The 72,089-nt window shown below is 37.1% G+C and overlaps 2 protein-coding genes and 1 non-coding gene across 3 annotated transcripts; 2 read left to right on the top strand and 1 right to left on the bottom strand.

The window, feature by feature from the left end:
• Positions 1–27,168: 27,168 nt before the first annotated feature.
• LOC133779141 (uncharacterized) lies at positions 27,169–27,769 on the bottom strand. Its single transcript, XM_062219134.1, has 2 exons — positions 27,556–27,769; positions 27,169–27,416 (listed from the first exon to the last, which is right to left on the bottom strand). Exons 1-2 carry the CDS (start codon positions 27,767–27,769, stop codon positions 27,169–27,171), a joined length of 462 nt encoding a protein of 153 aa, XP_062075118.1.
• A 927-nt stretch (positions 27,770–28,696) lies between these two features.
• Positions 28,697–28,804, top strand: LOC133780942 (small nucleolar RNA R71). The gene has a single exon (XR_009869747.1). It is a non-coding gene; the product is annotated as a small nucleolar RNA R71 (small nucleolar RNA).
• Positions 28,805–41,098: 12,294 nt separating this feature from the next.
• On the top strand, positions 41,099–42,118 carry LOC133779142 (phosphomevalonate kinase, peroxisomal-like). Its single transcript, XM_062219135.1, has 4 exons — positions 41,099–41,175; positions 41,266–41,375; positions 41,425–41,477; positions 41,705–42,118. Exons 1-4 carry the CDS (start codon positions 41,099–41,101, stop codon positions 42,116–42,118), a joined length of 654 nt encoding a protein of 217 aa, XP_062075119.1.
• Positions 42,119–72,089: the final 29,971 nt, after the last annotated feature.

The following is a 72,089-nucleotide window of genomic DNA, read 5'->3' on the forward strand; positions in this document are numbered from 1 at the left end:
TGTGAGTTTCTAGTTATGTCTTTTGGTCTTACCAACGCTCCAGATGCATTTATGGACTTAATGAATCGGGTCTTCAAGGATAACTTGGACAAATTCGTCGTAGTGTTCATTGATGATATTTTGGTGTACACAAAGGACGAAGTCGAGCACGAGGAACATTTAAGACTAACCATGTTGTGACTAAAGGAGCATCAACTTTATGCCAAGTTCAAGAAGTGTAAATTTTGGCTATCGCAAGTAGCGTTCCTTGGCCATATAGTATCCAAAAACGGAGTTGCTATAGACCCAACTAAGGTAGAAGCAGTGAAGGATTGGTCAAGACCTAAGAATTTGTCAGAGGTTAGAAGTTTTCTCGGGCTAGCAGGTTATTATCAGGGATTTGTAGAAGGCTTTTCTAAGATAGCCACTCTGCTTACCAGCCTGACCCGGAAACAACAAAAGCTCCACTAGACGGATAGATTTCATGAGAGCTTCCAGTTGCTCAAAGACAAACTATGCTCAGCACGAATACTTTGTGTACCAACATCGAACGACAAGTTGGTAGTATACTGTAATGTGTCGAAGTAAGGTTTAGGTTGTGTGCTAATGCAAAATGACAAAGTAATAGCCTACACCTCATGGCAGCAAAACGAATATTAGCAACGCTATCCAACACAAGACATGGAGTTTGCAGCGGTGGTCTTCATATTGAAAATCTTGCGCTACTATCTTTGTGGAGAACGGTGTGAGATTTATACGGACCACAATAGCTTAAAATATTTCTTCACACAGATAGATAACAACATGAGGCAACGCAGGTGGTTAGAACTAGTAAAGGATTATGACTGCAAAATCTAATACCACTAAGGAAAAGAAAATGTAGTTGCAGATGCGTTAAGTCGGAAGAGTTACAAAAATCTAGCAGCATTATCCAGACTTGAAAAGCTGCTACAGTAAGAACTGATTAGTGCCGGAATAGAATTAGTCATGGTTCAACTAGCTAACTTGTGCATCTAGTCAAGTCTATTAGAAATTATACTGATCGGGAAAGCGCATGATGACACATTAGTATCACATATGGCTGCAGTCAAAGAATGCAAGACCACATATTTGTCTATATCAAGACAAGGGTTCTTGAGATATAAGGGCTACGTATGTGTGTCGAATGACCATGGAATTAAGATGAAGATTTTAGAAGAGGCACACACTACCCCATACTCAGTTCACCCGTGGTCAACCAAGATGACACACGACCTTAAGGCACTGTATTTATGGTCGAGAACGAAGAAAGACACAGCAGAGTATGTGTCCAAATACCTTATATTGCAAGTAAAAGCGGAACACCAGCGACCTGCGGGGTTATTGCAACCGCTTAGTATTCTTGAATGGAAGTGGGAAGACATAGCCATGGACTTCGTGACAGGATTACCACAAACAAATAAGCAACACGACTCGGCCTTGGTCATGATAGATAGACTCACCAAGACAGCTCACTTCCTGCTTATCAAGACTACGTACACTACAGACCAGTATGCAGACATTTATGTTCGAGAAATAGTACAACTACATGGAATCCCTAAGACCATATTATTCGATAGAGGATTGGTGTTTACATTGAGATTTTGGGGAAGCTTGCAGCAAGACATGGGTACCAAGCTAATTCTTAGTACGACATTTCATCCTCAAACCCACGGTCATTCCGAGCATACCATATATATTTTAGAAGATATGTTGCACACTTGTGGACTAGACTTCGGTGGATCATGGAGTAATTATTTGACACTTATAGAGTTCTCCTACAATAATCTGTAAGGCACCTTATGAGTTACTATATGGAAGGAAGTGTCGATTGTCATTGCATTGTGACGATGTAGGAGAAAGACAACTTCTTGAAACCAAAGCTGTTAGAGAGGTTCAAGACGCAGTGGAGCTGATTAGAAAGCGTATGCTCATCGCTAAGAGCCAACATAAGATTTATGCGGATTCCAAGCGGCGAGATGTGGAATTCAAAGTCAGAGATCAAGTCTCCTTCAGAATATCTCCTATGAAAGGAGTGAAATGGTTTGGGAAGAAAGGAAAACTTAGTCCCTAGTTTATAGGTCCTTTTGGGATAATTGACATGGTGGGACTAGTAGCATATAGATTTTCCCTACTACCAGCTCTAACAGTTAGCCACAATGTGTTTCACATCTCGATGCTGCGTAGATATGTGTCATACCCATCCCATGATCTCAAGTATGATATGTTAGCACTTCAGAAAGACCTAAGTTATGAGGAATGATCGGTTAGCATCCTAGAGAAGGGGGTGAAGGAATTACAGTCTAAGAATATTCCGATACTCGAGGTTTTATGGAGTAATAGTACCGAATGGGAGGCAACGTGGAAGTTGGAGGAAGACGTCTGAGCATGGTATCCGGAATTATTTGGTAAGTAAATTTCGGAGACAAATTCTTTTAAGTAGGACAGAATTGTAGAGTCTCAGAATTTTACTTAGCTAGATAGTTGTAGCTTGTGTTGTAGTATTTTAGTTTTTGTTTTTATTTGTTCAAGCCAAAATTTAGTTGGAAACTCATAGACAAAGTTATGGATTTTATAAGTTTATCATATAGTTTATAAATATTAATTTTATCATAAGTTTTGATTAATATAGCTAGTCCTAGAAATATTATTTACTATAACCTAAGGTTTAGATAGAACAATTAAGAATGTGACAATTTTCACATGTAATTTTATTAAGGATTAAAGGATTTTAGATGAATAAATTAATAGAGCATAAACCTAGGAAGTCGAGAACCTTCCCTCAGCTGTTAGGATCTCATATTACTCAGTCAACGTTTTTTAAAAATACTTCAAATGTGCTGAAAATGTGCAAAAATATGTTTAATATACAGCGTAAGCCGATATATCGCAGCTATAGGGGCCAATATATCGCCTATGATTGATACGGAAAACACGTCGACTTCACACGAACAAAACCACAAAGCCTCAAAAATATGGGGGAGGGGATATATCGCCTATAAGGGGCAATATATCGACTCCACATGCATATTTTGAAAGTTTGTGGAATCCGAGAAAGAAACAGCTCTTAACAACTTGGACTTGCTCTTGAATGATTTTGACCGAGTTCTGGGAATCTGTTGAGCAAAAAAATTAAATTTTTTATTCATTTTAAAAGGACTTAGTTCACTCCTTGAACTCTATAAATAGAACTCTTCAGTCACCCATTTGCATCATCCTTCAAGCACTTATTAGTGCCTCCAAGCTGCTAATTTCGTTCTAGGGAGAAACACTAGGGTTTTGGGGTTAAAAGCCTTCAAATCGAAGCTTTTCTAAAGACTTGGGAAGTAAGCTAGAGTATGATTTTGGTATTGAGGTATAGATCGAAGTTCTAAGCTTTCTAAGGTACTCTCAATACTCAAGTTTAGTTCATTATAGTTCCTCTTATTCTTTTCATTTCTTCCAAATCCTAACTTGTTATAATGGCTTTATGTTAGGTGTTTGATTTTCTTGAGACTTAAGGTTTTTGGTAAGTTATTATCTTGATGGTTTAGATCTTCTCTTCATCTTCTTTTCTTTAGGAAACTTATGATTTTTACTGTATGGTTTTAGGAGTTTCTAATCCCGCACTTGTCTCCAATTCATCGATTTTTGGTAAGGAAAATAAGTTAGATTTTATGTGTTATGATTATGTTCATATGATATGTGTATGTGTATATGTATGTTGTTTTATGCTTATAGTCACTTGGGAAATATGGTTGCTTAGATGGAAAATAAGCAAATTTCGAGATTTTTATCATTATTATAGACTATAGTTATGACTAAACCTACCTCTAAATAAGAGTAAGAGGACCTAGATGGTTTCTACCATATACTATATTTGTGTTTAAACCTACCTCTAAAGAGTAGCAAGAGGACCTACATGGTTTCTATCACATACTAAAATAATGAGTTAATGGCAATTTATAGTGTAGTCTTATGTTTTATGATTTTTATTTTTTATGTCTTATAATTTATGATATGCTTTAGTAGTTTTTCCTTACTAGGCATTAGGCTCATTCCTTTTTCTTTATGTTGTGCAAGTAAGTAAGCATGGAAGGTAGGACGAATTCATGGTGGCTTTGGCAAGTGTATTGGGTAAGAACTAAATGAATGGACTAACGGGAACGATCAAGGATGACGTTTATGTTTCGAGTTTTTTTTAATTATGTATTTATGATTTTTAGCATTTAGTATTTGAATGATTGAAATAAAGGTTTAATTTTCTTTATGATTTTATGTAATAACATAGGATTCCGTATTTTAGATTTTCTAATAAAGACGTATTATTTTATGTATGAATTTGAAGTGAATAGTTTTGGCTTAGTAGTTTTAATGTTCGAGATCTATAAGTTCGTCGGGTCATTACACTGTATTTACTGATCATGCACTTGTTTAAATTTTCATGCTGAGCCTTGGCTCATGGGTGCTATGTGGTGCAGGTAAGGGGAAAGTGAAGCTACACTAGCTGTGAGTTGGAGATCTTCAGTGGCAGCGTGTACATATACAGTTGCTCGTCCACAACAGCCGATGTTAGTTTAGAGGAACTAAGGTTGTAAACTTTATTTTGCCGCTTACGTCGGCTGGTTGTAACTTTTGACTTGTATATGCCTTTTTAAACATCAGTTTGTAACTTGTTGGGATCCCATGTATGTATTAAAAATTTAAATGAAAAGTCAACGATCCCTTTGACCAAAATTTTAACCCTAACCCTTGACATTAACCTTAGTTCCACGTTTATGACCAAATGACTTGATTAACAAGTCTGAAACTATTTAAAGTACACAGTGTAATGATCCTAGATTAGGGGGACGTTACAACTTGGTATTAGAGCTGCCAAGGTTTAAGGCTTCTTGAAGACTGGTCGGGCATGTACACTCGCCACTAAAGACAAGCTCGACTCAGGGTTTGGTTACTACTTATGTGGTTATGTGTTTAACTATTTCAATAGGATATAAATGACTTATCGACATGCCTGATTAGGGAGAATGAGATATTCTAATAGGGCCTGGCCCTTGAGTGTTGCATGAATGATAAAGAACATGCTTATTATCATGTTATTGCTTCTAAATGCAAAGGAACTGCTTATTAGCATTATTATATGGACGTGTAGGTCAGGACACGCTTAATAGCGCCATTATTTGCATATAGGCCAAGAAATGCTTAATAGCACTATTAATACTCGAAGGGATTAAAGAACATGCTTATTAGCATTGTTATATATGTATAAATGATTGAACATGGTTATTTCCATCGCTAATTACTGATGAATATCAGGAAGTGCTTATTAGCACCATGATTGAAATGATCAGAAAGGTTGGCTGGCCAAGAGATACAGGTCAGGGAAGAGAATGACTAGGGCCAGTCCCCACCGCTAGCTCCAGAGAACTGGCAGCAGTTGCTTGCTAATATGAAGCCATGTTATATAGACAGAAATATGAGATTTGCCTCACGAGACAACATCAGGTTTAAGCAGGGAACCTAACACCTGCAGTACAAGCAGTGATATAATTGGGGTACCAGTAGCGGTACTACCCTAGGTAAGAGGAGATAGATGGGAACCCCTATATGAGAGGTTCAGGAAACAACACCCTTAAGTTTTTGAGGGCAGCTCAGACCCACTGAAGACTGAATAGTGGATGAAAATGATAACCACCATCTTGAATTTCATGAGGGTATGTGGTAATGAGAGAGTGGCCTGTGCCACTAACATGTTTCAGGAGGATGCCCGAATATGGTGGGAGATGGTATCCCAGACCAGGGCAATGAATACTATGGAATGGGAGGAATTCAGAACTCCATTCAATGGTAAATACTACAATGATGCAGTTAGATCTGCGAAGGCAAAGGATTTCTGTAAGTTACTTTAGGGTAACATGACAGTGACTGATAATGACCTGAAGTTTGACAGATTGGAAAAGTTTGTAGGGGATCCAGTGCCCACTGATGGGACCAGAAAGGAGAGGTTTCTCCAAGGGCTACAGCCTATGATAGGTCGGGATCTTCGTATTACTACTGTGCTAGGATTGACTACCTATGTAGAGGTTGTTGAGAAGGTGCTAATGTTAGGATAAATGTGCTAAAATAATTTAAAGACATTTTATTGTTTTTAAATAATAGTACAATTTTATTATATTTGAATGTTATAATTATTGTTTAAATTATTTGTATAATAATGTCAAGAAAAATCCGTATTCATACATGAGAATATGATCTTGTATTATGTAGTTTACACACATAGTGCTTCTTTCCATTGTCTTCAAAGTCGGGGAGCTGATTCACATAAACATATTCTCCAATACTTCCATTAAGAAAAGAATTGTGATATCGAGTAGTCCAATATCCCATCCTTTAGACACAACCATGGTGGGAATGATGCGTACTATGGATGCCTTGATGACGAGGCTGAAAGTTTCACCAAAATCAATGCCTGGCCTTTGGTGAAACCCTTTAGCAACAAGTCTAGACTCATATCATTGAAAAGAACCATATGTATTTATCATTGTAATGCCCTGAAATCCCTAATGTGGTTTAATGGCTAGATTAGTAGGCTGAGAGGGCCATAATTTTTTAATTATGCCATAAATTGATAATATTCATGTTTATGTGAATTATATTATAATATGATGTTATATGCATACATGTGGGTCCACATTTGATTATTAGGGTATTTTGGTAATTTGGCCCGTTGAGGGCATATTTGCATATTTTGGTGCATAATGTGAGTTATGGATGAGATCCCATTACTATGGAGATATATTCGAGCTATTCGGCATGAGACGGTCTTACATTATTAATTAGCGATTTTGTCATAACGGGGTCTTTTATTGGGATATTGAGTAATGAGAATGTTATTTGATGATAAATTGGGAGTTATTGAGATCAGGAGGAAATTCTGGAAGTTTTGACTATAATGTCCCTGGGGGTGTTTTTGGGACCCCGAGCATTAGGTTTTATTTGAGGTTACTTAAGCTGGAAGTAGCTTGTCAGATAGAACCGTACGTTAGAAAACACTTTCTCTCTTTCCCGTTAGTTCATTTTACCGTTCGAGGCATTTTTGAAGAAATCTTGAGTTCTAGGAGTTGGAATCAAGCGACGATCGAGGCATAGCGATCCTAGGAAAGATTAGAAGCTTCTTGACCGAAGGATTTGATGAGAAAAAACCCAATCAAAGGTAATCTAAGTTTTCAGTTTAGAGTTTTTAGAGTTTCTAAGAATCAAATTTGATTTTGTGAATCGTTGAGTTTTTGGTTCGTTTGTGCCTTAGGATTTGATTGTTTTGGATCATTGGGAAGTTTAGGAACTTTGATTTTTGAATTTGGAAGTGTGTAGGTATGTTTTTGGAGGGTTTGGGATGAAGAAGATCGAGTTCTTGGCTGGTTCTGGGTGGGGGGCCGCGGCCCTGTTCTTGGGCTCCACGGCCCAAGATTGAAGAAGCAGCTGGAGAGGTTTTGGCTTGTGCTGGGCGCCGCGGCCCTGAGTAAGGCGTGACGCGGCCCTTGCTCCAAGTGTGGCTGGGGGCCGCGGCTCTTGGATGGTGTTGATGCCATTTGAGTGTTTAGACCTCGGGAACTTGGTTTTAGGCCTCCGGATTGTTTCTACTACCTGGATTAGTGGGGATTGATGTCCCAGAGGCTAGATCTTGGTTCGGGAACCTTTATGGTTCATTTTATTGATGGTGTCCCATATTTGGTTATGAATAGGTGATCGCTAAAGGGCTAAAAGTCATATCGTTCTCAAGGGTCGTTCTTTTATTCATTCTCGATCGAATTAGAGGTAAGAAAACTGCACCCCATATGTGACATGCATGGGTATTCATGAAGCATGTTGAATGTGTAAATGTGGACATGGATTGATAATTGAATGCTTAGAAAATCTTGCTCACTTGTAAATGGCACTAACTAAATAGTCAGAATTGGCAAAGATGTCAGTATCAAATGTGAAGCTGTGACTCATTAGTCAAGTTCGGCAGTGGTATTGAGCACTAGTCACATAGTGCTGACTCATAAGTCAGGAACGTCCTTAGCGTGTTCAACGCAAGCCATACAAAGATTAGATATAATTGACATCTGCGTTTGATGAATACTATAAGCGCTTGTCTAGCCAAAGGCTAGTCACATAGAGCCACAATGACTATTTAGTCACATGGTTGTGGGTGCTGAGCCCCGTGTGACTTACCCAGCAGTCACTCATCTATTTAAGCTAGTGACTTACCCAGCAGTCACTCATATGTTTAAGCTAGTGACTTACCCAGCAGTCACTCATCTGTTTAAGCTAGTGACTTACCCAAAATTCACTCATCTATTTAAGCTAGTGATTGGCCTGTCAGTCCCTCATTATGGTTTACCAGAACCTCAAGTGATATTCACTCATTTTTTCAGAGCTATAAACTCTGTATGATTATAATAATAATCATTTGTTAATATTTATATGCATTACTATGTTTTCTTGCTGGGCTTTGGCTCATGGGTACTATGTGGTGTAGGTGAAGGGAAAGAGAAGCTCACCCAGCCTTGAGTGGAGAGCTTAGGTGGTGTTGTGTACATATGCGGCCGCTTGACCACCACGGCCAAGGAGTACTCAGAAGAACTAGGGGGTTTACCCTGTTTTTTCCGCTTAGGTCGGCGGGTTTATACATTTGAATCAGTAATGACCATTTTGAGTTGTAAATAACTTGTAAAAGTTTTTGATGGGCCCATGAACAGTTTTATGTATTAAATAAAATATAACCTTTCTTTTTTATTGGTTTCCGCTTTAGCCTGTTAATAATACCTAGAAGCACGTTTTTAACCAAAGGACTCGGGTAGCAAGTTAAATCTCTGGTTCACCGTTCATCGTAACTATTTTGGGGTAACTAGGGCATTACAACTTGGTATCAAAGTGTGCCAAGGTTAGGGTTCCTGTAGACTGGCTGGGCATGTACACTCACCACTAAAGTCATGGTCAACTCAAGGTTTGGTAACTATTTATGTAGTTATATGTATAACTGCTTAAATATAGTATATATGCTTTACCTGTATACATGAGACACCATGTTAAACTTGTGCCTTGAATAATACATCCTCAGCAACCGTGTGCTAAATAGTACTGAAATTGCTGGAACATACTTATTAGTATTGTTGTTTGTGAAGTATTATGTGAAACATGTTAAGTGCTAAATGCTATAAACATGTATCTGCTTGTATAATTGTATGACTGTGGAATATGATAATTGTCTGCTTGTTCTTGGACCGTAAGGTGGCAAGAGGTTTAGTTATTACTACCTGACTGGCCGTATTGATCATCGTTGTAGGAAGGTATCAGTAATAAGAATGAATCCAGGGCAGACAAATATGCCAGCTGGCCACAGTGATCAAGGCTAGAATAATAACAATCAGGGTCAAGAAAATGACCAAGGACAGATTCCACAGCCAGCTCCTGTAAACTAGCAGCAGTTGTTTAATGATCTGCAGGCAACATGTTGAGACAGGGAGAAGAACTTCGTCTCCTGAGACAACAGCAAGCACCTGGAGTGGCCAGTGTATCAGAGGCACCTCCTGTGTCGGTGCCAGTAGCAGAGCACCTGCCTGAGGTTGGAAATAAATGGGAACCTCTTTATGAAAGGTTCAGGAAGCAACAACCTCCAATTTTTTAGGGTAGTGTAGATCCTGCCAAGGCAGAGCAGTGGATGAGCATGATTACCACCATCCTGGATTTCATGAGGGTCACTGGTAATGAGAGGGTGTCCTGTGCTACTTATATGTTTCGAGAGGATGCCCGAATTTGGCGGGAGGTTATTACCGAGACCAAAAATGTTAATGCCCTGAGTTGGGAATAGTTTCAGACTCTGTTCAACGAGAAATATTACAATGATGCCATCAGGGCGGCAAAAGCTGGAATTCATTAGGCTACTTCAGGGAAGTTTATCAATGACTGAGTATGCCTTAAGGTTTGATCGTTTGGAAATTTTTTCCATGGAGCTCGCGCCCACTGATGGGACGATAAGAGTGTAACGCCCTACTACCTTAGCGCCGTTACTAAGTGAGTTTAAAACAGAATTGTGCATTTAATTTACTAAAAGTGGTTTCTAAAACCAAAAGTGTGATTAAACCAGAGTTTAAGGCTGTACTCTTTGAAAATGTTTAGTTTCATTGAAAACGTTAAGTATCAAACACCTGGGATCCCAAAAATAAGGTTTACAAAATATTTACAACTCAAAAATAGATTTACAACAGGTTTGACTATCAAAAGAATGAGTTACTACAACCATTTACAAAATGCCCCCAACCAAAGCAGTCGGGCAGGCCGAACATGTACGCGCCGCCCCCACGCTCTCCATACTCATGGCCGGTTGACTGACTCCTTGCTTTTACCTGCCACACGGAGCACCCGTGAGCCGAAGCCCAGCAAGAAAACCCAAATAGTACATAACAAATGAAAATAACATAGCTGGCATAATTCACTGATAAATAGGAAAAACATCATATTAAATAAGTACGGCCCTGCCGCCCCAGAGGCCTTACCAAAGCCTGGGGTTTTGGTTCTCACCGCGAGGATAATTCATGTATCCCTTGGGTCCCACCCTGACTATGAGCATCCCATGTGCTGAGTGTTACTTTCGGCCCCACGGCCGTACCCGGCCTACGCCGCACTCGGCCCTTGCCGTTCATTTCATTATAATCACACATATAGTACATTCGAAATAATCATTCACACACATCATGATTCATTTAAGGTTAAACATTTGCACATAATACAATCAGGGGCCATGCCCTGCAATCACACAGTGGGGCCATGCCCTATTCTCGGGTGTTACAGTTTTCTTACCTGTATTCCGTGCTTTCCGATGCACCACGGTCACGAGCACGGTCCTCTAGCACGAGCCTCTCTGAAATCCTAGTCACAACACACATAAAAAACTTTTAATACTAACCAAACCCAAAACCACTTCCCGGGACCAATCCCGCACTCTCGGAACTCCCAAAATCCTAAAATAAGTCATTGGAAACATCCCCCGAACCCCTGGAGCAAAAGCTCAAAAATGGAAATTTTGGTGCCCTGAAAATGGCCTAGCGCCGCGGCTCAGCCCTACAGGGCCGCGGTGCTTAACAAGTCAGAGGCCACACCCCCCTGGAACCAGCCTTGCGCCGCGGCGCCCTAGAACAGGGCCGCGGCGCGCCTTTACGAACCCAAAATTCTGGGTATTTCTCCTTCAATTCCTTCATCCAAAAATACCTCCAAACCAACCCAAACACATATCTCAACCCCAAAACTCAATTCCAAACTTCATATGAACAATCTAGCAACCTATAGACACTAGAAACAAGATCAAAACATCAACACACCCAAGATCCACACCTTTGATCTCTAATTTCAGCACTCAACCAAAACCTTAAAAAAACTTAACTCAAGCATTAAATCCCTCAAATCAATACAGAAAACAAACTTAAATATGCATAAGATCCTTACCTCAAGTGGAGAATCCACCCTAAAAGTTTCCTTGATCTCCTCCTAAGCTCCCACTTCAACCCCTTCTACACCTCTTCTTCTTTCTTCTTCTTGCCCTAGCCTTTCTCTCCTCTTCTTTTCCTTCTCTTCTAATTTAATCAAAACACCAAATAATCCAATGCCCAAACCGTATACCCCATATACCCAACTGAAACTTGTCTATTTTCCTTGCCAAAAGACCAATTTACCCCTTCCTAATAATCCCTCCTAACTAAACCTTCAAGGGCACTTAAGTCTTTACACTTCTATTTCAATTCTATCACTTTTTATCTTAAAACTTGTTACCCACAGCAGTTACAAACGGTTACCCAGGTTACTCAATTACCAATAACTAACCACTCATTCTCAACTCGACTTATAAGATTCCCGAAGTACCCCTAGGCTCCTCCCGAGCCGGGTACAACATCCCGTTGTGACTTTTAGACTAATTGGCTCACTAGGACCGTCTCGATGCGTGCATCTTGATAGTAACACCACACTCACATGCCACAATTCACATAGTACAATTATCACAGTTATGCCCTAACATGGCCAGATTACAATCATGCCCATTCTAAGACAATCAGGTCTACAGGCATACTAATTCACATAGTCATGCATCTGGAATAATTCAAATAGTCATATAACGTGCATTAAATCATAATCATGCATAAAACTCATTAAAGACACACACAGAATTCCATTATGCCCTCCTGGCACACTACTCCAGGCCCTAAGCCTTAATACTGAATTTTGGGTCGTTACAAAGAGAGAGATTTATGCAGGGGCTATAGCCTAGATTAGCCCATGATGTACGTATTACCACTGTGGCTGGGGTTACTACCTATGTACAAGTGGTTGATAATTCACTCACACCTGAGAGTGCAGAGAACAAGATTTGGCGAGACATTGCAGCTAGAAAAGAGTTCAGCAGGATAGGTCCTCCATTTGTGGGTTCAAGTAGGGGTTGAGGCCCCAGTGATCAGAAAAGGAAGGTTCTTGACACCTTCACAGGTACAAGTCCTGATAGGCGGCCCCGTGGTATTTCAATGGGTCGTCAAAGTGGTAGTGAAGCCTAGAAGACTCGTCCTGAATGCCCTAGATGTAAGAGGCATCATTTGGGAGAGTGTAGGGCAAAGGATTGCTACTTGTGTGGAGTAGTAGGTCATTTTAAGAAGGATTTCCCTAAGGCAAGAAAAGAAGAACCCAGAAAAGCGGACAGCTCGGCCCCAGCTCGAGTGTTCGCATTGACACAAGCAGAAGCTGAGGCTTCTCCATCAGTTGTTGCAAGCAAAAGTTGAGGCTAGATCTTGGTTCGGGAACCTTTGTTGTTCATTTAATTGATGGTGTCCCATATTTTGTTATGACTAGGTGACCGCTAAAGGGCTAAAAGTCTGATCGTTCTCAAGGGTCATTATTTTATTCATTCTCGCTCGAATCAGAGGTAAGAAAACTGCACCCCATATGTGACATGCATGGGTATTCATGAGGCATGTTGAATGTGTAAATGTGGACATGGATTGATTATTGAATGCTTTGCAAATATTTCTCACTTGTGCATGGCACTGACTAAATACTCAGAATTGGAAAAGGTGTCAGTATCAGCTATGAAGCTGTGACTCATTAGTCAGGAATGGCCTTAGCATGTTCAACGCAAGCCAAAAAAAGATTAGATCTAATCGACATCTGCATTAAATGACTCAGAAGAACATTAATGCCGGACCAACCTCAAGTTCGATGAATACTATAAGGGCTTGTCTTGCCCAAGGCTAGTTACATAGAGCCACAGTGACTATTTAGTCACATGGCTGTGGGTAATGAGCCCCATGTGACCTACCCAGCAGTCACTCATCTGTCTAAGCTAGTGACTTACCCAGCAGTCACTCATCTGTTTAAGCTAGTGACTTACGCAACTATCACTCATCTGCTTAAGCTAGTGACTGGCTTGTCAGTCCCTCATTATGGTTTACCAGAACCTCAAGTGATATTCACTCTTCTGTTTAGAGCTATAAGCTTTGTGTGATTATAATAATAATAATCATTTTTTTATATTTATATGCATTACTGTGTTTTCTTGCGGGGCATTGGCTCATGGGTGCTATGTGGTGCAGGTAAAGGGAAAGAGAAGCTCACCCAGCCTTGAGTGGAGAGCTTAGGTGGCGCTGTGTACATATTCGGCCGCTTGACCACCACGGCCAAGGATTTCTCAGAGGAACTATGGGGTTTACCCTACTTTTGCCGCTTAGGTCGGGGGGTTTGTACATTTGAATCAGTAATGAACATTTTGAGTGGTAAATAACTTGTAAAAGTTTTTGATGGGCCCATGAACAGTTTTATGTATTCAATAAAATATATCCTTTCTTTTTTATTGATTTCCACCTTAGCCTGTTAATAATACCTAGAAGCACGTTTTTAACCGAGGGACTCGGGTAGTGAGTTAAATTTCTGATTCACCGTTCACCATAATTGTTCTGGGGTAACCAGGGCATTACAATCATAACTTTGAAGACCCATTTAAATCCAACAACATTCAACTGAGGAGAGTGAGGAATAAGTCGCCAAGTATCATTGTTAATTACGGCCTTATATTCTTCTTTCATAGCTTATTTCCACCCTGAATGTGCAAGTGCAATAGTGATCATTTCTGGTTCTTCAGAAAGAGGTTTCCATTGTGGTTGATCCACATACACTTTGTGCTTGGAAATCCCTTCTTTAAATTGGGTGATCATCAGATTTGAAGGTACTAATGGTGCTGAACTTGGTTGTACCGTTTGTGTATCCATGGTGGGATCAGATACTACAGGAGAATGGTGAGACATTTTGTTTGCAGACAACTCGTTAGATACCTCAAACATTGGGTCATTGTGAGTATTTAAAGTATTTACCTAATTATCATTAGGAGTTGAAGAAATTGGAGAGGATGCTACAGTGGTAGCTTGCAAATGGCCTTTATCAGTTTGAGGTCCAACACCTGGACTTGAGTGTAGAGGGAATAAAGTGGCAGACCAAGATGGAACTTCAACCATGACTGCATGTACAGATTTGAATTTATTATGAAATCCATTTTCGAATGGAAATTCACATTCAATGAAGATAAAATTTCTTAAAATATATAAGCGACCAATGGACCATAAACATTTATATCCTTTGTGTGGTTCACTATAACAAAGATTCACAAAATTGGCTGAGTTATAGGAAAATTTATGAGTTTGATAAGGTCGGATACAAGGGAAGCATGCTACTCCAAAGGTTTTAAGAAATTTGAACTAAGGGGCCTCAGAGTGTATGACTTTGAATGGTGATTTACCACTAAGAATCGGGGAAGGCATCCTATTTATGAGTTATACTGAGGTAAGAAAGGCATCCCACCAATATTTTAGTTGCTTACTAGCTTAAGCTAACAAAGTAAGACCCATTTCTGCTATATGAAGATATTTTCTCTCAACCTGACCATTTTGGGTTGAGGTATGAGGCCAAGAATGTTGAATTACGATGCAATTTTCAACAACAAGATTAGCAAATGCTTGGTACTCTCCACCCTAATCTGTTTGGAGCTTTTTTATATTTCTTTCAAATTGGGTCTTTACTAGGATTTTGAATTGAATAAAAGATTGTAGATCATATTTTGTTTTAAGAAGATAAATCCAGGTATACCAACGGTAATCATCCATAAAATGAATGTAGAATCCAAAGTTACCATTGGACATGATAATTTTTGTTTCCCATACATCAATATGGATTAGGTCAAGTGGATGTAGTGCTCGATTAGTGTAATTTTTGAAAGATAAAGCATGGGACTTGCCAAGTTGACATGCATCACAAAAAACTTCATTCTCATTACTCAAGATTTTTACATTCAAAGTTTTCAAAACTTGACTCAAGACATGGTTTGAAGGGTGACCTAACCTCCTTCTTGGAATTTAAAAACTTGTTTGACAAGTACTCACTCAATAAAGAGATTGTGGAATACAACTTCCTGGAAGGAAAAGACTCTGATTGACTAATAAAGGCTGGAATAGTATTTACAGCTGCGATTGCAAACTGATAAATTCCATCATTAAGCTTCCCTTAAGGCACCACCCCTTGTTTGTGTGACCTTCAGAAAACAACAACCAGTGAAAAATTCAATAAACATATTCTTATCAATTGTAAGTTTGGATATACTAACAAGATTCTAGTTATTTGAAGAACATGTCATATAACGCCCTGTGTTTCGGGTACCTTTAAACGACTCGATCATGGATTGTTTTCCCCAAGTTAAGAATATTATTTTAAATAATATTATATTGGTTTGGAATTTATTTCCATGAGTTTTTTCTAACCAATTATGAATAGTGTGAATAAAAGTCAAGATAAGACTTTCAGTCTTGGACCAATACAAAAACCCTAATCGGGTAAAAATCTCGGAAAATAAAATGATAAACTATGGCAAATATATTTTGGTCATAAAATACATTCATAAAAATTAATGTTTGGAAAAAATAATAATAAACCTACGAGGAAATGGAATTTTTAGGGCATTTTGTGTTAAATGCTTAATTTTTTCCTAATTGTGGAATTTTATTCCATAAATAGACCTTCGGTTAAATTGTATTGTGGGATTATTTAAATTAAATGTGGAGACATTTAATTTAATTTTTATGTGTTTTGTTTTATTTTAATTTTTTTTATAAGAGTGAAAAAGGTCATAGAAAATTTATTTAAGCTTTAATCACATCAAATTAATGTTAATGAAACAAAGTGAAATAAAGTAAAATCACTTTAAGTGTTTCAGATATTTTTTGTTGTTGTCTAGGCTCCTCCACCCTCCCCAAAACCGAATCCCCTCCTCTTCCCTCACTCTCCTCTTGTTCAAAAAAATTCTCTCATATTTTCTCACCCTATTCAACTAACAAAAACATTAAGAAACCTTGGAAGCATAAGCCTTGATCTTGGAAGAGTTTCCCAAAGGAGAAAGTTTCAATAACTTGACTTTTATAAAGTTTTTAACCATAGATCTTTAATAACTAACTATATATGTTGTTGGGGGAGTTGGTTTAAGGTTTTGAAAGAGTTTTGAAGGTTCTAAAGCTAGTAGAAACATCAAAACCTAAAGCAAGAACAACAAGAAGTAAAAAGTTTACTTTTTATAATTGTTTTTGTATGGTTTTTATTTGTAAGCATATGTTGTGTATTTAATTCTTAAAGTTTCTTATTGGTAACGTATATGGTATTTGCTTGATAATCTTTATGATGCTTGTATGTTGATTGTTAAATTAGGGACCCAAAACCCCTAAGGGTTTTGTTGAAAACCCTAAAACTAAACAAAAATAAAAGGTTTTGAGCCTTCACTTCCAAGGGGTCAAGCATCCACTATATAACAGATTTTGTAAAAATAAATTTTACTGTTATTTTTTTTGAGATGGAGTACATTAACTTGAGCTTTTTAAACACTCAAAAACGTTTAGAGATGAGTGAGTTATGCTATGTCAAAGTTTAGGTAAAAAACTGCTTTTTTGTATTCTTAATTTAGCGACCAAATATGGACAGCCACTGTATAGGTCAAATGTACTCCATTTTTGCAAAAAATTGGTGGAGATCTTCTTAGCATACCAAAGTATGCCTCTGTAATATTTGGTCACAAAATACTGAACGGTTTGAGAGTTATTAAGTGCCAAAGTTTTGAAAAAATTATGACTTGAAAATAAGTTCATTTTCACCTTAATGTTTAAAATATGTTTTCACCAATAAAAAATGCTCCTTTTGACCTAAGATCTTACAAAGACCTAAATGGCATACCAAAGATTGAATTGGGAAATTTTAGTAACAATTTGGTAAGTAAATTTCAAATTATGACCTAACAAAATTTGTAGTAAAAAATGAGGCTATTTTTTTAAAACAATTTTTAGAATTTAAAAGATTATTTTCTTGAAAAATAATTGAGGAATTTAATTATAATTTTTTGGATATAAAACCTGATACGATCTATTTATATATTGAACCTATTTGTTGAATGTACGAGTTAATAGCAGAACTTTTTAAGAATAAGATTTTTAACGGATTAGGGGAAATACTATTGTGATACCCGATCCTAGGTATCGAGAATATAGGATATGTCTCCTAGAGACTTAGGGTTTAGTCTCCAATTTTTCTGTATGAATTTCTTAAATGGGTTTAAAACCAAGTAAGGACCTTTAATCCTTACAAATGATTTTGAAAATGAACAAACTGCCCAAAATAATAATAATGAATTATGAGTGCCGTAATTTAATCGAGTATACTGTATGGATAATTATAGTATTGCCTAACCATAACTGGTATGTACGTTGAAGGGTGAAATCCTGCTAAGAGCTAAGGACTCCAAGTTAGTCAACTTATATTGTGTGGCTACAACATGAAATGACTAGTGTAATGTATGTTAGTATAAAGACACATGCACATGTATACACTACAGTATAAAGTATACATTGAGACGTTAGTCTAGTAGGTGATGATTCAAAAAATATGACCGGTAGATATCCGTCATAACCTAGATAGCTTATCCCTGTCACACTACTTGTTTGATTTTATTATGTCTGGTTCACTACCGCGACAAGTTGCCAAGAGGTTAGGATTGCTGGTTTAAACCTAGGGGCGCCAAAATAAATAGGAATTAGGGGCCCTCATGCTTACTTAATCATTGAATAGTTAGATCCCGAGCAAGTGCTCTAGTAATTTATTCTTGGATAGCAGCCGTGAATATTGGCCATTCAGTGAGAGTGCCTAGAGATACCACGAGTTACCAAGTTTGAGTGAGGTTGAACACGCTAGGTAATGGTTCACTACAATAAAAAATGCTTTTGATAACATCGAAAATGTGTTATCAAAACATACCATAACACTTTTTGATGTGTTAAGACCAACTTTGTTATCGTAGGTCAGGGTACTTTACATAACACTTTATCATTGTTATACAGATATGTTATTATACTGTCAACGATAACACAATTTCTATGTTATTTTAATAAATAGATAAGTGTTTAATTATGTTATTTATAGTCGATTATATAACACATTTCAATACTTATAAATTTGTGTTATACTACACTTTAGTATAACACATTATTTGTGATATATAATGAAGTTAGCATAACACAATTCTTTGCACAAAAAGTGTTATTGTAATAGATATTATAACACAATTTTCGTATTATAACACTAATTTATTCTATTATATTTTAATTTTTTATATATAATTAAAATTAGCATTCTAATATATACTAGCATCATCAAATGAACTTGATTTTCAAATAACAAAAAGTAAAAACATTCAACATTGTATTAACAATCCACAAATTAGTTTAAAACATTCAACACTCTCATCAACAACAAAATGTTCTTTAAGTATTCAAGGAGTCTTAAATATTCAACATAGTGAAAAGTTACTACTTTCAACACAAAGCCTTCAAAATTAAGTATCCTTTTCTACTTCGCTTGTCACATCTGCAAAATAAACAAAGAAATATTTTTTTGTTATTATCTAGTATCACAAATTACTTCAAGAAAAGTGCTATGGAAATTATATCGAAGAAAGGACACCACATACAAAATAATGAATTCACAACTGCACCAAAGCAAACAAAGAAACCAAACACTAAATTATAAGACATTGGTTATTTTTTTAGTATGAAAATTTACCTCTTGGAATAACTTTTTTGAAGGCCATGCAACTGTGGAACCAACTGCTTCTTGTATTGCAAGCTTCGCATTATTAGGATGAAATAAGTAAGATTCTGGTACAATATCAACATCAACCCATACTCGCATAAAGTCTGGTCCAAGAGGCTTTCCATGTATAGTTATCTTTGGATCACTAGAATCCCAACGACCTTCAGCAACAATTACATCTGCCCAGTCAAGCAAGTAGCAAGCATTCTTCCCTTCTGTAAATTTATGTCTTTGTTCTAGTGCAATACTCTACCAAATTGATTTTAAAAACAATATATTAGTTTCTGTATTTGTTCTTCTAAAATGAAAATTTGAAACAATAACAACTTTTATAATTTACCTTAGGGGACTGAATAATGTTTGACTGCGGTACATTGCGAGACTGTCCATCGCTTGGTGTCACTTTACCACCAACCTAAATATAAAACCAAGATAAGTTTTATTGGAAGAAAAGAAAACTAAGGTTTATAAGTGCAAGGTAAAAATACCACCAAGTGTTCTTTAAGTAGATTCATCATTTTAGTCATTTTGAGCTTCATATTCTGTTGCTCTTCTTCTAACTTGGAGATCTTGCTATTATACATATTAACAACAGTTAGCTTTGACCTTGTTACGCCTCTTCCGTGTTCGATTAAACGAGCAGATTTTGGGTTACCAAACAATTTTGTCAAGGCATCCTCATCAGCGTTGTCTGTAGTTCCAGATTTTGGGTCTTCAAGGAGAATGTCATTCAATGAACCCTGCATATAAATTAGTATAACTAATGTATGCACTATGGAAAATAAGTAAAAATTGACAAAAATTAAATGACTAATATTCACAAAAATATCAGATGCCGTTAGGTTTACAGGTTCACCATTCCTCTTGGTATTGGCTCTCCGGAAAGCATCGATTCTAGATATTTTAACAACCTCATTTTCTTTCTTCTACACAATACATCAATAGAGATTGTAAAATAGAGACTACAATAATGGAAGCAAAAATACAAACAGTATAAAACTTAATTATTACCATATCATCGATTGTTCGAGCATATCCTCTTTGACTCAAGGTGTGTGGAACAACTTTCTTTCTTCTCTCTTGGTATTTGGCCCTTATATCCTATTTAATAAATAAGTAAAAGAGGCATAACTATATAATAATACACCAAAATTACATACAAATTAAAATAAAATCATAAAGTACACCATAGAGAGTAATAAAACCAGATTTGTTTCATTCAACAAAAGAGTAATAATACACCAAAATTACATACAAAAAGTGTAAGCAGATTTCTTTCATTCAAAGTACATAAGAAACAACAGGAAACTCAATTTTCTTCATTGGATTCAAGTCCAAAACACCCTCTATTTGAATCCTTTAAAGCTATATACCAATTACTTGACTCATTCACCCTTGCATAAAAAGCTTTTTTCACTTGTGAAGCTAATAGAAATAGATCCCTAATGGATTGAGCTTGTCCTATATTAAAATTTACATGCGTATAGAACTCCGACTTCTTAACACCCATTCAAATATTCGCCCAATCGCACCAAAACAATAGCACCTTAAAAGTACGACAATCAAGCATAATTATATCCTTGATAACACCAAAATACTCTTCTTTATCACTCAATTGCCCAGTGTCATGTGCTTCCAAGTATACACCGTTGTTTTCAGTTGTTTTTTCAGCTCCTTTTTTATGGAATCGAATTCCATTAATCATGTACCCTTTATAGGAAGTGACACCGCGACTTGGACCTTCAGCCAATTGAGCTAACATGTCATCTACTTTGTTCATGTTAGAAATCTGAAAATAAAAATATACTTGTAAGAAATTTGTACACTAAAACAAAACGTAAACTTTTATCTTTGCAATAGAATACAACCTTTTCATAAAACCATAACAGAAACCCTTCAGAATGTCGATTCCACAACAAAGTTTGATTGTTATTCATATTTGAGTGTCTTTCTTTCAGCTCATCCATATGGACATTGAGAAATGGCAACATTTCTTTGATCATCTCCAACATCTCACTAAAGCCAACATTGATGAAAGCTAATGTAGGTTACCTAAGTCTTGAACTGGTCGGAGACTGAGTGAGGAAGGGAGCTCTGATATTGAGCCGAGATCGAGGGAGTGAGGCCTCAGATTGAAAAATTGCCAACAATCTGCAAAACCCACAATTAATTTTGAAAATGCTGATAACTTTTGAGGTTAATGCTTCTAATAACACCTAAAACTAAATATCCTTACCTGGCTTGCCAAGACCGAAGGGAAGAGTTAAATAACCAACGAATGGAACCCAATTGAATGAGAGATAGAGAAAGACGAGAGAGAGATGGAGGAGATATGAGGGATGGAGGAGACTTGAGCTGAGATTTGAGGGATGGAGGAGATGTGAGTTGAGATTTGAAGAAGGGATGATGAAACTGAAGCCGGATAGAGTTCGAACTGTGCTTAGTCGAAGAAGAAAATGGTGAGTCCGAAATTGGAAGGATTTTTTCTAAAAAAAATGTATAAGTGGTGGGCTCCCAAAATATTACCGCTTTTTTCATTTGCCACATATATAACATTTTCCATAATACTTTTTCATTTCTATTATATTCATGTGTTATGAAAATGGGTATTTGGTGTAGTGGTTACCCTGTGAGGGATTTACTTTTTGATAAGTAGCGATGCCCTAGGTAACTGGATAGTTACCTTTTATAGGGATATTTATTGGCTAGAGTTTAGTGTTGTGACTCAGTTCTCTCCTATTGATTAGCAAATATGTTGGAAGGCGTGATACACCCAAATTGACAGAAATTATTGAGTGTTGCTATCGAATTATTTTGTGATATATTATATTTGGTTGCTCTGGGATTATATGAGTGCATGGACTTATCTGTTTATCTTAAATGGTTTTCCATTTGTTATCAGGCATAACCATTAGTTTTCCAGGACAATTTTGCATTCTTGAAATTGATTTCTTAGGTTCTGGATTTCTTAAGGATACTACACCTAGCTGATTCTAGGAATGACAAAATACACTAGAAATTCCTCAAAAGAAATATCCAAAAACAACAAAGGAACTGAATGAAAATGAGTTGAGATAAGAAACTCCCCTCGCCTATCCGTCATAATTATTATATGAAAGGATAAGGTCAATTTAGAATTGATGGTCGCCGTTTCAGATGGTGGAGGTGTTGTGGGAGTGATGAGTTCCTCTTTTGAGCTCTAGTGATAGTGGTAGCCATTTGTGCGTGCTCAAAGCATTGGCGAGGCTAGCTATGTGTGCTCACAAATCACGAATCACAAGTGGAGACCATAAGCATGCAACAAAAAATATGAGCTTTACCTATTTAGCCTTTCAAATGGCTGCCCAAAAATCCATGCAATATTGGTAATAATGTTTCCCAAGCATAAAGCCACTACTTCAAAGGATAGAAAGGCCAAAATCAAAGCAGCTCAACGATTGGAATGTTAGAGATGCTCAAACGAGTCAGCCAAATGCACTTTGCATTATCAAAATACTAGAGAGAGTATATACAACTTAGTCCAAAAATCCAAAATAGCTGCTGTACTTTATCAGAAGTGCATAATCACAGTCACATCGTAAACATCAATAACAATTTCAATCCCATAATTAGTAGCGAAATTGGAGTTACTGTGATGTTTAGCAAAAATAAGAACCCAAAATGGAAAAAAAAAGAGTGATGGAGAACTCTCAAAAGGGAAATCTCTCCCAGGATCATGTAGTGGTGAGGTGGAAGGCTAGAGGTTTGCAAAGTGGCCTATGTATGGCACCTGAGTGCTCAGAGCCGGGTTGGGCTATGGGTGAGGCACAATAGAGAGCAGGGACTTAGGAACTTAGGCTAGGGAGGACGGAGTTGGGTTATCGACGGGGTCCTATGGGATTGGGGGATCTGGGTGAGATGGCATCGAGGTCGAGGTCTTGCACCTGGGTTTGGCTTTGGAGCAGAGGAGAATGGTGGAGGGGCAGCGGTGGGTTGCTATTTCTGTGTGGTGAGGGTTGTGGGGATGGTTGACGTCGTGGTCTTTGACCATGGCTGACATGGTGCAGATGGGGCTAGTGACTTCGAGCTGGGGTAGGCGTAGTCAGGAGGAAGGCAACAGATGTGTGGGTGGCGGCTAGGTTGGGTGGTGGTGTCGTTGTTCTTGGTGGCGAGGGTGGTGGATGGGAATGGACTAGGTTGATTACAGAGACAAGGGGAAGGGGAAGGGAGCATGATGAAATTAGGGTTTCAAAAATAGATTAGGGCTTTGGGCATGAGATTTTTGCCCAAATTTTACTTTTCTTGTGTTTTAACAACTTTTCTGTAACATTATACGAACTTTGCTGCGGCCAGGCCAAGTCAAAGAGTAGCTCAAAATTGTTGTTGTAACATAATACAAACTTTACTGCAACAAAACCAAGTCAAAGAGCAAGCTCAAAACTGATGTTGTAACATTATACGAACTTTGCTCCAGTAAAACCAAGTCAAAGAGCAGCTCAAAAATGATGTTGTAACATCATACGAACTTTGCTGCAGCAAAACCAAGGGAGAGAGCAAGCTCAAAACTAAAGTTGTAACATTATACGACTTTGCTGCAGCAAAAATGCCCCAGAATAGAACTCCTATTTCTCCTAAAAAATTACTACAACATCACCCAAACTTTTCAATCCCTTTTTGATTCCATTTTTCCTGCTACTATAAATACATTAAACCTTCAAAATTCAAAATCTCAAAGAAATATATTGTATACATATATATTTTTTTTCATTTTGAATATCAATTTTGTTTTATATATAATATATATTTATATAAAGCTTGGGTTTCTTTATAACTAAATATCAAAACTCCATAGCAACCCGAGTTGTAACATATTCTTCAAGTATCCTCCAAAGAGATTGAGCACTTGTTTTGCTCAACCTCACCTTGCCAATAATGCTTGAGTCTTTGGCCATTAACCTTGAATTCCCTTTCGGAGCCATCTTCACGCAATTTCACCACTCCATAGAGATACACCTTAACCACCAAGAATGGGCCGGACCATCTTGACTTGAGCTTGCCTGGGAATAGTTTCAAATGAGAGTTAAAAAGCAAAACTCGATGGCCCTCTTCAAACACTCTTGGTCGAATATGCTTGTCGTGCCATCTTTTTGTTTTCTCCTTGTAAAGTTTGGCATTTTCATAAGAAAATAAGCACAACTCTTCTAATTCATTTAACTGCAACATTCTCTTTTATCCTGCAAGTTGCAAATCAATGTTGAGTGTTTAAATAGCCCAATAAGCACGATGCTTATGTTCCACTGGTAAATGGCAAGCTTTACCAAGCACCAAACGATATGGTGACATCCCTAATGGTGTCTTGAAAGCTGTTCTATAGACCCACAAAGTATCATCTAACCTCTTGGACCAATCCTTGTGGTCAGGATTCACCACTTTCTCAAGGACACATTTTTTCTCTCTATTGGACAACTCAACTTGCCCATTTGTTTGGGGTTGGTAAGAAGTAGCTACTTTGTGCCACACATCATATTGAGCCAATAAGCTAGCCAACACTTTGTTCACAAAATGGGTTCCCTCATCACTTATGATAGCTATTGGAGTGCCAAATCTAGTGAAAATATGCTTGTGTAAGAACCTCATGACCACCATTAGCAGGATAGGCAGCAGCTTCAACCCACTTAGAAACATAATCAACAGCCACAAAGATATACAAATGACCATATGAGGATGGAAAGGGGCCCATGAAGTCAATCCCCCAAACATCAAACAATTCGACTTCATGTATATTAGTTAGAGGAATTTCATGTCTTCTTGAGATGCTTCCAACCCTTTGGCAATGAACACAGTGAGCAGCATAAGCATGAGCATCCTTAAATAGAGAAGGCCAAAAGAACCCGGATTGCAAAACTTTGGCAGCGGTACTTGCTCCCCCAAAATGACCACCACAAGCTGATGAATGAGAATGGAATAAAATAACCTCCACCTCATGTCTAGCAACACATCTTTGAATCATCCGATCCGAACATTGATTAAATAGAAAGGGCTCCTCGCAAAAATAAGACCTCACATCATGTAAGAATTTCTTCCTTTGTTTTCTAGTCATCTCCGGTGGCATCAACCCACTAGTCAAGTAATTAGCAAAATTAGCAAACCAAGGAAGCTTATGAGAATGTTTGACCTCAAAAACTTATTCATCGGGTAATGTTTCTTTGATGGGGACAAGAGAGTTGGAATCTTCTTCACACTCCATTCTTGAATCTCAACATCATTATCTTGAAGCAAAAGCATCCACCAAATAAATATTGGCTTTGCATCCTTCTTGGAAATCAAATACTTTATGGATGAGTGATCGGTGTAGAAAATCACTTTAGGTCACACAAGATGGGATTGAAACTTGTCAAAAGCAAAGACAATAGCTAGTAGCTCGTTCTCAGTCATAGTGTAATTCAATTGAGCTCCTGTCAAAGTGCGACTGGCATAATAAATAGAGTGAAACACCTTGTTCCTTCGCTGCCACATGACAACCCCAGCAATATAATCGCTGGCATCACACATCAACTTAAAGGGCAAGCTCCAATCCAGTGCAGTAATGATAGGGGATGAAAATAATCTCTCTTTCAACTCTTGAAAAGCCTTCAAACATGCTCCATCAAAATGGAATGGTGTATCATTCTCTAAAAGATTGCAAAGTGGCTTGGAAATCTTAGAGAAGTCTTTGATGAACCTTCTATACAAACCGCCATGCCCAAGAAAGCTCCTAATGTTCTTCATTGAAATAGGAGGTGGTAGATTTTCAATAACTTCAATTTTTGCTTTATTAACTTCAATCCCTTGCTTTGATACCTTATGCCTTAAGGACTAGGTTTGTTTCTTCACATCTCTTCAACGCTTTGGACAAGTTTCTCAAACAATCATCATAAGAATCCCCAAAGACTGAGAAATCATCCATGAACACTTCTAGAAATTGCTCAACCATATCGGTAAAGATAGCCATCATACATCACTAAAATGTACCAAGAACATTACACAAGCCAAAGGGCATTCTCCTAAATGCAAAAGTACCATAGGGGCAAGGTAATGTATTCTTGTGTTGATCTTCTGGAGCCACTGCTATCTGATTGTATCCAGAGTATCCATCCGAAAAACAATAGTACTCTCTCCCAACAAGTCTGTCTAGCATTTGATCAATGAAACGAAGAGGGAAATGATCCTTCCTAGTGGCCTAGTTTAGCTTCCTGTAGTCCATGCAAATTCTCCATCTAGTCATAGTTCTAGTAGGAATCAACTCATTCTCTTTGTCTTTTACTATCGTGATCCCACCCTTCTTAGGCACACATTGAACAGGGCTTACCCATGGACTGTCAGAGATAGGATAAATAATGCCAGCATCTAACCATTTGATGATTTCTTTCTTTACTACTTCCTTCATGATAGGATTTAGTCTCCTTTGTCCCCCAGTCGAACCTTTTTCACTGTCTTCAAGCAAGATCTTATGCATACACATAGAAGGACTAATACCTCGAATATCTGCAATAGTCTAGCCAATGGCCTTCTTGAACTTTCTCATTACCTCAAGCAACTTTTCTTCTTGTTCATGATTTAACTCTGCTGAAATAATGACAGGTAAAATGGGTGATGGATGCAAGTAGGCATATTGCAAATGTGATGGAAAGAGATTCAAATCCAACTCAGGTGGCTCTTCAATTGATGGCTTAGGAGCATTAAACTCCCTAGATGACAACTCCAATGAATCAAATTGGGCTCTCGTTCTTAGCCCTTCAGAATTTGCCTCCAACCAAGCTACATACTCCTCCTCATCATCATCATTTTGAGAATCAAACAATAATAACCTTTCTAATGGAACACCAACCTTCCCCATCTTAAAATCCGTTGATGTAAAAGTATCTACCACTGAAACAACAGAGCACTCCTCAACCACATAAGGAAAATTCATAGCTTTAAGGACATTAAATGTCACCTTTTCATCTTGGACACTCATAGTAAGCTCACCCTTCTGCACATCTATTAAAGATCTTCCTGTTGCATGAAATGGCCTCCCAAGATAATAGGTACCTCTATATCCACCTCATATTCTAGCACAATAAAATCAGCAGGGAATATGAATTTTTCTACCCTCACCAACACATCTTCAATCTTCCCATCTGGATGAGCAAGAGATATATCTGCAAGTTGAAGAGTAACTATAGTAGGCCTGACTTCTCTAATCCCCAATTGCTTGTAAACAAACATTGCCATCATATTAACGCTTGCTCCTAAATCACATAAAGCCATCTCACAATAAATGTTTCCAATGGTATATGGAATAGTGAAACTCCTAGGATCCTTCAACTTTGGAGGCAACTTTTCTTGCACAATGGCATTACACTCCTTGGTTAGAGCCTTCAAACTCACCCAACCTTATTTTCCTTGTAAGAACATCTTTCATGAACTTCACATAATTAGGCATTTGCTCAAGTGCATCCACAAGTTGTATGTTGATATCCAGCTGCTTCAATATGTCTAGGAACTTCTTAAATTGAGAATCCAGTTTTTGCTTCTTAAAACATTGAGGAGATGGAGGTGGTTGCTTTGAAATTGAACTTTCTGGTTGACAATGTTGCGGCATCCTACACCATTATGGGCAGAGGCAAATTTTTGTGCACTAGGAAGTTCAACATCTTTTTGGATTTCCTCATTCATTTGGATTGAAGAGGGCTCACCCTCATGCCCAGAATTTGTCTTGTCCTTCACCAACTCTTACCCACTCCTCAAAGTGTCAGCTTTACAATTTTCCTTGCCCACATTTCTTGGATTATGGGTAACACATGGCAATGTACCATGGGGTCTATTTCTAAGCTCATTTAGCTAGTTGCCCAACTTGGTTTTCCAAGCTCCTCAATGATGTCGCTTGGTTTTGAATCATGGCTTTATTCTTCACTATATATTCCTTCAACATGTTATCAAGAGAGCTAGATTTCATTGCTCGTTGTTGTGGCCTTTGTTGTGGTGCTTGTGCCGGTGGAAAATTTGGTCTTGTAGGCATAGAAGAATTGCTAAGGCCAGCCTCTTGATTACTTCATGAAAAATTGGGATGTTTCCTCCATGATGGGTTGTAGGAATTAGAATGAGGACCATTCCTATTTTGATTCCCATGTAACATACAGCTGCTGGATTGGAATTAGAGTTGTCAAAAGTATGACCCTAACCGCAATACACACAAGAAATGCTCTCCATTTTTCCCATTTTTGTCCCCATAGGCTCCCCCATTGACTGATTCATCCCTATATTCATTGTCTTGAGCATATTAGAATTAGAGGAAACTTGGGCTGCCAAAGAAGTGATGGCATCTACATCATGAATTCCAACCACCTTTCTATCTGTAGACAATCTAGAAGTGGGCCAATGATAGTTTTTGTTGGATATTCTCTCAAGGATTTCATATGCCTTATTATAGGACATAGAAAGAAGAGCCCTATTCGCCGAAGCATCAACCACCATTCTAGTATAAGCATTGAGACTGTTATAGAAGGTCTCCATCTGGATGCATTATGGAATGCCATGTTGAGGGCACTTGCGCAACAACTACTTAAACCGCTCCCATGCCCCCATATAAAAATTCTTCATTAAGTTTCTAAAATGAAGTAATCTCATTGTGGAGCTTGGAGTGTTTAGTGGAAGGAAAATACTTCATCAAAAACTGCTCATCCAACTCTTGCCAAGTAGTCACAGAATCTGATGGAATAGAGTTCAACCAAGCTCTTGCTCTGTCTCTCAAGGAGTATGGGAACAACTTCACTCTCAGGGCATCCTCTGTTACTCTGGGCAGCTTGAAAGAGTCACTCACTTCAATGAACAAGTTAAGATGAATGTGAGGATCCTCTGTTGGCATCCAACTAAACTGGCCAACAATTTGAAGCATTTGGAACATGACTGACTTTAATTAAGACTGTGTGGCCTGAATTTCTGGTCTAACAATGCACTGATTGAGATCATTAAAGAGGGGGGAGAGCGTATTTCCTCGTAGCAAGATCTCTGTCATCAACAACAATAACTGCATTCTACCTATTATTGGCAGCTACTCCCCCTTGAACTACTCTTTCTTGAGCAGCTGCCGCCTTGGTTTACTGCCCTTTAATTGGCTCCCTGTTGAGCTCCTTGCTCAGTATCCATCACTACTACTCCCCTTTTTTATTTTTTTACTTTTGTACTTCTAAATGTATGCTCAATTTCTGGATCAATGGGAAGTAGTTCAGGGTCTTGATTCTCTTTCATACACTATGTGCACCTGAATTTGCACGAGAATCAACCAAGTTAGCACAAAAGAACATTTTAAACCAAATTGCTAGATAATTAACTTTACAATTGTAACGTCCTATGTTTTTGGGTACCTTTAAACGACTCGGTCGGGATTTTTTTCCCCCGGGTTAAGAATATTATTTTAAATAATATTATATTTTATTTGTAAGTATTCCATGAGTTATTGCTAGCCAAAATATGAATTTTGTGATTTTAAAAGCCAAGATAAGACTTTCGGTCCTGGACCGACACAAAAACCCTGATCGGGTAAAAATCTCGGAAAATAAAACGAAAAATCATGGCAATTATATTTTGGGCATAAAATACATTCATAAAAGTTAAAGTTTGGTCAAAAATAATAAACCTAAAAGAAAATGGAAAGGCATTTTGTGGTAAATGCCTAATTTTGCCAAAATGGGGAATTTTATTCCATGAATGGACCTTAGGTTAAATTTTATTTTGTGATTAATTAAATTAAATGTGAGAGACATTAAATTTAATTAATTAGTGTTAATTTTGGTTATTAAAACTTAATAAGAGTGAAAAAAGGTGTCAAAAGCCAATTTGGACTTTTCTTCTTATGAAACCTTTATTAACCTGAATAAAAAATTAATGATCACATATATGGCAAAGGGTGGCCGGCCATGTGCTATTTTAGAGTGGTGTGAACCCAACTTAATAAAGATAAAATATCATTTTAAGTAAGTCAAGTCAAGTGGGCAAGTGGGAGTAAAACACTTAAGTGTTTTTGAGATAAATTAGATACCATAAACTCTTCTAACCCCCCTTAAGAAACCGACCACTCACTTCACTCTCTCACTATCATCTTTTTTTTTCTCTCTCAAGTTGTCTCTCTCAATATTCAACCTCAAGAACACCAAGGAAAACTTGAAGGATAAGTCTTGGTCTAGGAAGTATTATCCCTAAGGTAAAGCTTCACTAATCTAGGCTTTTGTAAAGTTTTAAGCATAGAGTTTCAAATAGCTAATTAACTATGTTGTTGGGGGAAGTTGGTTAGGGTTTTTGAAAGGTTTTGGAGGAGCCAAAGCTAATAGGAAGGTCCAAACCTTAAGCAAGAACACCAAAGAGGTAAAAAGTTTACTTTTGATGATTTTGTTGTAGGGTTTTTAGTTTTAAGCATTATTTTGTATATTTAATGCTTAGAGTTTCTTGTTGGTGATGTAATAAGGTTATGGTAGTTGTTTAATAATTTTTATGATGCATGTGTATTGATTTTTGAAAATGGGAACCAAAACCCCCAAGGGTTTTGTAGGATACCCTAAAACAAAACATGTTTTAAGCTGTGACTTCCAAGGGGTCAAGCAGCCACTGTATATTGGTTTTGTAAAATTAAATTGTACTGTGATGTTTTTGAGATTGAGTACATAAAATTGAGCTTTTGAAACACTAAAAAATGTTTAGAAATGAGTAAGTTATGCTATTTCAAAGTTTAGGTAAAAAACTGTTTTTTTCGTATTCTTATTTTCGGAACCAAGTTTGGACAACCACTGTATAGGGAAAATGACCCCAGTTTTTTCTAAACTCTTGTCAACATATTTCTGGCATAACCTATTATTCCATTGTAAAATTTGGTAAGAAAATATTGAACGGTTTGAAAGTTATTAACTGTCAAAGTTTGGAAAAAATAAGGACTTGAAAATAAGGTCATTTTTACCTCATTGTTGGAAAATGATTTCACCAATCAAAAATGCTCATTTTGACCTAAGATTTTACAAAGACCTAAATGGCATAACAAAAATGGAATTGGGAAATTTCGGTAACAATTGGGTAAGTAAATTTCAAGTAATGAACTAACGAAGTATGTAGTTAAAAATGTGAAAAATAGGCTTTTCACACTTGGTGTAAAAATGAGATTTTGGAACATAAGGTAAAAAGTAAAATTTTGCTTATTTCAAGATATAAATTGGTAAGTCTTGAAAACATATTTTCACTAAAATTACCCCTTTCAGTTTAAATGAATTATTTTTATTAAAGAGTTTTTATTCTTTTTAAAAATAAAAGATTTAATTTATTAATAGTTAATAAATTAAAAGAGGGTTTAAAACCCTATATTTTGAGAAAAAATTTAAATGAATTATTTTTCTAGTAAGTAAAATTGATTACTTGATTGTGGAAAATTAATTAGTCAAGATGAGAAATTTATAACGGTTTTTCTAATTAAGACAAATTAGGCAATTTTCTTAAAACGATTTTTAGATATTAAAACCTTAAGAAAAATAAAAGTAAAATTTAAAGAGTTTATTTTCTTTAAAAATAATTAAGGAATTTATTTGTATTTTCTGGATATAATACCGGCTAAAATCTTACATATTTTAACCGACTAGTCGAAAGTGCGGGTTAATAGCGATATCTTGAAAGAATAAGATTTTTAGCGAATTGTGGGAAAATACCATTGTGATACCCGAGCCTAGGTATCGAGACCTTAGGATAGGCCTCCCCAAGACTTAGGGTTTAGTCTCGAATATTTTGTATGACTTTCCTTAATAGATTTAAAACCAAATAAGAATTTTAAATCCTTACAAATGACTTTTATTAAAATGACCAAACTGCCCAAAATAATAATAATGAATTATGAGTGCCATAATTAATCCGAGTATACTGTATGGATAACTACAGTATTGGCTAAGCGTAACTGGACTGAACGTTGGAGAGTGAAAACTTGCTGAGCGCTAAGGACTCCAAGTAAGTCAACTTATATTGTATGGCTGCAACATGAAATGATTATTGTCTTGTGTGTTAGTATAGGGATACATGAACATATATAGACTGTCATAGAAAGTAGCTTAGAGACGTTAGTCTAGTGAGTGCTGATTTAGAAAATATGAACGGTAGATGTCCGTCATATCCTAGACGGTTGATCCCCGTCCCACGGCTTGATTTTATTTATGTCCGGTTCATTACCGCGACGAGTGGCCATGAGATGAGGATAAGCTGGTTAAACCTAGGGGCGCCAAGATAAATGGGACCTAGGGGCCCTCATGCTTACTTAATCATTGGACGGTTAGAATCCGAGCAAGTGCTTTGATAAGTTATTCTCGGATAGCAGCCGTGAATATTGGCCATTCAGTGAGAGTGCCTAGAGATACTAGGGGTTGCCAAGATTGAGTGAGGTTGAACACCCTAGGGGCAACTGCTCACTAGCACCACTAATTAACATAGAAGTCTCCGTAAAACCGTGTAAATTGGATTACACTCTTGAATAAGTAGCGATGCCCTAGGTAACACGATAGTTACCCTTGATGAGAATATTTATTGGCTAGATCTTAGTGTGGGGACTCGGTTCTCTTTTACAGATTAGCAATTATGTTGGAGGGCGCGTTACGCATGAATTGTTGGAAATTGTCGAGTGTTGGTCTCGAATTATGTTGTGATATAATATATCTGCTTGCTCTGGGATTTTCTGAGTGCAGGGATATAATTGTTGATAAGATATAGTTGTGATATAATATATCTGTCTGTTATGAGATTTTTTTGAGTGCATGATTTTTATCTAGTTATGAATTAATTTATCCTTGGTTATCAGGCATGACCATAAGTTTGCCAGGACGCTTTAGCGTTCTTGAAATTGATTGTGTAGGGTCTGGATGGGTCTGGAACCCTAATTCTCTACATGCTTTGTTTGAAAGTTGATCTTACTAAGCGTTTTCGCTTACCTAGTTGTTTCATGTTGTAGGTAAGGGCAAGGGCAAGGCAGAGCAGTGAGCGCTGGAGTCTTCCTTGCAAATGTACATGTGGACCAACCTTTTGGGAAGCCGTTTTATTTTTGGAAATGTTGTGTAATTTTCCTAAACTAGGCTCACTCTACTCTTTATAAAACATGTTTGTAACTAAATGTTAAGTATGGCCATACGACTTTTTTAAAAGTTTTTTTTCTATGGGTTTTTGAGACATTTTGTTAAATGAAAACATTTATATTTCCGCATTATCGAGTCTTGAAAATCCGGGTCGTTACAACAATAATTGACTTTAAGTAATCCTTGGCAACTACGCCAAAAAATTGTTGCGAAATTAATAGTGTGTGTAAGTGTGCACAGTCGTCAAACAAGTAATAAAGTAATAAGTTAAGCATCGTCTCCACAGGGATTGAAAATTAGAAATTAATTCTCAAAACTAATTACTCATACGTTGGTTTCAATGAAAATAAAACAATGAGATAAAACTAAATTAATGAAAAGTAAATAAAACTAACAAATAAAAACGAAGAGAAGAAACAAACTAGAATTATTAAATTTTCCTAAAATGCAATTATGGTAACAATGCTGCAGAGGAATCTTATAGCAACTGGGCAGAATTGACTAGGAATTTAAATGTCATAATCTTTTTTCCAAAGAGTTTATGGTTTGGTTATTTAATTAATTAACATATTCATATGCCCAATTAATTTCAAGAACACCAATATAAGTACAATTCCTCTAAATCATACAAGGTGATAAATATAAGAAATTAAGAACTTGCATCATTCAAGTTTGAGTCCATTAACATTAACCTTTCCAAAATTAATATTAATTCATCAACCCAAAATTGTTGATCAAACACAAGTAAGCATTAGACAATATACACAGTTGAATGAACAAAACTCATCCACCAAAATATTCATGCAACAAAGTACCAAATCACAATTTCAAGTCAAGAAAATAATACTAGCAAAATAGAAATTAACTCATAAATAGATGTTCAAAACTACAAAATTCTACATTAGAGAAAGATAAAAAGAAAAACTCATTTGGAGTTTTTCACAAGACTGCAAGCTTTTCCCCCAAAATCCTATTCTTCTTCCTCTTGATATTAGCCAAATCGCTAATAAAATTGCAGAAGAAAACACCAAAACCTAAAACTAACACTCCAATAATTTTTTTTTTCTTTTTCTTCATTTTCTGGGTGTTTTCTCTCTACAATGGCAGCTCCCTCTAAAATGATGGCTGCTCCAAGGTTGAAGAAGAAAAAGTTATGATTTTTAGGGCTCAAAAATTGGTTGAAACCCTCTCCATTCTCTCTCCACGTGGGGACCACACCTTTTTCCTCAAAATATCAGCTCTTTTCCACCACATCATTCAACTCTTCATGTCACTCCACCTCATTTAATGACTTTCCAATTATGCATAACGTATGTCTCTGGCTGTGCACACTTTGCTGCAACAAAGTTGAAATGATGATACATCAAAGTACCAGGATTTCAGCTCCAAGATCCTTTCTTTGTAGATTTTTCACCATGATTTACAAGCATCCTTTCTTTTTTCCTTCAAAAATAGATATCACATTTTTAGATCATAATCCCATTATTTCCCCACAAGATTTATCATTAACTAAAAAAAAAAATACACAAACAAAAATTAAAAGATGAAATGACTAAAACAACACAATAACAACATAAAACTCTATTTCACATAGAATTTTATGTTCAAAAGCTCAATTAAGAACTCTAAAATATAGAGTTATCAACGACAAAGGAGCTTGACCATCTGATATGGTGTCAGGTCACATTTTTATTGCCCAAACCTTGGCATATGCATTAGTGGATAATGGTGCATTGCAATCTTTTGTATCTGCATCCTTAGTGGAAAAATAAAATAGAATGCTTGAGCCTATGCTTGCTATTTGTTGGGTATCCTTGTCTTTAGGCGAGGATATGCTGGTGCGAACATGGGTTAGAGCAGTACCAGTTTGGTTAGAAGGTCGTGAGCTGACAGTGGATCTGTTAGTCTTGGACCTAAACGAATACGACATCATTATTGGGATGGATTTGTTAACCAAATATGGAGTCGTTGACACTTGCAAGCAAAGAAAATTGGTCTTCACCCTAGTGGGAGAAGAATCATTCAAGTTCAAGGGTACATCAAGAGAAAACAAGTGCCCCATGATTTCTGCGATGAAGGCAAGAAAAATGTTGATTGACAGATGCATCCATTTTTTGGCAAGCATAGTGGATAAGGATAAATAGACGGGTCAACAACATTCTAATGTAACGGTTGTGTGCAAGTTTCCAGACATATTTTTCGAAGATTTCCCAGGGATTCCACCAGTGCAAGATATCGTGTTTGAGATAGATCTAATTCCAAGAACTGCACTGATCTCAAAGACTCCTTTCACAATGGCGCCAGCTGAACTCAAGCAATCGCAATTGCAACTCCAAGAGTTACTAGAGAAGAAGTTCATAAGACGAAGTAATTCTCTATGGGGAGTCCTGATCTTATTTGTGAAGAAGAAAGACGGCTTGATGAGGATGTGCATTGACTATTGGGATTTGAAAAAAGTGACGATCAAGAACTGATAACCATTGCCAAGGACCAATGATCTTTCCGATCAACTGCAAGGAGAGTTAGCATTCTGCAAAATAGACCTACGATTGGACTACGATCAACTCAATGTTAAGGAGAAGGATATATCAAAGGCGACCTTCAGAACACGCTACAGTCACTACGAGTTCTTAGTGATGTTCTTTGGATAACCAATGCGCCTGTGGCATTCATAAATCTCACGAATCACATATTTCATGAGTATTTGGATAAGTTCATTGTCGTGTTCATTGATGATATTCTAATATACTCAAAAAGCCAAGAACAACATGCAACACATCTGCAACTAGTCCTCCAACTTTTGCAAGATCAATGGTATTACACAAAGTATTTGAAGTATAAATTTTGGCTAGAGAAAGTTGTTTTTCTCGGGCACATGGTGTCGGAAGATGGAGTTTTGATAGATCCCTCCAAGAGAGAAGTTGTTAAGCAGTGGAAACCTCCAAAAAATGCTCCTGATGTTAGAAGTTTTCTTGGTTTAGTAGGATATTATTTGCGATTTGTGGAAGGATTTTCCAAAATAGCGACACCGATGACCGCCCTCACCCGCAAAAACATCAACAATGAATTGATTGACTTGTGCGAGAATAGTGTTCAGGAGCTGAAAATAAGATTGACGACTCCCATAATGTTGACAATCCCTAATGGCACATAAGGATATATGATTTATAGCGACGCCTCTGGCCAAGGGTTGGGAGCTGTGCTGATGCCGCATAGAAAAGTAATTGCTTATATTTCTAGACACCTAAAGAATTACGAGAAGAACTATCGCATTCATGACTTGGAGCTAGCAGCAGTGGTTTTCTCATTTAAAATCTGGAGGCACTAACTGTACAGGATACACTACAACATCTACGCTGATCACAAAAGCCTGAAGTATTTCTTCACTCATAAGGACTTGAATGTGAGAAAACGTTGATGGCTGGAACTTTTGAACCACTATGATTGTGAAGTGTCCCATAATTTTTACTTAGCTAGATAGTAGTAGTAGCTAGTAGTAGTTTGTAGTATGTTAGTTTCAGTGGATTTTGGTTCAAGTTAGGATTTAGTTGGAAACTCATAGCAACAGTTTTGGCTTTTATAAGTTTAACCTATAGTTTAGAAATATTAATTATAACATAAGGTTTGATTAATATTGCTGGTCTTAGAAATATTATTTATTATAACCTAAGGTTTAGATAGAATTAATAAGAGCATTGCACTTGTCATAATCATGTTTATTAAGAATTTAAGAATTTTTTATGAATAATTTAAATTAAAGAAAGATCTAGACACTCTAGACCTTCCAGCAGCTGTGAAGATCACGTTTTGACTCAGTCAATGCTACTTAATCAATTCAAAATATGATAAAAAAGTGCAAATACGTGTTTGATATATCAACGTATGCCTATATATAGCAGCTATAGCGGCTGATATATCGCCTACGGGAGATACGGAAAACATGCCGACTTCGCACGAATGATCGAACAGGGCTCGGGATATAGGTCTAGGAGATATATCGCCCAGGGTTGGCGATATATCACCCCTAGGAGTGATTTTTTAATACTTGAGGATTTTAAATTAGAAAACAGCCTTAACCACTTGGATCTGCCTCCGAACGGTTTTGACTGAGTTCTGGGCATCTGTTGAACAAAAATTCAAATCTTTTTAATTTTATATTCATTTATTTATTCATCTTAAAAGGGATTAGTTTCACTCCTTGAACTCTATAAATTGGATGTAGTACTCAGCCATTTTCTTCATACTTCAAGCATTGTTTAGAGCCTCCAAGCTGCTAAATTTACTATAGAGAGAAACACTTTGGTTTTGGGATAAAAGCTTTTCCAATCTAAGCGTTTCTAAACACTTGGGAAGTAAGATATAGTGTTATTTCGATATCAAGGTGTAGATCAAAGTCATAGTTCATCCAAGGTATTCTTATCCTTAAGTTCAGCTCTTCATGGTTCTTTAGTATTCTTTTATTTCCTTTCAGATCCTAACTCTTGTTTATGATTCTTGGTTAGGTGTATAAAAAGTTCTTGAAACTTAAGGTTCTTTTTGGTAAGTTTCTTCTATGATGGTTTAGTTCTCTTTTTCATCTCATTTCTTTAGAAAACTCAATGTTTTTACTGATGGTTTTAGGAGTGTTCCAAAATCTCGGTCTTGTCTCCATATCCCGGTTTTTGATAAGGAAAATATGTTAGATTATATGTGTTTATATGTTTATGTTCTGATATGTTCTATGCTATGATATGTATATGTACAAATATGTTTTGTAGTCGCTTGAGCATATGACTTGCTTAGATAGCGAGCCCCAAGAATTTATGTTGTAGTTGATTGGGCATATGACTTGTTTAGATAGCATGCCCAAAGAATTTTTATTATTTTCATGGTTTAGAGTTATGATTTACCCTACCTCGATTAGTAGACAGAGGACCTAGATGGGTTATCATATACTATAGTTGTGATCTATCCTACCACAATTAGTAGACAGAGGACTTAGAATGTTTTATGACATACCATGTTATTGAGTTAATGGCCATTAATATTGTAGTCCACTACAAAAAAAATTCTCAAATATTACATTAAAATATAACATAATTTTAGAAGTGCTCTCAAATCCCTAATCTCTACCAGCGTGCCTCTCCCTCTAATCTCTACCAGTCTTTCTCTCATTGCATTCAGTCTCAGTGCATTCAGTCTCAAATCCCTAATCCCTAATCCCTAATCTCTCAGTGCATTCAGTCTTTCTCTCATTCGCTCTCCCTTGCTCTTTCTCTCATTCGCTCTCTCACATTCTCTTGGCTTTCTAGCCCTCGCGCCGTTGAACCACACCACAACCACACCCCTGCTGAAGCCTCCCTCACGCTGGTACTCACGCAACTGAAGCACACCACGACCACGCCCATGCTGTAGTCGTTGAGTCTCTCGTCCCCCCCGCTCTGTTTATCTCTCCCGCTGGCTTTGAGCAAGAACTGAAGACCTCCGTTTGTCTCTGTGAGGTATAATTTGTTTTTTTTTTTTCAGATTTCAATTTAATATCAAAAAACCATTTTGAATATTATCAATATATATATATGCTTGTGTTGGAATAATTTTTTCGATTGGCATTTAGAATTTGATGTGATTTTATGCATAGATTATATATTTATCGAGTATTCACAATCCAGATTGATGTTTTGATACGGTGATTCACAAATTTGCAGGCCCTTCCAATTTACTTGGATAAAATGTTCAATCAGTATGTGGCTATAATTCTCTCTGTGACTTTTGTTCTATTTTTTGGAGAGGTATTTTATTTTTGTTCCATTAACTTTCATGCTTGGTTTAACATTAAAGTGTCAATATTTTTGTTGGCTTATTATGATGGAAACTTGATATTCGTTTTTCTAAATCAGGTTATCCCACAAGCTATATGCACTAGATATGGACTTGCAGTAGGTTCCAACTTTGTTTGGCTTGTTCGGATTTTGATGATAATTTTCTACCCAATTTCATACCCAATTGGAAAGGTACAATCTCCAATGGAAAGTTGATGTTTAAACATTTAAATGTGAACTTGGAATTTGCATTTATCAACCCTCTAATCTATACTATTTTAAACTGGTGTTTAGTCATTGAATTTAAGTATTTTTTTCAGTGGTTAAAAATAAATCATAAATGTAAAGAAAAACTGTGGAATCTGGTTGCAAAACGATGGATTCTTAATGATATCAGATTATAAGGGATTTATATCTATTTTTTGACTTGAGATATACACAATGCAGATTTTGGATTGGGTATTAGGACATAATGAAGCTTTATTTCGGCAAGCTCAGTTAAAAGTCCTTGTCTCCATCCATAGCCAAGAGGTAAAGTAAAGCTGTTGAGGATAATTAATATGCTCTTTAACTTAAGGAATAGCTTTTCAAGTTGAAAGTACGAATTATTGCTATCATCTACCACAGATATATCTTGGCATTAGTTCTGATTTCCTTATCTTGTCATAATAGGCCGGCAAGGGTGGTGAGCTTACACATGACGAGACAACAATTATAAGTGGGGCACTAGATTTAACTGAGAAGGTAAGGTCTTAACAGAAATATCATTATTCCTTACATTCATTTCCTTCTAATTTGCATGTATGCCAGTGATAGTATTATATCCAACTATTATATGAAGTGGACGTAAATCCTGGTGAATATGAAAGTTTATTTTACTTCTTCTACTTCTCTCTCTCTCTGAGTCTTTAGAACTATACCAAAGAGGCTAAAACTTATTTTTTTTAATTGTAATTTCATTTTGAAGTATAGCTATTTGAAACTCTGTGCTCATGCTAAATCTTTCTCTCTCTCAAGCTCGCTTATTCAATATTATGTTTTAAAGTTGTTTGGATTTTTTTAATTTACTCCCCAGTCATCTTATCTTTTGGTTTAAAGAGCATTCTGAAACTTTTCTTGTCATTATAGTTTCATTTTGATGTATAATGATTTCACTCTTTATGCTCATACTGAAATTGTAACTTGAATATGATAGTAAGCTTGCAATAATGTGTCATGATTAGAAAATCAGCATCTTACTTTCTTTCTATTATTAATTTTTTTTAAATCTTAAAAACAGACAGCTGAGGAGGCTATGACACCCATTGAATCAACGTTTTCCTTAGATATCAATTCAAAGTTGGACTAGTGAGTTTTGGTCATGAATTCATTGTTCTTTCTTTCTGTCAATTGGATTTTACTGGTTTTCACAATTTTTGTTTACATGCTGATTTTCAAAGATTCAGTCACTCGACCTTAGAAACTATTTTTTTATAAAAGAAGAAAATATAGAAAGTTTTGTTGTTGTTTTAGTGATAGATTGTGTTAAAAGAAGGATATTTTAGCTGTGATATCAGTCCTAGGCTCCTAGCCTATCATCTTAGGAACACTATCCCAATTAGTTGCTGGATTGTCAATAGTTCTGTCACCTTTTTACACAAAGTTTCACTGAGGATAGTTTGCACATTTTATTTTTATTTTCGCATACAGTGCTCTGGCATATCATAATGGCATGACCCATGTTTTACTGAAACATGTCTTATGCTGCAATTGAAATGTTAGGAATGTTTGAATCACATGACAGCTCAATGTGTTTTCTTGTCATACAGTTATTTTATGTTTTCTTAGAAGAAGTTTGTTGCAGAAAAAAATTATATTTTTTTACTGTATTTCTCATTTTTCTCCTCCTTTTATTCAATAACACAGGGAGGCTATGGGAAAAGTTCTTGCTCGGGGGCATAGTCAAGTTCCTGTCTATTATGGGAAAAGTTATTTGCTTAATCAGTTTTTTTTTTTTTTTTAAAATCTAGACATGGCTATATATCTCATTGCCATCTCACTGGTTATATGATCACAGAGAAAACTGGCTCTGGTTCAAAGATGTCAACTTTGAATGATCATCCCCCACTCTGCTTTGTTACTAAGTGCCGCTAATAGAATTATCATTCAACTAGCATTAAATTGTTAATTAAATCATGAAGATCTCACTCACTATAGCATGATTAAAAATTCAGGGAGTCGGGGAACCCTTTTGTGGAGCAAGCAGTGCAGTACTCTGTGGCAGCTGCATATGCTACAGATGACAAGGACAGGAAGGAAGTGTTACAAAAACTACTACTGCAAGGTAATGAGAACACCAAGATTCTGATATTTCATCTTGATTTTTCATGAAGGTCTTGATATCACCATTTTAGGTAGCAATGACTTTTATTCATATCGGAATCAGGTAATTACCTTTTCAGTGTTCTATATATTACATGGTTTTCTTCCTGTCAGTGCTTGGTATGGTTAATGAACACGTTTTCTTGATATTGTCAAATCCATAATTTACAAAATCATCGGATATAACCTTTGAGCACATTTCAACATGCTGCTAAAATTTATTAGGATGCTTTTTCTCTAAATTATTTTACGAATCTAATTGAAGATGTTAATGAGGCTTGTTGGTTGTAGATTGAAGCACGTGGACTCCCTTTGTTGCCTAAATCATTGGCTGCTCTTCCTCCTTTTGCATCAATTACTTTCAATTATGGGGAATCCAGCGGAGAAAATAGCAAGCCAGAAGTTGCAAAATCTGGATTGGGTTCATCTGCTGCTATGACATCTTCGGTGGTTGCTGCTTTGCTTCATTACCTGGGAGTTGTTGATCTTGCTCACGTGAAGGGCACTGCAGATCTGGATGTGGTGCATATTATAGCTCAAACTGCTCATTGCATTGCACAGGGGAAAGTTGGCAGTGGATTTGATGTTAGCTCTGCAGTTTATGGTAGCCATCGTTATGTCCGTTTTTCACCAGAAGTAATCTCTTCTGCTCAGGTCTTTATCTTGTCTCCTTTTTCCACAAACAAACATGTTGCTGCTCGTTAATTTCATAAGGGAATATGTCATTGTTACAAATTTTTTGTTCTAACAAACATTTATATGAAAAGATACAGAATTTGAAATGCAATTTCATCCTTTTAGAATAACAAACATCACATGTAAATTTCTAGTTCTTATATTGCAGGTTGCCATAAAAGGTACTCCCCTGGGAGAAGTGGTTATCGAAATTTTAAAAGGAAAATGGGACCATGAGAGGACAAAGCTATCCTTGCCACCATTAATGAATCTTGTATGCATGCGTTTTATATTATCCACTTGTTGCTATTTGAGGTGTATTTAATCTATTAATATTAATTTTCAGTTTGCCCATGATGATGTACTACTTTTTTAACTCTCTAAATCAGTCTTATTAGTTGGAACCGTTACTCATGTTTATCTAATTGATTGCTGTAAATGGATTTTGGTTGCATTTTGGATCCTGTGATTTTGGTTTATAGCATTGATGTGCACCTTTGAAAGCTTTTTCCTAAAAAGAGATGCAGCTCTTGTGAGTCTTGTCCCTTAAGTGATTGGTGCTTTTACAGTTACTTGGAGAACCAAGAACTGGAGGATCATCTACACCATCAATGGTAGGTGCTGTTAAAAAATGGCAGAAGTCTAACCCCGAAAAATCACAGGAAACATGGACAAAGTTGTTAGAGGCTAATTCTACACTTGAAACACAGTTAAATACATTATGTAAAGTAGCAGAAGAACACTGAGATGAATATAAGAAACTAATTAACAGCTGCGGCTCACTTAAACCTGAAAAGGTATGAATCGAGCTGCTCTTTTTTCTTTTCTTTTCTTGCCTTTTTTTTTTTGAAACAGAACTGAAAATATTGATAGAAATCAATAATATAGCTGAAATTCCCACCGGCTGAAACTTTTCTGGGGAAATTATATTTGAGCAAAAAAATTTACTTTTTCATCTTGGTTGGTTCCATTAACCTAAAAAAAGAATTAAAAAACAGACAAACTTTGTCTTCAATGGTAACCAAGTATAGCTTTTATGAAATATATAGCGCTTCTTGTTTATTCACATTTGGAAACAAATATGTCCTGAGAAAGCTTGGACGCAATTTTTGACAATTTAAAGGTTGTTAAAAAGTAAACATATATGAGTCAGAATGTTTTAATTCTGAAGTTCAACACCTTGAGTTTTAAAAAGAAATATTGCTGCTGGTACCTCCACCAATTTTCTTTTGTTTCACTTATTGCAGTTATTTTCTAACCTAATGAGAAACAGTTTATCTCCACAATCATGATTTTTGGTTTATAAGGCTCGAAAAGAAAATTTGTAGATTTCTTTTTCATTTTTTGTATTTTTTTTTCTTTTCAAATAGAGATGCTACTTTCAAGTATCAGTAACCATATGTTGTGGTGAAGAGTACTGAATTCTCAAACATTGATTGGTTTTTGTGGTGGGCGTCACTTAAAATTTTGCCGTGAAAATATAGTAACATTAACTCTAATGTAAATTACATACTTAAAAGCTCTCTGTTGTTGCAGATGTTAGCATGGAGGTGGGACTGTGGGGATGGTGTTGTAACAGCGGGGACTTCAATGCGACTAGGGTACCGTTGCCGTGAAGAAAATGGTTTATTTTGATTACATCCCCACTTATCTAAAAGGGTAATGACGATTTTTTATTCTTAGGCATCATCTTTGATTATGGCTTTTTCTTCTGTTTTGGTTTGAAGAAAAATAATACAGTTTTGGTTTTTTCTTCTGTTTATCTGGATTTATGGCTTGATAGAGATGATAATGGGTTTTAAGTCTCAAATACAGTAGTTTTAAGGAAAAACTGAAGTATAGGTTTATATTTTTGCATTGAATAGTATTTTTATTTTTTTCTATGAAGTTTCAGGAAAGATAAATACAACATTTAAATTTGTGATTAACTTATTTAGTTCTAGTTGGCCAAATTCTTAGACAATTTGCAGTTAATGTAAGATGTTAATGATGTTGGGTATTATGGTCTTGCAGCTAAGCTTCTATGGAGGGGTGCTGAGTGTTGGAATGAGTGTTTAAAGCTTTTGGGCATTGCTGAAGCAGCAGAAGCATCAATGGATTCTGACCAGTTAAGCTCTGGAATTTCAGATTTTGATACTCACTTTCAAGGCCTCATAGTTCAGAAAAGGTCTCTTTCTCTCTCTCTCTCTCTCTATATATTTATATAACTGCAGTTATCTCAACTTATTTCTATATTCTATTCCATATTTGTCATTTGTGAAATGTTCTGTGTTAACTATTGTGAAGTATATGGTTGTTAGGTATGCATTTAACTGGCCTTGATTGTTTTCCTTTACTATTCCATTTATCAATTCAAGTTTTGCATCCCTATTCTGTCATCAAAAGCTTTATTCAGCTGTTGTGTATTCATGACAGACTTCTATGATATTTCTATGGTATGTGATATCGCATTGATTGTTAGAGATCTCGCTAGTTTCTATTAATACTTTGTATTTTCTTGATTTATCTCTTAGTGATGATGACGACTCTGAGAATGAGTCGGCACTTGAAATCCAGCCATACTTGATGGAAGAAAAATGTAAGACTGCAATTCCTTTGTTAATAATGCTGTATTGTTTTTTTTGCCTCCCCTCATTGAAGTGCTCAAGATTTTGATATTTTTTTCCCCTAGAATTTTAATGATTTCTCATCTCCTTCTTCTTTTTTATTGTTTAAGTCAGATTTGGACTTTCTGTTTTCTAATTTTTGGGTCATCATCTGTAGTGTCGAAGCACTTGATAATCACTTGACTACTATCCAAAGGGACCATGAACTCAGGTCCCAGATAGAAGAAAGGAAAATTAGAAGTGATGCGGCTTATGAAGGGGCCAAAAGAAAAGAGAAAGCTCTCTTGGAAGAAAATGTATCTTGTAATTTTTTGTTTTTCATTTTTGAAGTAAAAAATGTTCAAGATTATAATACTTTATTATGTTATGCTTTCAAACTTAAGTTAGAACTAAGATCTCATGAAATAGACATATTCAGAGTTTGAATTAGTTATTGTTTAATGTAATACTTATGGTTTATCAATTTATTGAGAATTATATTTTATGATTAATTTTGATTTTTTTTTATCAAAATACAATAATGAAAATTTTTAATTAAAAAAAAACTTATAAGTACCATTATCACAATAAAAAACCTTAATATGTTATGATTTAGAAACATATTATAAGCGTAAAAAATTGTTATGGTTTATATAATATAACAAACTAAAAATGTTATCAAAATAATCAAATATAATAGTGGAAAAGTGTTATGAAAAAAGTACAAGATTAAACTTTAAATTTATAACCAAAAACTCTATCTAAATGTTATTATTTCAATATTATAGCATCTAAAAATGTGTTATTGAATAGTATAAGATAACACCGAACATAACATTCAAAAACTGTTATAGAAAAGACTGGACTTTTGATAACAGGGGCTATGTTAGCATTTTCAGAAGTGCTATCAATAGTTCCGGTTAGCAGTTTTTAAGTGTTATGAATACTGTTTTTTCTTGTAGTGGTCCTATATGATATAAGTTTTTATAGTGATATGTTTCATAGTATATGTTTATGATATAGTATTATGTTTTTAATTTATGATATAAGATGTTAGTAGATTTTCCTTACTCGGCATTAGGCTCATTCCTTTATTTTCAGAATGATGCAGGAAAATGAACATGGAAGGCGAGAAGGATTCATGGCAGCTTGGCATGTGTGTTGAGGATGAATGGATTGAATGGACTGCGTGAAATCGAGGATGACGTTGTTTAAAGTCTTTTAAATTATGTTTCGATGTATTTCCGCATTTAGTATTTACACAATTAAAATTTATGTTTTATTTTTATAACAATGGGTACCCATACTCTACTTTGTATTTGGCACAATATTTTGGGTTTTAAGGGTTGCGGCCCTTGGAACCCAGCCGCGGGCCTCCCCTAAAACAGAGGCTAGGCCTTTCTGACCACAGACACGCATCGCGGCGCTTCCCCACTGCAGATCCTCCTTGCGTCTTCTTTGCTACGCAGGGCCGCGACACTCTAGAACAGAGCCACGACCCAGCCCTTTGTGCCCAGAAAAACCACCATTCCCATCTTTCTAACCTTGCTCAAAGCCACCTGAAAGCACCCTAATTCCAAAACCATTGATCACAAAACTTTTAACATGATTCTAGCAACATAATCCAATAAAAACCTAGCTTAAAAATCCCATTTTGATTTCTGAAACCCAAAAGATCAAGAACTCTAAAACAAGTCATGCAAACTCAGAATTTAAACTCTAAATTACGAATTGAAGCTTACCTTCTTTGATGAACCACTTCCTTAACAAATTTTTGAGCTAAAACCCAAGCTTCTCATCGTCAATTCAGTCCTTAAACATCGAAAACATAAACACTTTTAATACTCAGTCAAAACTCATAATTCTAATGATCAAGAGTGCAACTCAGCCCTTACCTTAATCCTGGTTGAGTTTCCTTAGCTGAACACTAGACTAAACCTTCAAGATTCCAACCCAAACCATTGAATTCCCAGCTGAATTCCCTTAGGTTTCAGTAGTTTTTTCTTCAGAGAGAGGAACAAAAAGGGTCGGTTTGTGTTTTTGTTCTATTGTCTTCTATTTACTTAGTCTAACCTTAGTTTATTAAGTCAATCCCGAGTCTCGGGGTGCCGAAAACGTCCCCGAGGGCAAAATGGTAAAATTCCCCATTATTCCCACCTAGGCTTCCTAACCTCAAATATATCTCTATATATTTATTTCCATAACCCGATAACCCAAATAATCATCTAATACTCAAAATACCCCTTAACTTGCCCCAAGTCAAATATTAAGCCCGTTGTGACTTTCTCGCTGACTAGCTCCCTAGGATCGCCTCGACTTGCACGCTGCAGATTTACCCACATAATAATGTGGTTCTCACAAATACAACATATAATCATATTTACATTCATATAACCATGTAACATGTTTTTCATATAATCACATGTTAATTTAATAAATTCACGCATAAACAAATTACGCCATCCCGGCACATTAATCAAGGCCCTTAAGCCATATTAGTGATTTTGGGTTGTTACAACTATCCCCTCATACTGAGAATTTCATCCTCGAAATTTACCTGAATAGCTCGGGATACTGATCCTGCATTACCATCTCTAGCTCCCAGGTCGCTTCCTCGACCTTGCTATTTCTCCACAACACTTTCACTAACAGAATCGTCTTGTTCCGTAGAACTTTATCCTTCCAGTCCAAAATCTGAACCGGTCGCTCATCATAGGAGAAATCTATTTGTAACTCTAAATCCTCATACTTCAATACATGTGTCAGAACTAAAACGTACTTCCGCAACATGGAGACATGATATACATCGTGAACTCCCAACAACGACGGTGGCAAGGCCAACCTGTAAGCAACCTGTCCAATCCTTTCTAAAATCTCTAAAGGTCCAACAAACCGAGGGCTCAACTTGCCCTTTACTCCAAACCTCTTCACCCCTCGCAGTGGTGAAACTCGCAGAAACACGTGGTCCCCAACTTGAAACCCCACGTCTCTACACCTAGGATCAACGTAGCTTTTCTGCCTACTCTGTGAAGAAAGCATCCTGGCTCGAATCTTCTCAATAGCTTCACTTGTCTTCTGAACCATGTCTTGCCCTAAATACTTTCTCTCACCCATCTTGTCCCAATGAATGGGTGACCTACACTTCCTTCCATATAGCAACTCATAAGGAGCCATTCCAATCATGGACTGATAACTGTTATTATACGAAAATTCGATCAATGGAAGATACTTACTCCAAGATCCCTCGAAATCAATCGTACATGCTCTAAGCATATCCTACAACACCTGAATCGTTCTCTCAGACTGTCAATCAGTCTGAGGATGAAAAGCTATGCTAAATTTCAGCTGAGTCCCCATAGCTTTCTGTACAGCTCCCCAGAACCTGGAGGTAGAGATAGGGTCTCAATCAGATACTATGGACTTGGGACTCCCATGGAGGCGAACTATCTCCCTCACATACAACTCTACATACTGTTCCACTATGAAAGTCGACTTCACTGGTAGAAAATGAGCTGACTTGGTGTATCTGTCCACTATCACCCACACCGAGTCACAAAGTCCCACTGTTCTGGGTAGACCTCCCACAAAATCCATTGTAATATCTTCCCACTTCCACTCAAGAATATCCAAAGGCTGAAGCAACCCTTCTAGCCGCTGATGCTTAGCCTTCACCTGCTGACATGTCAAACATCTGGCCACATACTCTACCACATCCTTCTTCATCCCAGGCCACCAATATAATGTCCGTAGATCCTAATACATCTTTGTAGTACCTAGATGAAGCGAGTATGGCGCAGTTCCCGTCTGATCCCCTCATCTGCCGTAACACAAATCCGCCCCTGGTATCAAAGCATGCCAGCTTCAGAAACAGAATAATCATTAGCTATCCCTGCAAAGACATTCTCTCTAACTTCTTGTAGTTGTGCATCTACCAACTGCCCCTTCTTGATCCACTCTAACAGGGTCGACTGCAAGGTAATATTGGCCAACCGACCTACCACCAGTTCTATCTCTACCCTGGTCATCTCATCAACTAATTCTGTACAGATCTGAACAGAACTAAATAACTGCCCTGAGCCCCTCCGCCTCAATGCATCTGCCACAACATTGGCTTTCCCTGGGTGGTAAAGAATATCACAATCATAGTCCTTAACCAACTCCAACCAATGCCTTTGTCTCATGTTCAGATCCTTCTGGGTGAAGAAATACTTCAAACTCTTATGGTCAGTGTATATCTCACACTTCTCTCCATACAAATAATGCCACCAAACCTTCAGTGCGAATACCACTGTCGCCAGTTCCAAATCATGGGTAGGATACCGCTGCTCATACTCCTTCAGCTATCGTGATGCATAAGCTATAACTTTCTCATTCTGCATCAACACAAAACCTAAACCAATCCTCGATATCACAATATACTACAAACTTTCCTTCATTCGAAGGAAGACTCAGTACAGGTGCAGTAATAAGTCGTTGCATCAACTCTTGGAAACTGTTCTCACACTTTTCTGACATAACAAACTTCTGATTCTTTCTTGTCAACTCTGTCATTGGTGAAGAAATCTTCGAGAATCCTTCCACAAACCTCCTGTAATAGCTTGCCATCTCACGAAAACTCCACACCTCTAAGGCGTTCCTTGGCATCGGCCAATCCCTCACCGCTTCCACCTTAGACGAATCCACCTTAATCCCCTCTGCGCCAACTATATGCCCAAGAAAAGTCACCTCTAGCAATCAAAACTCACACTTCTTAAACTTAGCATATAACTGATGCTCCCTTAACCTCTGTAAGACCTGTCGAAGATGTCCCTCGTGCTCTTCCTCTGAACTGAAGTACACTAAGATGTCGTTGATGAAGACAATGATGAACTGATCCAAGAAATCCTTGAACACCCTGTTCATTAGATCCATGAAAGCTGCTGGGCCGTTGGTCAAACCAAAAGACATGACCAAGAACTCGTAGTGCCCATACCGCGTTCAGAACGCCGTCTTCGGTATGTCCTCATCCTTGATCCTCAGCTGGTGATAACCAGATCGAAGATCAATATTTGAGAACACTGTCTTTCCCTGCAGCTGATCGAACAAGTCATCAATCCTTGGTAGAGGGTACTTATTCTTAATAGTCAACTTGTTCAATTCCCTGTAATCTATACACATCCTCAAAGTCCCGTCCTTCTTCTTAACAAACAAAACTGGAGCGCCCCATGGGGTGTAACTAGGCCTGATGAATCCCAAATCCATAAGTTCCTGCAACTGTATCTTCAACTCCTTCAACTCTGCCGGTGCCATCCTGTATGGCGCTTTTGATACCGGTTCTAGCCCCGGTGCTAACTCAATAACAAACTGAATCTCCCTGCGTGGTGGCAACCCCGGTAGCTCCTCAGGAAATACATCTACAAACTCACAAACCACCCTGGTCTCTCTTGGCCCCACTGGTAACATCTTGGTAGTGTCCACAACACTAGCCAGAAAAAATATACATCCACCCTGTAACAAGTCTCTGGTTCTCAATGCAGAAATCATGGGTACGCGGGGTCCACATATTGTACCCACGAAGACAAAAGGGTCCTCGCCCTAAGGCTCAAAAGTCACCATCTTTTTCCTACAATCAATAGTTGCCCCATACCTGACCAGACAATCAATCCCTAAGATCATATCGAAATCCTCCATGTCTAACTCAATCAAGTCAATCGAAAGTTCCCTACAATCAACCATCACTGGCAGTGCCCTAATCCACCTCCTAGAAACTACCAATTCCCCAGTAGGCAATAATGTCCCAAATCCCGCAGTCCAGTACTCAGTAGGTCTACACAGTCTATCAATCACTCTACTAGAAACAAAGGAATGTGTAACACCAGAATCAATCAATACAGAAAAAGGAGAGCCAGTGCTAGAAAGCTGACCTATCACTACCGAGGGACTAGCCTCGGCCTCTGCCTGTGTCAAGGTGAACACTCAAGCTGGAGTCAAGCAGTCCACTTTTCCTGTTTCCCCTTTCTTCACTGTTGGGCAATCCTTCTTGAGGTGCCCCTTCGTGCCACACACATAACAAGCCTTTGCCCTACATTCATCCTGATGGCGTCTTCTACACCTTGGGCACTCTGGATAACTCCTCCATGGTTCACTGCTGCCCTGACGACTGCCCTAACCACCCCGACCCCGACCCCTCCTATCAGGACTAGCAGGGGTCGAAGTGTCAGGGGTAGTTCTCTTGAAATCACTGGCGCCTCTGCCCCTACCTGACCCAGAATAAGGAGGCACCACCCTGCGACCCTCGCGCCTCATTGCACTTTCCTTCCAAATTTTGTTATCCGCTTCCTTAGCGATAAGAGCCTTCTCAACGGCCTGGGCATAAGTTGTTCCTGTAGGTACCGTTGTAATCTTAACATCTTGGGCTATCATAGCATTAAGCCCCCTAATGAACTTGTCTTGCCTGGCTGCATCTGTAGGCATAAGGTCTGGTACGAACTTCACGAGTCTGTCAAACTTCAGGGCATATTATGTAACTGTCATGCTGCCCTAAACCAATCCTATGAACTCATTAACCTTTGCTGCCCTAATGGCAACATTATAGTACTTCTGACTAATCAAATCTTTAAATCCTTCCCAACTCAATGCAGCAACATCCCTCATCTGTGAGGCCACTTCCCACTAGATGCGGGCATCCTCTCTCAACATATACGTGGCTTAGGCCACTCTGTCATGTCCCTCTATTCACATGAAATCTAGGATAGTAGTAATCATAGTCAACCATTGGTCGGCCTTCAATGGATCAGGTCCTCCCTCAAAGATTGGGGGCTATTGCTTCCTAAACCGCTCACATAATGGCTCCCACCTGTTCCCAACCTCCCCTGACTGTACAACTGGTACCACTACAGGTGGTACAATAGTGGACGCATTCCCTGATGGAGCCTGCTGTCGCAACAAGAGAATCTGCTCATCTTGACTCTGTAATCGCGCTTGCATGTCTGCCATAAGTTGCTGTCAGTTCTCAGGGACTGGCAGAGGAATCTGGCCCTGATCATCACCTCTGGTCCCAAACCTAGTGTCGGCTAGTCGCGTAGAATTTCTTGGACGCATAGCTATCCAAGTCAATCTGCAATCAATGACTCGGCAATCAGACCATGATGACAGGGTAAATGCTTCTCCAAAATCCACCAAAGGAATATAACCAATCACCAACAGTCGAGATATAAACATTTATTCACATGCACCGGCACTGCTAATAAGCATGCCCCAACATTTCCATACAATGGCTAAGATATAAGCATCCATCTGTACACAATATACAATCCATTCATTTACATGCATAACAATACTAATAAGCATTCCTCAATACTTTTACACAACAGTCAAGGGTCAGGCCCTATCAGTATCTCATGCTTCCTATTAATTCAATAAATGACAACATTCACAATTGATTCCGGGCATACAAGCATATAAATACACATTACCAAACCCTGAATCGAGCTTGTCTCTAGCAGCAAATGTACATGCCCAGTCGGTCTTCAGGAACCCTTAAACCTAGGAAACTCTAATACTAAGTTGTAACGCTCTGGATAGCCAAGACCGCTACACTGTGTATTTGTAAAGGTACAGGACTTGCTAATCAAGCAAACAGTTAAAAACGTGAATTATAAAGTCATTAATGTGCTAGGGTTAAAAGGTTTTGGTCTCAAAAGATACTTTCCATATAATTAAACATTTACACATAGGATCCCAAAAGAAATAGCGTTTAAAAGTCTGTTTACAAAATTTCCAGTGTACAGACAACCAACAGCCTTTATAAAGGAAAAATAGAAGTTTATGGTTTTCCTGTCCCTGTTTCTCCGCAACCACGATGGCTGAACATCTGACCATGTACATTCTGCTCTCAGAGCTCTCCAAATCAAGGGGGATCAAGCTTGCCCTTGCCTTTACATGCACCACGAAGCACCCGTGAGCCAAGGCCCAGCAAGAAAACATATCATATTATATAACAAGCAATATTAACATTTGGATAACCCATTTAAGCATGTTCAAACACTAACATACCATAATAATCACAAAGCGTGAAGATTCAATCCAAAGAATCAGTTAATCATCACTCAGCTAAATAGCATAACAATCCACCAATTAACAATAACAATCAAATAACATAATAATCAGGGTCGACACCTTAGGTCGCACCGTCTGTTTACCCCACTGACTCCGGCCCGCTTAAACCAAGCTCAGTGCATAATAAGCTGTCCTCAACTACTAGTGGCCGAGCCGCGCCCTATGCGCTAGTGTAAACTTCAACACTCTTAGGCCGTTATTTTACGGTTTACAGGGCGTAATACCATCTTTTACAAAGCATACAAAACATGGAACCCTTAGTCCCATTATAAATCCACAACCGGGTGCAGTTTTCTTACCTTTAATTCCCAAGTTTACTGATTACGAGCAACGCCTCTCGAGCACCATCCACTTCCCGAGCCCTAGCTTAATACCTAGTCACAACAAAGATAGGTTGTACCATTAATAATGGCATTAATATTTCCGGATGGAGTTTTTGCTTCTGGGACATCGAATTCCACCAAACAAGGTGGTGGAATCGATCCCGAGCACCCTAGGTTAGGTTCCCGCACTTAAAACCTCCAAAAGATCAAAAATACCCTTAAGGGCTACGACCCTTGAAACACAGCCGCGACCCGATCCTGAAACAGAGGCTAGGCCTCTCTGCCCACAGACACGCGCTGCGGCCCTATCCTAAGGCACCACGGTGCTTCCCCACTGCAGAGCCTCCTTGGCTCTTCTTTGCTTTACAGAGCTGCAGCACTCTAGAACAGAGCCGCGGCCCAGCCCTACGTGCCCAGAAAAACCACCATTCCCATCATTCTAACCTTGCTCAAAGCCACCTCAAAGCACCCTAATTCCAAAACTCATTGATCACAAGACTTTTAACATGATTCTAGCAACATAATCCAACAAAAACCTAGCTTAAAAACTCATCAAAATCCCATTTTTGATTTTTGAAACCCAATAGCTCAAGAACTCTAAAAGCAGTCATGCAAACTCAGAATTTAAACTCTAAATTACGAATTGAAGCTTACGTTCTTTGATGAACCACTTCCTTAACAAATTCCTAAGCTAAAACCCAAGCTTCTCAGTGTCAATTCAGTCCTTAAACATCAAAACCATAAACACTTTTAATACTCAGCAAAAACTCAGAATTCTAATGATCAAGAGTGTAACTCAGCCCTTACCATAATCCTGGTTGAGTTTCCTTAGCTGAACACTGGATTAAACATTCAAGATTCCATCCCAAACCATTGAATTCCCAGTTGAATTCCCTTAGGTTTCAGTAGTTTTTTCTTCAGAGAGAGAAGAGAAGGGAGAGAGGAACAAAAAGGGTCGGTTTGGGTTTTTGTTCTACTATCTTCTATTTACTTAGTTTAACCTTAGTTAATTAAGTCAATCCCGAGGCTCGGGGTACTGAAAACGTCCCCGAGGGAAAAATGGTAAGATTCCCCAATATTCCCGCCTAGGCTTCCTAACCTCAAATATATCTACATATACTTATTTCCATAACCCAATAACCAAAATAATAATCTAATACCTGAAATATCCCTTGACTTGCCCCAAGTCAAATATTAAGGCCCATTGTGACTTTCCCGCTAATTAGCTCCCTAGGATCGCCTTGAGTTGCATGCTGCAGATTTACTCATATTATAATGTGGTTCTCAGAAATACAACATATAATCACATTTACATTCATATAACCATGCAAGCATGTTTTTCATACACTCACACGTTAATTTAATAAATTGACACATAGACCAATTACGCGTTCCCGACACACTAATCAAGGCCCTTAAACCTTATTAGTGATTTTGGGTCGTTACATGGCGCAACCATCAATTGTAGACGCAAGCAAGTGACGTTCGAGACTCCTGACGGTTAGATACTAAGTTTTATGGGAAAGGTTTCAGGACTACGGACACCGCTTATTTCATCTCTTAAAGCTCAGAGGATGATTGAGAAATGATGTCACACATTCTTGACGTCGACATTATAAACGAAATTCCCAGAGGTATTTCTTGACGACTTACTAGGGTTGCCGCCTATTACCGAGAACCGCGCTTATCTCAAAGGAACCATACCGGATGGCACCAACCGAACTCAAGGAGTTGAACACGCAGCTACAAGAACTCTTAAAGTTGGATTTCATTAGACCAGGCCATTCACCATGGGGAGCCCCTGTTCTATTTGTGAAGAAGAAGGACAGAAGCAAGCTGAATAAGGTCACAATTAAGAATAAGTAACCGCTACCCCAGATTGACGACTTGTTTGATCAACTCTGAGGAGATATCGTGTTTTCAAAGATTGATCTACGGTCCGGGTATCACCAGCTCAAGGTACGAGAAGAAGATATTCCAAAGACAACTTTTCGAACTCGATATGGACATTATGAGTTTCTAGTTATGTCTTTTGGTCGTACCAACACTCCAGCCGTATTTATGGATTTAATGAATCGGTTCTTTAAGGATTACTTGGACAAATTTGTTGTAGTGTTCATCGACGATATTTTGGTGTACTCCAAGGATGAAGTCGAGCACGAGGAACATTTAAGAATGACCATGCTGCGATTAAAGGAGCATCAACTTTACGCCAAGTTCAAGAAGTGCAAATTTTGGCTTTCGGAAGTAGCGTTCCTCGGCCATATATTATCCAAAGATGGAGTTGCAGTAAACCCAGGTAAGGTAGAGGTTGTGAAGGATTGGCACAGACCTAAGAATGCGTCAGAGGTTAGAAGTTTTCTCGGGCTAGTAGGCTATTATCAGAGGTTTGTAGAAGGATTTTCTAAGATAGCCACTCTGCTTACCAACCTGACCTAGAAACAGCATAAGTTCAACTGGACAGATAAATGTGAAGAGAGCTTCTAGTTACTCAAGGATGAGTTGTAATGACCCAACTATTTCTAAGACCTTGGACCATTAAAACTACTAGTCATAGCTACTATTTTGATACAAACATAAGAAATAACATATCTTTATTGAAAACCGAAAATATTGTATCAAATACAAGATAATATAAAAATATAAAATGTGATAGATATGGTATGGTATCCCATTGTTTATAAAACATAAAACATAACTTTAAATACTAATTGCGTAATTACATCAAAAACATAATTTAAAAGACTAAAAATTAACGTCATCCTCGATCAACACGCAGTCCATTGAATCAATCCATCCTTAACACACAAGCCATGTTGCCAAGAATCCTTCCACCTTCCATAATCATTTTCCTACATCAAACTAAAAAATAAATGAGTGAGCCTAATGCCCAGCAAGGAAAATCTACTGAAAACATACATCATAAATCATAAACGTAAGACTATATCATAAACATATACTATAAAACATATGACTATAAAAACATATATCATATAGGACTACAACATTAATGGCCATTAACTCATTAACATGGTATGTGATAAACCATCTAGGTCCTCTGTCTACTAATCGAGGTAGGTTAGATCATATCGTAGTAAATGATAACCTATATAGGTCCTCTACTAGTCGAGGTAGGGTAACTCATAACCCTAAACCATGAAAATGATAAATAATCTTGGGGTTTGCTATCGAACCAACTATAAGCCCCAAGCGACATAAAATATTGGGGTTTGCTATCTAAGCAACTATAAGCCCCAAATGACTACAAGACATATTCATACATAAATATACATATCATAACGTAAAACATATAATAACATAAACATAAAAGCACATATAATCTATCCTATTTTCCTTACCAACAGTCGGGATATTTGGGAACAAGAACGAGATTAGAACACTCCAAGAAGAGCCTTAAGTTTCAAGAAACTTAAATACCTTGTATGATCTTATGGATCGATCTAAACATCAATATTGAAATCTCAACATGTCTCACTTCCCAAGTGTTTAGAAAAGTTTAAAATGATAAAGCTTTTAACCCAAAAACCCAGGTGGTCTCTCTATAGTAACACTAGCAAATTGGAGGCTCTAAAGACTGCTTGAAGAATGAAGAAAATGAGTGAGTACTATGTCCTATTTATAGTGTTCAAGGAGTGAAACTAACCCCTTTTAATTTGAATAAAAAAATGATTATAAAATGAAAATATTTGAATTTTCGTTCAACAGATGCCCAGAATTTTCGTTCAACTGTTTTTTCGGAACCAAGTTTGGACAGCCACTGTATAGGGTAACTGAACCCAATTTTTTCTAAAATATGTTGTACAAATTATTGGCATAACCTAGTATTTCACTGTAAAATTTGGTAAGAAAATACTTAACGGTTTGAAAGTTATTAACTTTAAAAGTTTGGAAAAAAATAAGAACTTGAAAATAAGGTCATTTTTACCTTATTGTTGGAAAATAATTTCACAAATAAAAAATGCTCATTTTGACCTAAGATTTTACAGAAGTAAATGGCATACCAAAAATGGATTTGAGAAATTTTGGTAATAATTGGGTATGTAAATTTACAGTTATGAACTAACAAAGTATGTAGTTAAAAATGTGAAAAAATAGGCTTTTCACACTTAGTGTAAAAAAATGAGATTTTGGAACTTAAGGTAAAAAGCAAAATTTTGCTTATTTCAAGATATAAACTTTGGTAAGTCTTGAAAACATATTTTCACTGAAATTACCACTTTGAGTTGAGTGAATTATTTTTATTAAAGAATTTTTATTCTTTTTTAAAATGAAAGATTTAATTTATTATTAGTTAATAAATTAAAAGAGGGTTTAAAACCCTGTATTTTGAGAAAATGAACAAGTAAATTATTTTTCTAATAAGAAAATTTGATTAATTGATTTTGAAAAATTAACTAGTCCAGATGGGAAATTTTTAAGGTTCTCCTAATTAAGACAAGTTAGGCAATTTTCTTAAAACGGTTTTTAGATATTTAAAACCATAAGAAAAATAAAAGGAAAATTAAGAGTTTATTTTCTTGAAAAATAATTAAGGAATTTAATTAGTATTTTCTTGATATAATACCGGCTAAAATCTTTTATATATTTTAATGGACTTGTTGAAAGTACGGATCAATAGCGATACATTTAAAGAACAATATTTTTAGTGGATTGTGGGAAAATACTATTGTGATACCCGAGCCTTGGACTCGAGACCATAGGATAGGTCTCCCCGAGACTTCGGGTTTAGCCTCAAATATCTTTGTATAAACTTCCTTAATGGGTTTAAAACCAAATAAGGATCATAAATCCTTACAAATGATTTCTATCAAAATGACCAAGCTGCCCAAAATAATAATAATAAATTATGAGTGCCATAATTAATCTGAGTATACTCTTTCGATAACTACAGTATTGGCTAGGCATAACTGGACTGAACGTTGGAGCGTGAAATCCTGTTGAGTGCTAAGGACTCGAAGTAAGTCAACTTATATTGTGTGGCTACAACATGAAACAATTATTGTATTGTATGTTAGTATAGGGACACATGCACATATATACACTGTCGTAGAGAGTTTCTTAGAGACGTTAGTCTAGTGAGTGTTGATTTAGAAAATATGAACGGCAGATATCTGTCATATCCTAGACGGCTGATCCCCGTCACGCTGCTTGATTTTATTATGTCCGGCTCATTACCGCGACGAGTGGCCAAGAGGTGAGGATTACTGGTTAAACCTAGGGGCGCCAAAATGAATGGGATCTAGGGGCCCTCGTGCTTACTTAATCAATGAACAATTAGAACCCAAGAAAGTGCTCTGATAAGTTATTCCCGGATAGTAGTCGTAAATATTGGCCATTCAATAAGAGTGGCTAGACATACTAGGGGTTGCCAAGTTTAAGTGAGGCTGAACACCCTAGGGGCAACTACTCACCAGCACCCCTGATTAACATAGAAGTCTCTGTCAAACCGTGTAAATTCGATTACACTCTTGGATAAGTAGTGATACCCTAGTAACTTGATGGTTACCGTTGTGAGGGATTTACTCTTGGATAAGTAGCGATGCCCTCTGTAACATGACAGTTACCTTTGACGGGGATATTTATTAGCTAGATATTAGTGTTGAGACTCGGTTCTCTCTTACAGATTAGCATTTATGTTTGAGGGCGTGTCACGCCCAAAATGTTGGAAATTGTGGAGCATTGGTCTCGAATTATATTGTGATATGATATATATGCTTGCTCTGGGATTTTCTGAGTACAGAGATATATTTGTTGATAAGATATAGTTGTGATATAATATAACTACTTGTTCTGGGATTTTCTAAGTGCAGGAATTTATCAATTTATAGGAAATAATTTGTCATTGGTTGTCAAGCATGACCTTAAGTTTGCATGGACGCTTTACATTCTTGAAATTGATTGTGTAGGGTGCGGATGGATCCGGAACCCTAATTCTCTGCATTCTTTTATTTTAAAGTTTCACTTAGTAAGCATTTTCACTTACCTAGATTTTTCCTGTTGTAGGTAAGAACAAGGGCAAGGCAGAGAAATGAGCGATGGAGTCTACCTTGTAAATGTACATGTGGACCGACTTTTTGCGAAGACGTTTTATTTTTGGAAATGTTGTGTAATTTTCCTAAACTAGGCTCAATCTACTCTTTATAAAATATATTTGTGATTAAATATTAAGTATGGACATACGACTTTTTTAAAAAAAAATTATACGGGTTTTTGAGACATTTTTGTTAAATGAAAACTTTTATATTTTGTCATTATCAAGTCTTCAAAATCTAGGTCGTTACCGTTGGTATCGGAGCTCGAGTTGAGCCGGTTCTGTAGACAACCCACACGTACATTTCACAATGATAGACCGGCACTCACTGTAAGTACTGTCTTTTCATATATGTTTCCCTTGCTTTCTTTTATTTACCTCAATTCTCTAAATTATAGGTTATGGTTGATATACCTGAGATAGATGACCCTATGATATAGAAACGAACCATGATCCCTACCCCTAGGATTAATTAGTATAGACTCTTTAACGTTGAGTTTCCTCGACGCTTCGAGTACGATCAACGACGTCGGCGTGTTGTTTGTCAATGTATGCAGTACATGACGGAAGTCTTCAGTAGAACCAGGGGATGATCCTGAGCAGTTGGACGAGGATACCGACATGGAGCTGGATATGTTGATTGATAGCTTAGATTAGGTTATACTGTGAGAGTCTTGTTGATACTTTTTGTAAAGACCTTGCAAACCTACTAGGTTGTAGGACTTTGGTATAGTTGTAGCAGGCAGATGTAGAAACCCAACGTGTAGTTAGGGTTCTCCTTTTGGATTTGTCATCCTGCTATCTAAAATCTTATGGCATGATCCGTCATGATCATTTTTTATTGCAAGGTTAGTATTCTTCCCTACTATACACTGTGGTATAAAGACTTGCGATGGTGCCTAACACTCGAGCCAGGGGAGGTCAAGTTGTTAATCAACCAGACCCAACCGAGAGAGCAGCCGTTAACCAAGATGCAGGTCATGACCAAGGTAGAGGAAGGGTCGAGGCCGAAGACAAAGAGAACAGCCGAAACCAAATCTGGCAACTCAAATAAAGGATCTTTGACTTTGTGTCGGCTACCGAAAGGGAAAATTTAATCTACGGTGCTATTACCTTCTTGTCCCTATGCGCTTAGGAGATTTTTGATTATAAATCAAAAAAATGGCAAGGACAACAACTCAAAGCAGAAGGGGTGTTGTTGGCCGAGGCCAGGCCGCGCGTGCTGCTAGAGCTCAGAACGCGACTGTCGCTAGAGCTCCAAACCAATCTGCTAGAGTTTGCGAGAGAGCCGAGCAGATGAGTAATCGGCAAAGGCTAGTGGAGACCTAGGGAGCCCAAATTGAAAGAGGGAAAAAGAGACAGGAGGACGCTGATGCCCTCCAAGCTGAAAGATTTAACACCCTTTTAGGAAGACTCCCCATGCCACCAAATAATGCTCAGAACAACGAAATACCACATGAAAACAATAAGGAATAGAACCCTAGCCCGCAGGTTGTCATTGAACAACCGGTACTGCTAGTAGAAGCACCAAGAGCTGTCTGAGCAAAACCTATATCAAAAAGGTTCGGCAACCAGAATCCACCTATATTCGAGCGAAGCAATGACCCATCAATGGCAGTGGAATGGATTAGTATTTTGGAAAGGATCCTCGACTTCATTGGAACTACCGAGAGAGAGAAGGTAGTTTGTGCGACCTATATATTGAGAAAAGATGCCCGCATCTGGTGGGATGCAACCAAGAAAGGGAATAATATTGTCGAGATGGAATGGCAAAAGTTCTTGACCTTGTTAAATGGCAAGTACTTTAGTAAGGCAATTATCGAGCACAAATTGAATGAGTTCACTAATCTGAAGTAGGGAACGTCGAGCGTGCAGGACTACGTTCGAAAATTTAACCAACTGTGTAGGTTTGTGAATAACCAGGTGAACACTGAAGATAATAAGACCAAGAATTTTATGGAGGACCTACGCAGGGACATTGCCAGGTGTGTAGACACTAGTAGAAATGGCCTAGAGACGTATGCCGAAGCTGTGGAACGGGGTCTTCGCCAAGAGTCTTGGGTCGTGTCAGACAAGGCAGAACCACAGAAGAATGAAGACAAGAGGTACACACCAAACAACCCCGGACAGTTTCAGGCGAATCAGAATGGCCCAAGGGGAAAGTTCAACCTATGGTTCGGCCAGAACATGGGGCAAACAAACAATTCAAGAGGCACAAGACCAATTTTTGGGGGAAATAACAAAAGAAAAGGGGGATCTCCCAATCACGCAATGGCTAGTCCCAACAAACATCCAAGACGTGAGTTTGAACAATGGCCACTATGCAAAAAGTGTAACCAACACCATGAGGGCGAGTGTGGGGTGTTGTAGCGTCCTAAATTTGCTAATAAAGCTTAGGGCGTTAATTAGCGTGCCTGGAGGGCAATAAGTGATTTATGATTATAGTATGTGAATTTTGATGAGTATGTGATTAGAGATGCATGTTTAGGTGAATTAAATATGTGTGTGGGACCCGTTTGGTTATTAGGGGCATGTTTGTAATTTTAGCCGGTTTAGGGCATAAATGTAATAATTGTGATATATCTGTGTTGCACGAACCGAGACAGTTCTAGGGACCGGTTAGCTAGAAAGTTACAACGGGGTTGAATACCCGACTCGGGGCGAGTCGAGGGGTATTCCGAGCATTAGATGTTTTATTGGGTTATCGGGTTGAGAAAATAAATATTTGGAGATATATTTGAGGTTAGAATGTTTAGGAGGAAATATTGGGAAAATTTACTATTTTGCCCTCAAGGACGTTTTTTGTACCCCGAGCCTTTCAGGTAAGCTTAGAGACTTAAGTTAAATAAAACAAAAGAAGTATTCAGAAACTAAGGGAAACCGACCCAAGCATCTTTCTTTCTTTCTCTCCTTCGGTGGACCTCTTGAAATCATAGAGAGGATCGGGGAAGTAGCTTATCGTTTAGCTCTTCTGCCCGCCCTGTCTAAGGTGCATGGCGTGTTTCATGTATCCTTGTTGAGAAAATACATGCGCGATCCCTCACATGTACTCTGCTATGAGCAGCTGAGCATTGATCCTCAACTCGTCTATGAGGAGAATCCAATGATGATTCTAGACAGAAAAGAAAAAGTGTTGAGGAGCAAGACAGTGTCGTTGGTAATAGTGCAGATGTGTAACCATGGCATTGAAGAGGCAACCTGGGAAACAAAAGACAAGATGAGGGAGCTCTATCCTCATTTGTTCTAAGTTTTGAGGACGAAACCTCTCTACAATGTAGGTATTGTAATGTCATGCGTTTTCGGGTACCTTTAAACGACTCGGGTCGGGATTTTTTCCCTGAGTTAAGAATATTATTTTAAATAATATTATATTTGTTTGGAATTTATTCCATGGGTTATTGCTAGCCAAAATATGAATTTTGAGATTTAACAGTCACGATAAGACTTTCGGTCTTGGACCGACACAAAAACTCTATTCGGGTAAAAAATCTCTGAAAATCAAATGAAAAACTATGGGAAATATATTTTGGCCATAAAATACATTCATAAAAATTAAATTTTGGTCAAAAATAATAAACGTAAGGGAAAATGGAAATTTAAGGGCATTATGTGTTAAATGCTTAATTTTATCGAAATGGGGAATTTTATTCCATGAATGAACCTTAGGTTAAATTTTATAGTGTGATTAATTAAATTAAATGTGAGAGACATTTAATTTAATTATTTAATGTTAAGTTTTTTGATTAAAACTTAATAAGAGTGAAAAATGTATAGAAAGTCAATTTGGACTTTTCTTCTTAGAAAATATTGATTCACCTTTATATATATATAAATATATATAAAACATAAATGAAATGCAATGGGTGGCCAACCATGTGAAGTTTTGAAATGGTGTGGACCGAATTAATTAACTTTTAAATCCCATTTATTTAATTGTTAGTGATAAAGGCAAGTGGGTAAAAACCGACCCCCACTCTCTCTCATTCACTCTCATATATTTTTTGAAAACTCTCTCAAGTTTTCTCTCAATATTCAACCTCAAGAACACTAAGGAGGCTTGAAAACATATTTTCACTAAAATTACCACATTGTAAGATTTTGAGTGTGAATTATTTTTATTAAAGAATTTTTATTCCTTTTAAAAATAATAGATTTAATTTATTTTGAGAAAATGATCAAGTAAACTATTTTTCTAGTAAGTAAACTTGTTTAATTGATTTTGAAAAATTAACTAGCCAAGAAGGGAAATTTTTAACGGTTCTCCTAATTAAGACAAATTAGGAAATTTTCTTAAAACGGTTTTTAGAGATTTAAAACCTTAAGAAAAATAATAGGAAAATTAAGAGTTTATTTTTTTTAAAAAAATAATTAAGGAATATAATTAGTATTTTTTGGATATAATACCTGCTAAAATCTTCTATATTTTTTAACCGACTTGTTGAAAGTACGGATCAATAGCGATGTGTTTAAAGAACAAGACTTTTAGCAGATTGTGGGAAAGTACTATTGTGATACCCGAGTCTAGGTATCGAGACCATAGCATAGGTCTCCCCGAGACTTAGGGTTTAGTCTCAAATATTTTGGTATGAATTTCCTGAATGGGTTTAAAACCAAATAAGGATCATAAATCTTTACAAATGATTTATATTAAAATGACCAAACTGCCCAAAATAATAATAATAAATTATGAGTGCCATAATTAATCCGAGTATACTGTATGGATAACTACAGTATTGGCTAAGCATAACTGGACTGAACGTTGGAGGGTGAAATCTTGTTGAGTGCTAAGGACTCCAAGTAAGTCAACTTATATTTTGTGGCTACAACATGAAACGATCATTGTATTGTATGTTAGTATAGGGACACATGCATATATATACATTGTCGTAGAGAGTTTCTTAGAGACGTAAGTCTAGTGAGTGCTGATTTAGAAAATATGAACGGTAGATATCCGTCATATCCTAGACAGCTCATCCCCATCACACTGCTTGATTTTATTATGTCCGGCTCATTACCGCGGTGAGTGGCCAAGAGGTGAGGATTAGTTGGTTAAACCTAGGGGCGCCAAAATGAATGGGACCCAGGGGCCCTCATGCTTACTTAATTAGTGAACGGTTAGAACCCGAGCAAGTGCTTTGATAAGTTATTCCCGGATAGCAGCCGTGAATATTGGCCATTCAGTGAGAGTGCCTAGAGATACTAGGGGTTGCCAAGTTTAAGTGAGGCTGAACACCCTAGCGGAAACTGCTCACTAGCACCAACGATTAACATAGAAGTTTCTGTAAAACCGTGTAGATTTAATTACACTCTTGGATAAGTAGTGATGCCATAGGTAACTTGATAGTTACACTTTTGAGGGATTTACTCATGGATAAGTAGCGATGCCCTACGTAACATGATAGTTACCCTTGATGGGGATATTTATTGGCTAGATCTTAGTGTTGAGACCCGGTTCTCTCTTACAGATTAGCATTTATGTTGGAGGGCGTGTTACGCCCGAATTGTTAGAAATTGTCGAGCGTTGGTCTCGAATTATATTGTGATACGATATATCTCCTTGCTCTGGGATTTTCTGAGTGTAGGGAGATATTTGTTGATAAGACATAGTTGTGATATAAAATATCTGCTTGTACTCGTATTTTCTGAGGGCAGGAGTTTATCTGTTCATAGGAAATAATTTGTCATTGGTTATCAAGGATGACCATAAGTTTTCCAGGACTCTTTGCGTTCCTGAAATTGATTGTGTAGGGCCCGGATGGATCCGGCACCCTAATTCTTTGAATGCTTTTGTTTTAAAGTTGAACTTACTATGCGTTTTCGCTTACCTAGTTTTTTCCTGTTGCAGGTAAGAACAAGGGCAAGGCAGACCAGTGAGTGCTGGAGTCTACCTTGCAAATGTACATGTGGACCGACCTTTTGGGAAGCCATTTTATTTTTGGAAATGTTGTGTAATTTTCCTAAACTAGGCTCACTCTACTCTTTATAAAATATGTTTGTAACTAAATGTTAACTATGGCCATACGACTTTTTAAAAGTTTTTTTTATACGGGTGTTTGAGACATTTTTTTTAAATGAAAACATTTATATTTTCGCATTATCGAGTTTTGAAAATTCGGGTCGTTACACCCACTTTGTCAAATATCTCAGAAGGACCTATAAACCGGGGACTATGCTTTCCTTTCTTCCCAAACCGCTTCACACCTTTCATAGGAGATATCTTTAGGAAGACTTGATCTCCGATTTTGAATTCCACATCACGCCGCTTGGCATCCGCATAAATTTTCTGACGACTCTGAGCAGCGAGCTTCTCTAACAGCTTCAGGTCCAAGAAGTTGCCTTTCTCCTACCTCGTCCAAATGTAACTGTGATCGACACCTTCTTCCATAAAGTAACTCATAGGGTGTCATCCTGATCGTTGACTGGTAGCTATTATTGTAGGAGAATTCTATCAGTGGCAAGCACTTACTCCATGATCTTCTAAAATTAAGTACATAAGTGCGCAACATATCTTCTAAAATCTGTATGGTACACTTAGACTGACCATCTGTCTGAGGATGAAATGTCGTACTAAAACTTAACTTGGTACCCATGGCTTGCTGCAAACTTCCCAAAAATCTCGATGTAAACACCGATCCTCTATCGGACACTATAGACTTAGGGATTCCATGTAGTCTTACAATTTCTTGAACATAAATGTCTGCATACTGATCTGCTGTGTTCGTAGTCTTGACAGGCAGGAAATGAGCTGAACATAAACCCAAGTGGATCTTTCTTTTATTAAAACTATTCATCAAAATACTTAATTTCCTGAATAATCATAATTATGACAAATGTCATGCTCTTAATGGTTCTATCTAAACCTTAGGTTATAACAAATAACATATCTAGGACCAGCAATATTAATCAAACCTTATGTTATAATTAGTATTCTTAAACTATAGGTTAAACTTATAAAATACATAACTGTTGCTATGAGTTTCCAACTAAGTCCTGACTTGAACCAAAATCCACGGTAACTAAGATATCACTAACTAATATTAACTACTACTACTATCTAGCTAACTAAGTAAACATTATGGGACTCTACGTACACAACAGATCAGTATGCAGACATTTATGTCCAAGAAATAGTACGACTACATGGAATCCCTAAGACCATAGTATCTGATAGGGGATGATGTTTACATAGAGATTTTGGGGAAACTTGCAGCAAGCCATGGGTACAAAGTTAAGTCTTAGTACGGAATTTCATTCTCAGACCAATGGTAAGTCTGAGCGTACCATACATATTTTAGAAGATATGTTGCACGCTTGTGTACTTGATTTCAGAGAATCATGGAGTAAGTATTTGTCGCTAATAGAATTCTCCTACAACAATAGCTACCAGTCAACGATATGGATGGCACCCTATGAGTTGCTTTATGGAAGAAGGTGTCGATCACTGCTACATTGGGACGAGGTAGGAGAAAGGAAACTTCTTGGTCCTCAAGCTGTTAGAGAAGCTCAGGATGTAGTAGTGCTGATTAGAAAGCGTATGCTCACTGCTCAGAGCCATCAGAAAATTTATGTGGATGCCAAGCGGCATGATGTGGAATTCAAAGTCGGAGATCAAGTCTTCATAAAGATATCTCCTATGAAAGGTGTGAAGTGGTTTGGGAATATAGGCAAGCTTAGTCCCCAGTTTATAGGTCCTTTTGAGATATTTGACAAAGTGGGTGTAGTTACGTATAGATTAGCCTTACCACCAGCTCTAGCAGATAGCCATTATGTGTACCACGTCTTGATGCTGCGTAGATATGTGTCAGACCCATCTCACATCCTTAAGTATGATACAATAGCACTCCAGAAAGACTTCAGTTACGAGGAACGACCAGTTAGCATCTTAGATAAAGGGATGAAGGAATTACGGTCTAAGAGTATTTCGATAGTCAAGGTCCTATAGAGTAATAGTTCCGAACGGGAGGCAACGTGGGAGTTGGAGGAGGACATGTTAGCCCGGTATCTGGAATTTTTTGGTAAGTAAATTTCGAGGATGAAATTCTTTGTAGTAGGGGATAATTGTAGAGTCCCAAAATGTTTACTTAGCTAGATAGTAGTAGTAGTAGTAGTAGTTAGTATTAGTTAGTAGTATGTTAGTTATCATGGATTTTGGTTCATGTCAGGACTTAGTTGTAAACTCATAGCAACAATTATGCATTTTATAAGTTTAACCTATAGTTTAAGAATATTAATTATAACATAAGGTTTGATTAATATTGTTGGTCCTAGATATGTTATTTATTATAACCTAAGGTGTAGATAGAACCATTAAGAGCATGACACTTGTCATAATTATGATTATTAAGGAAATTAAGTATTTTGATGAATAGTTTTAGTAAAAGAAAGATCTAGATGCTCTAGAACGTTCCAGCAGCTGTTCGGATCCTATTATGACTTAGTCAAAGCTGTTTATCCAATTCAAATTATGCCGAAAAAGTGCAAATACGTGTTTGATATATCAATGTATGCCGATATATCACAGCATAGGGGCTGATATATTGCCTACGAAAGATACAAAAAATACGTCGACTTTGCATGAACATACGAACAGGGGCTCAGGATTAGAGTAGAGCCCATATATCGCACTTTATGTTGATTTGTGAAAGTTTTACTTGTTGAATTTTAAAAATACCCATAACCACTTAGACCTGCCTTTGAACGATTTTGACCGAGTTCTTGGCGTCATTTGACCGAAAATTCAAATCTTTTTCATTTTCTAATCATTTATTTATTCAAATTAAAAGGGGTTAGTTTCACTCCTTGAACTCTATAAATAGGACCTAGTACTCAGCCATTTTCTTCATTCTTCAAGCATTTGATCAGAGCCTACAAGGTGCTAGTGTTACTGTAGAGAGATACACTTGGGTTTTGGGTTAAAGCTTTATCATTCTAAGATTTTATAAACACTTGGGAAGTGAGAAATGGAGTGTTTTCGGTGTTGAGGTTTAGACCAATTCATATGGTAGTTAAAGTTATTCTTATTCTTTAACTCCAGTTCTTTATAATTCTTTAGTTTCTTTTATTCAGATCAAAACTCTTGTTATTGATTCTTGATTAGGTATTTAAGTTCTTGAAACTTAAGGTATTTCTTGGTAAGTTTCTTCTTGATGGTTTAGTTCCCATATTCATCTTTATTCTTAAAGATTCTCACCCTTTTCTACTGTTGGTTTATAGGAGTTTCCAAATCTCGTTCTTGTTCCCAAGTATCCCGACTTTTGGTAAGGAAAATACAATAGATTTTATGTTATTATATGTTTACATTATGATATGTTTATGTTATGATATTTATATATATATATATATATGAATGTGTCTTGTAATCCTTAGGGCTTATAGTTGCTTAGCTAGCAAACCTCAATGCTTTTATGTTGCTTGAGGCTTATAGTTGGTTAGCTAGCAAACCCCAATGTTTTAATGTTTCTTATAGTTGCTTAGATAGCAAACCCCAAAATTACCATTTTTTATGGGTTAAAGTTATGATATATGTTTAATAGTCTTATGTTTATGATTTATGTTATATGATTATTAGTAGGTTTTTTCTTGCTGGGCATTAGGCTCACTCCTTTATCTTTAGTGTGATGGAGGAAAATGATTATGGGGGCGAAAGGATTATTGGTAGCTTTCCTTGTGTGTTGAGGATGAATGGACTGCGTATCCACCGAGTACGTAGTTATTTATTTTTAGTATTTTAAATTATGTTTTCTTAATGTAGTTCCGCAATTAGTATTTAAAATTATTTTTTATGTTTTGTAAACAATGGGATCCCATACCATATCATATTTTATTTTATACTTTTATGTTATTGATACAATATTTATTTTGGGTTTTTAATAAAGTTATGATTATTTCTTACGTATGGTTTCTCCAAAAGTAGTAGCTAAGTCTAGTAGTTTTTAATGGTCCAAGGTCTTAGAAATTCTTGGGTCATTAAAGGAAAGAAGTGAGCTGACTTTGTTAGTCTATCTACTTATACCCAAGATGAGTCATGTTGCTTCTTTGTTTGGGGTAGTTATGTCACGAAATCCATGGCTATGTCTTCCCACTTCCATTTTGGAATACTAAGCGGTTGCAATAAGCCGGCAGGCCGCTGATGTTCTCCTTTCACTTACTGGCATACTAAGCATTTAGAAACATACTCCGCTACATCTTTCTTCATTCCTGACCACCAGTACAACGCCTTAAGGTCGTGAGTCATCTTTGTCGATTCTGGGTGAGTATGGGGTATTGTGCGCTTCTTCTAAAATCTTCATCTTAATTCCATGATCATTAGGCACGCATACCCGATCCTTATATGTCAGGAATGTAATGACCCACTACTCTAGACTATTTGGACCATTAACGAAACTATACATAAAACTTACATTTTTACGAAAATACCATAATTTATTGAGTAACTTGCAAAATAAGAGTTATTTACAAATAAACATAATACTAAGAAGGATTATGGGATCCCATTGTTTTTAAAAACAAAAGATGATTTAAAATAAAAGACATTACATAATTGGTGCGGAAAAATACACATAAAATCATAAAAACATAAAATGAGACTACATCCTCGAATCGAATAACGCTCGGCCCCTTGACTCCATTCACCATCGATACACATCCTCTAAGCGTCACAAATCTTCCCGCCTCTAAAGCTTATTTTCCTGCACATAAAACAGAAAGGAATGAGCCTAATGCCCAGCAAGGAAAATCTAACACATAGTCATACACATAATTTCATAAGAAACATAAAGACTTAACATAATACATATAACATACACTTATTATAATGGCCATTATTACTTGGGGTCCCATAGACTAAACAAGCATATGCCCATGGGATTAGTGGGGTCCTACTAGCTAAGTAGGTAATATGCCCATAACCCATTTGGGGTCTTGTTAGTCATATGGGTCATATGCCCAAGCCTACAAACATACATGCATACATATCATAACACATTTAACAACATAAAACATAAGATAACATAACCATATAACATATTGAATCTAGCCTATTTTCCTTACCAAAGTTACCGGGATATAATGGACTGAGTTAGGACTTTTGGAACACTCCTAAAACCATATGAGAAAGAGTGAGTTTAAGAAGAAGAAGAAATGAAAATGAATAGGAAGACTAAACCATTAAAAGAAAATATGCTTACCACAACTTAAGTGCTTAAGAACTTGGATTCCCTAACCAAAATAAGAATGAGGTTAGGAAATTGAGTAGAAGACTAAGAGAAAGGAAACATAATACAGAAAGGAACTAGAGTTTTGGTTACCTCAAAGACTTGAAAGACCAATCTATACCTCCACCGAAATACTATAGAACTCACTTCCCAAAGTGTTTGATAAGCTTATGATGTTTAAGCTTATAGTTTTTCCCAAACCATGTGTTTATACTCTCACACTCACTTAACACTAGCGGCTTCTGAACTTAGAGCAAATGGTGAATAATGGCTGGGTACTAGGTCCTATTTATAGAGTTTGGGAATGAAAATATCTTGATTTTACTTGAATAAAAATAATGGCTTTTAGGTGAAAATCATTTGAATAATCGTTCAGCAGAGGCTGAAGACTCGTTCAAAAGATGCTGGACTGTTGAAGGAGTTTGAATGGCTGAAAGGAAATGAATTCAAAAACGTTTGAAAACATACTGGAGGAGGCGATATATCGCCCCCTGTAGGCGATATATCGCCTGGGCCAGTATGCCCGAGGCGACCGTGCATCGTTTCGTGTTTTCCGTATTTACGTGTTGCGATATATCGCCCCCTATAGCTGCGATATATCGGCACATGCTGAATAATTAAACACGAAATTACACATTTTTAGCTAAGTTTGAATGGAGTAAACAGCCTTGACTAAGCCCTCAACGTATTCAAAGCTGCTGACTGACCCTATAACATTCAAACTTTACCCTTATTTAATTTAATCCTCCAAAATACTTAATCCTTAATTACCATTCATAACATGTGCTTAAAATCCTATTGGTTGATGTCTAAACCTTATAATATAATAAATATAATCCTTAATATCAGTCACATTAATCAAACCTTAGGTTATACTTAATATTCTTAAACTATAGGTTAAACTTAGAAAATCTATAAGTACTACTATGAGTGTCCAAATAATTCCCGGTCTGAACCAAAAATCCACAGTTACAAAGATAATACTAAACATACTATAACACTACTAACAATTAGCTAAGTAAAGTTCTTGGACTCTACAAAGAACCCTGTCCTAATATCAAGAAATATGTGGCCTTCCCTTCTTTAACTACAACTATGTGAGATACTAATGTGTCATCATGCCCTTGCCCGATTCGTATGTCTTCTAACAGACTTGACTAGATGGACAAGTTAGCCAGTTTACCAATATTTACTTCTATTCTGGCATTGATTAGCTCTTGTTGAAGTGACTTTTCTATTTTAGATATTGCTACTAGACTTCCATGACTCTTCCTACTTAGCACATCAGCAACTACGTTTGCCTTTCCCGGGTGGTCTAGGATTTCGTAGTCATAATCCTCATGTTGAGCTCCTTTTGTGTGAAGAAATACTTTAAGCTTTTGTAATTCGTATAAATCTCACACCATTCTCCATAAAGATAATGGTGCCAGATATTCAATGCAAAGACCACCGCTACCAACTCCATATCGTGCGTTGGATAGCGTTGCTCGTACTCCTTCACCTGCCTTGAGGCATAGGCTATTACCTTGTCATTTTGCATCATCACATAACCCAAACCTTGCATCAACGCATCACATTAGACTACAAACTTATCATTGGGTCTCAATACACAAAGTATTGGTGCTGAGCATAGCTTATCCTTAAGCAACTGGAAGTTCTCTTCACACTTATCTGTCCAGTTGAACTTTTATTTTTTCTGGGTCAGGTTGGTAAGTGGAGTGGCTATCTTAG

This window comes from Humulus lupulus, chromosome 5 (genome assembly GCF_963169125.1).
Source record: "Humulus lupulus chromosome 5, drHumLupu1.1, whole genome shotgun sequence".
Taxonomy (NCBI): domain Eukaryota; kingdom Viridiplantae; phylum Streptophyta; class Magnoliopsida; order Rosales; family Cannabaceae; genus Humulus; species Humulus lupulus.

What these genes read in the sequence shown, in the direction of transcription:
- LOC133779141 (XM_062219134.1), bottom strand. Translation starts at nt 27,769, where the DNA reads ATGCCGCAACATTGTCAACCAGAAAGTTCAATTTCAAAGCAACCACCT. An exon ending in TACAAGGAAAATAAGGTTGG is followed by an intron (nt 27,417 to 27,555) that starts GTGAGTTTGAAG and finishes TATGTGATTTAG; the next exon opens with GAGCAAGCGTTAATATGATG.
- LOC133779142 (XM_062219135.1), top strand. Translation starts at nt 41,099, where the DNA reads ATGATCACAGAGAAAACTGGCTCTGGTTCAAAGATGTCAACTTTGAAT. An exon ending in CCACTCTGCTTTGTTACTAA is followed by an intron (nt 41,176 to 41,265) that starts GTGCCGCTAATA and finishes TTAAAAATTCAG; the next exon opens with GGAGTCGGGGAACCCTTTTG. An exon ending in TTTATTCATATCGGAATCAG is followed by an intron (nt 41,478 to 41,704) that starts GTAATTACCTTT and finishes TGTTGGTTGTAG; the next exon opens with ATTGAAGCACGTGGACTCCC.